We start from the raw sequence: 72,089 nt of genomic DNA, 5'->3' as shown, positions 1-72,089 counted from the left end.
CCATCTCTGGACGCTGGTCAGTCAGTGGCTGGAGCCATCTCTGCATGTTGGTCAGTGGCTGGAGCCATCTCTGGACGCCGGTCAGTCAGTGGCTGGAGCCATCTCTGGACGCTGGTCAGTGGCTGGAGCCATCTCTGCATGTTGGTCAGTGGCTGGAGCCATCTCTGGACGCCGGTCAGTCAGTGGCTGGAGCCATCTCTGGACGCTGGTCAGTCAGTGGCTGGAGCCATCTCTGGACGCTGGTCAGTCAGTGGCTGGAGCCATCTCTGGACGCTGGTCAGTCAGTGGCTGGAGCCATCTCTGGACGCTGGTCAGTGGCTGGAGCCTTCTCTGAATACTGGTCACAGGCTGGAACTCTCTCTGGATGCTGGTCACGGGCTGGAGCCCTCTCTGGACTCTGGTCGTGGGCCGGAGTCTTGGCTTGGCTCTGGACCGGAGAGGTGGTCGCTGGACTCGCTGGTGTGGAGGGTACTGTGGGATTGTGGGGTTCCTCCTCTGCCGTTCCCACTGTAAATGCAGAGCCACTCAGCAGGAGGGCATGATCAATGTATTGGGCTAGGGAAAGGTACATTTTTTCCCCAGGCAGCTGTGAGTTAATAGGCTCATTTAAACCAAAACGAAAAATGTCTTTTAGCGCCACGTCATTAAAATCCACCTCTTGACTTAGTCCAAGAAAGTCCTCAACATACTCCTCAATGGGTCGATGGCCTTGATGCAGACGAAGTAGAGTGACTGCTGGGTTCATATTTGTAGGTCTGGTATTCTGTAAAGGTGATCCACTAGAGGCAAGTTGAAGTGAACCCAAGTGCAGTTTATTTCCAAACTGAACAGATACAGCACAAACGATGACTTGACTAGAACAGACTTAACTTGACTTGAAGCATGAACAGACTGGAATCAGGAACAGACTTGACTTGAACCACCACTCACCAACAGTGGGTTACAACAAATAATAATAAAGGCCTTCTGAAGCGAAGCCATGTTTTTGTGTAAGAAAAATATCCATATTTAAAACTTTAAAAACTAAAATAACTAGCTTCTGGCAGATGGCAGTACACATTGATTTATGGTGAAAGAGTAACCCTTGACCCGACGCATGACGTATTGACGAATGCGGAAAGGCAGAGGATAGAGCAAAACAAAACACCGGTCATGAATTAGAGTCTAAAACAAAAATTCAGTCAGATCCACTTACCGGAAGTGATCGCGCACTGAAAGATGTTGGACATAGTGGTTTATTAGAGGTAAAACATTTTATAAACACTGTTCAATTTCTTAAGACATCAATTTGTCGTCACGAGCTGCAGGGTTTAATTTGAATTTGTCTGTGCATGTTTTTTTAAATGTTTTTTTTTACTCTCATAGGTGCATGTTTACCATTCACATGCATTATACGACTGACAGACTGCAACGGTTGGATTTAAAATTCTTCATTTATGTTGAAGAAACAAAGTCACCTATATCTTGGATGTCCTGGGGGTAAGCAGATAAAAATCAAAATTTCAGTCATAAAGTCATAAACAAAATAGACAAAGAGCCTAAAATAGCCTCAATAGGCATGAGCTACATGAAAAGCCAAGACAGAGAACAGCAGCAGCTTCTGGGGACAACCTCCCATTTTTTTTAACTGGGAGGGCAGCGTAAATCCCCCAACAGACCATACCAGGCAATCCTCCCTGGCTCTTCCTGCTAATTGAAGAGACAGCAGAGGATCAAAAAGAGCATTTCAGGAAGCTAATCTAACTGAATTTAACCGTAAAGAGTTCTTCCAGAATCTTCCAGAATCTGGCAGTACGTTTTGGGAGTTCATTTTTAGTCCATCTCTGCAAAACGGACTTCAGGATGGACTAAAATGAACTCCCAAAACGTACTGCCAGATTCTGGAAGATGAATTCTTCAAACAGTGGTACTAGAGGATGTGGTGCTGCTCCTTCAAGAGTCACTCTCAACCTATCTGTCCATAAAGCCTATACAAAAACCTTCTTCATGTATTTTACAACACTTCAGCTTGTGATTCTTATCTAGTGGGGGTCATTTTTTAGGATTCTTTACCTAACTGAAGTCTCTGAGATCCTGACACCTTGCACTTCTGGAGACTCCAGGTAGGTTGCAGCTCTGGAAAATGGTGGCGCTGGAGACTAAAGGGTTCCTGATGGTTTCACCCTTAATTCTTCACCTTAATTCTTCATTCTTTTGTGGTTAATAGGTGTCTTTTCTCCGCCACATGTTTTTGTCTGACCCTGCTGACCCAACGAGCATTTCACTGTCCAATGGTCACGCCTTAACTGCAATGTCTAGTATTGCATTAGTATTGCATCCTTCTCATGGGCATTTAATACTTTTTGACTTTTCAGTCTGAGTTAAATCTCTTTTTTGGCTCAATTTATCTGTAAAAGAAAACATGCCTAATAATTCTGCACACCTGAATATAAGGTGTTTTTAATTTCCAGCCTTCATGAACAATTATATATCACTTATACATTATTAAATACTAAATCAATAGTAGTTATTAGGATTACTGTGGTTTGGAATTGGTCAAATGTGCCTGGAAAAAAAATATGATCAGAAAATCAACGTGCCTAATAATTCTGCACTCCCTGTATATTAGCACATAGTGATATAGCATAGGAAATCCAATTACATATCCTGATTGCAAAGCAGGCAGACTGAACTGAAGCTATGCTTAAGTAAGGCGCTCTGTTTGAGAGTTGCCAATTGAGTGCATAGGTGTAGCGAATTAGCTCAGAGGGGAAATAGTAATCATTATTCATAACTCATTATGATTATTCATTATGATTAATTATGAATATTTGAATCAGTTAATGAGATTAATTGATGTAGCTACATTAACATTACAAGCAATCAATCAGTTCATCTTGTGAACGCTCAGTATTGATTATTAATTCATTCTAAGAAAAGGATATTTTTCATGGCTACAGAAAAATAATCTTCCTTTGTATTTACTTAAGCGCTTCGAGCGCATAACAAGATCGATCATTTAAGTGACAATTTGTTTGCACGCAGGGGGTCAGAACCAGACATATATTGTGCACAAACTTTATTAACTAAATCACGGACAAGACTAAACTAACATAAAACATTCATACACATCACACATACATGATGAGAGGGAAAGTTAAAGTGGTTGAAAAACCGTGTTAGAACAGATGGATGAAACTGTGGAAACACCTGGGAGAAACCACCATTGACTACAAGCTCCTTTGTCTGAACAAAGGGGTTTACAGTTTTACTAACTACACAGCCATTTGTATATCGTACGTTACTTGCATTTAGCCTGAGATGTAGAAGACCATCCAAGGTGAAATCGCAGGAGAAAGTTTTGATAGTTCGGTCAGATGGCATTGAAGTTGCAATCGATTTCTTCTGCGTTGACTGAAGAAGAAATTATGAACTTGTGTAATGGGGTGACCCTTTAGGTGAGTTTTATGTGTTGTTTATGTGGGGAGTAGAATATGGGAGACAGAAAAAAGGCCAATAAGCGTCTAGGTGGTTAGGGAGGTGCTGGCAGACTGTCAGCCAAAAGAACGTAGAACATGTCTTGCGTTGTTTTAAACACATGACACAAGATCTGCTGGTCTGATGTGTTTCAGGGTTTTATCAACAAGAACTGGAAAAGTCCTGGATAAAACACATCTCTTTGCAGTAGCAGACCTAAACACATTTGAACAGGATAAACTGGAGGCCTAAATGCATTGCCCAACATGTCTGCCTAACCTCACTGATGGGAGCAAATCCCCGCAGCCACGTTTCAACACCGAATGGAGAGCCTTGAAATGAAACATCGGAAAAGCACACATGCTATCTGGGCGTCATTTGAATAAAGTACTGTTTTTAAAACACATAGTATCTATACGTCTAGAAATGCCGCTGTCAGTCTCACACAACCTTAGGAGTTAATTGAGGATCAAGGGGGGAAAAGGAAGGAACAGGAAATAATAAAAGACATGAAACAATGGACATTTTGCAAATTTTGCCTAAGGTCAGTCTGTGTGCAATGTTATATAAACATGGGTATGTGGAAAGTTTCATAGAATGGATTTCAACCCTATTAATGCTCCCAAATAAGGTTACTGATCCAGTTATAAACATGCCATAATTATACTGTTAATATTTTTATCCTCAGCGGATTTACAATGCAGTGATGGATGACACTTATAGTATTGCAGGCCTGAATGATTTTGTTGCTCAATAAGGAATTAACATTTTTCACATTTAGCATTTTAATGGCTATACAGGTTTACCTTTATGGCAGAGTTTGGGCCAAATTTTGGTTATATTCAATTCTGCCTTACTTCTGGGGTCAAGTTTATAACAACATCGTATCAGGTGGCTGACCACACACACACACACACACACACACACACACACACACACACACACACACACACACACACACACACACACACACACACACACACACACACACACACACACACACACACACACACACACACACACACACACACACACACACACACACACACACACACACACACACACACACACACATGTTTGTTTTTGTGAAATGTGAGGACATTCCATAGGCGTAATGGTTTTTATACTGTACAAACCGTATTTTCTATCCCCTTACACTGCCCCTGCCCCTAAACCTAGCCCTCACAGGAGACTGTGCAGTTCACTTTCTGTGAAAAAAAACTTGTTCTGTGTGATTTATAAGCATTTTGAAAAGTGAGGACATGGGGAACGTCCTCATATTTCACCCTCTTTTTGTAATACCTATGTCATACCCATGTCATTATACACATTTGTGTCCTGATATTTCACGAAAACATGCCCACACACACACACACACACACACACAAAATAAAAAAACACTGCTGAACACTGGCATTTAAACAAAGATACAATGGGTTTTGGACAAACCCCAAAGTCTTTTTGGCCATACTGCAAAGTTTTTTGAGTGACAACCACATATCACTTATAACTGATGGAGTGAATCCCCTAATGCTTATGATGACAGATGAAATTACCTGAAATTCCAGATATAGTGCTGATGGCTGATTAGATTGACGATTGACTCTTTAACGACACTTTGACTTCTCATAGCCGTAATATAGAAACATGGATGCAAACCATACCAGTTGTCATAGCTGTGTATGTTCAATGTTTCAGTAGGTTTCAGTATGGCAATTATTAGTAAACTGCAGTTTTGTATTTTATTTATTTGTGCTGCAAAAAAAACCCCTAAATGTTCTTGAATGTGTGAGTATGTGTTTAGTTTCTACTTAACTGAAGTGTTGAAATGTCAATTGTAATTTCATTATAGCTGTCTATTCATTTCCCACAACTTTAATGTACATTTTTCAAAAAATGTTTTAATGATAAATAAAATATATAGCTGCAAGCAGCAATTATTAGAGTTCAAGCAATTTAAGGCCTTTAAGCGCATGTGCATAAAAATATATTACATTTTATTTGACAAACATGTAACCACTTAGATCATAGAAGAAAAAGACCTATTCGATTGATTCGGCCGATTTCTTTCAAAATTCTTACAGACCTCTAGAACCAAGTCTAACATGCTCATCAAGGTTCGTTCCTCCGGTAACCTTGTGCTCATTTTATTTTTGGAGCGCTTTGTTGAACATAAAAGTTGAATGTATATTTAATTATATAAATGAACTATACAACGGTCACATGACTTCAATGTCACCGTCATTAATATTTTGACAACTCTTTCAGTCTTTATTTAAAAACAATTTAACTGAAAGTTTGAATAGTTTGCAAGAGTGCAATTATAAACACAAGGAGGCTGTGAAAGTGGACTAGTCGATCATAAGTTCAGTATGGAGTACCACAAGGCTCAGTACTAGGACCGTTGCTTTTCACCCAGTATATGCTACTCTTGGGAGATGACGTTCATTTTCACGCTGATTATATTTTATGTAGTACAATAAAACGTGAAAATATCTTGAGCTTGTGTTCACCACAGACCTTCTTTTAGGCATTTACTAACAACCCATTGACTTCAGTACGATGAAACCAGAAGTGCTAAAATGAGATGAGATGAGATTTAAGTTTATTGTCATTACACATGTACAAGTACAATGCAACGAAATGAAGTTTGGAGCAAGCCTCCGAGCCGCAGCTATTTAAAGCGCCGCCACGCGCTCTCCGGAAATAAAGAAATGCAGATTGCTAAGCATACATTACATACATAGTACACACAGTACACGTGGTCACGTGATGGGATTTTTTTGTTGGGAATAGTAAGGGAGATAGGAAGGAGGAAAGGGGAGGCAGACGGTTGGATGGGGGCAGGGATGGGGTGAGGTGTGTGTGATGCGAGTAGCAGGACCCAGCTGTCAAGCTGACCTCCCAACCGAGAGATAGGGACAAGCTGGACGTTGGGATGAGGGAAAATATCTTAATCCATTTAGCTGATCTTCGGTAATTTTTCAGACCATAATCCGTTCTGATCCTCAGCGTCAGTGGCGAGCGTCCGGTTCATGAATGGACCTGGAATTTCACGGTCAGACCAGACATACTGCGTAGCAGTTCACTAGCCTGACCCCCGATGGAGCCCACTCTTCCCTGCGTCTCCGCAGTCCGGGCTGAGATGTTACGATACAGCTCCTCAATCAATGTCATTCTTTGATCTAATACCTTCAGTCGGTCACACACATCCACGAAGCACTCTTTAATTTCCACAGACAGCGGCTGGGTGAATTTACTGGCAGTAAATGCAACTTGTTTGCAGGTTTTGACGTACAAAAAAATACATTTATAGAGCTCAGACCTTATGCCGACAGTTAAAGCTCTGGCACGTTGTGACAAACGGTGCCCGAATAAAGGAGGATGCGTGTGTTTCCGTGTCCGTCTCGCTTCATAGAGCTGAGCAGCAGATTGCGTGATCCTGTAACGCTAACCAAAGGATGTGGGGAAAACACATTAGCAAAACTACTTCAGGAATTGAAAAATTAATGGAAGAGGCCTGCAGAGATGCTGAGGCATATGCGTGACGGGCATGGATTCAACATTCACACCATTCTTTCCTCGGATGCATAACTCAGGAAAATATATTGAGTGATGTGGATTAAATTCTCGGTACAGTCATGACAGATCTGAAGACTTTCAATAGCAACCTGTGACCAATCATACATACAGGTTTACTTACTTTACTTTTTTATGATTTGATTTTATAATAATTTAATCATTATTCATATATTACTCATTGATTTTCTATTGTTGTTGTGTGGTTTGAAGGGATGTTTGCTTCACGGTTAGGAGATAAGAGGTTTCAAGGTTTTGATCGTCACAGGATGATGTTGTGAAGCAGTCATTTTCCATTGTTTTTTCCCTTGTTGGAATTGTACTGGCCAGATGAAGTCTGAACATTTAGACATACGCAACTAAGATTATTCAATAAAACGTTGCTATTTTTACCATCATCACTTTATCTCCTGCTTCTGCTCTTATCTGGTTTTCTGAGTCAAACACTCATGCTGATAGAAGAAGACTGTTAATAGAGTCTTGAGGTACCAGACAAGGCTTTCTGTTGACAGGTTCGCTGAGTTGCACAGACCAGACAAACGAATATCTTTTGACAAGATCCAGGGCTGGATTTGATATTTCTGATCATGGATATTCCATCCACAGTCAGAAATGAGAGGCTTAATGGGTAACACTTTACAATAGCAGGACATGTACTAAGATCTGAATTATTACTTCAACATGAACTCATGATTAGTGAAGATATGAACTAATCATGAACCAATGAAGAGCTATCCTTAACTACAACAGGAGTCATATGGATTAATGCATGAATGCAACCTTAACTACATGGTTGATAATTAATGCATTAATTAACATTTAGGGGTAAACTAAATCAATCAGGCTCAGTAAGAAGGAATAAGAAATATTTTGACTTTAGCCCTATTCGGACGGTAATTGTATCTCATGGGGTCTTAAGGTATTTTAATCATTGACGGGCTAGGCCTTGGGAATCCAGAATTTCTGTGTTTTTCTCCCACCCCCCGCATAAAAATCAACAGCCGAATTACCTACCTTTTTTTTTGACAAACACAATGGACATTTGGTAATTGAATTGCCGTCCGAATCCACATCTCTGAGTTTTCAAAAAGAGATCACTTCAAAAATCATTGTTTATATCCTTTTTGACCACTGCGGAGCACCATAAGGTTGCGCTTCGCTGTAATTTGGATGCATTTTAAAGATCTAGCCTACACTTTTATTACCGAAATGCTGGAAAGTATTTACAAGAATAATCTTTTATTACCGCTCAAAAGAGAAAGAGAAGAAAAACACGTAAACATTTCAAATGTTACGTGCCCAAGGTTGCCACCACTCCTTTCAAGGTCCAGGTGGTGAACCTGCAAGCGCTGCCCCCGGAAGAGGCAGACCCAGCCTTGGCATTGCTCTGTCCATTATGCCTCCTTCGCGCTTACGTAGGCAAGATGCGTTTGGAAAGATGTGTTTCAGGACCTCAGACCAACTCTTTGTCTGTTACAGATAGGGATGCTCCGATCAGCATTTTTTGCCTCCAATACCGATTCTGATATCTGGGAATCAGTATATGCCGATACGATCAACGATCCGATACTAAAATAAAACAATAGCTGAATTGCCTAGTAAACAGTATGCCTCACTGTGTGGAAGAGACTGGGATCATTCTTTTGTGAAAGGCATCAGGCAGGCTTGACTGAAACATTACTTTCTTAACTTTTCTAAAATAAAACTACAAACAGACACAAATGTAGTGAATTATTTATTAAATAATTGTGCCCCAGTGCATTAATAGCTTTACTAGTAGACATTCAAAATATCCATTACTCATGATTTTGTCATGTATTCAAGAAAAGCAAGCAAATATAGTTATAGATAAATATATACTATAAAATTAAAATATATATTCTACAGCATTTGATAGAGAGGACAGAACAAGAAAGGCTATTAACAATCTTCCATTGCGCAAAAGTATTATATTATGAAAGGCACCAATACAGAGCAGCACAAAATGCTTATGTGCTTCCCGTGCCCTGGATGATGTTCAGTTTTGAATGTTGGATGGATTTCAGTTACTGTGCGCATGAAGAACTATTATATCGCTCTCTACTCCAGTGTTGTGTGTGATCTAACACCCGGGAGAAAGTAACATGAATTGGCAACAGCAATAAACTTCAGCAAGATAAAGTCCTTCTATGCAAAACCATATACCTTTTATCTACAGATCAAGTATAATAATGGGAACATTGAATCATCTTGGAGAGAGTTTTATCGTGTTGACTGTCGTAACTGAACGCAACACACAGTTTGAATGCTGACTGGAGAATGACTGAATGCCTTAGCTGCAATTTAATGACTTAAATATTCATCTGTACCTCACATTAAACTTGGAATATAGAGCATGAAAATTTCATGGTGCTTTTTAATGTTTTTGTGCCTTTTGTGGGGCTTAACAATAACACAGAATATTATATGCACATTATTGGATTTGGATCAGTCTCCTCTGACTAATACCCGATCCGGCAAAAATGGCAGTATCAGAGCCGATTCCCAGATCTGAGTATCGGATCGGAACATCCCAAGTTACGGAGGGCAGCAGAAAGGGAAGGCTCTCTCCAAGCAGAGGTTGTCCCACTGGATTGTGGACACTATTGTCCTGGTATACCAGGTTCAGGGACTGCCAAGCACCCTAGGGGTAAGGGCACTCTCCACCAGGACAGACATCTGTAGAGCTGCAGGCTGGGCGACACCCAACCCTTTTGCAAGTTTCTATAATCTCTGTGTAGAGCCAGTGTCCTCTCGTGTACTCCAAAGGGCCAGTAATGGACAGGCTCAGGTGTCATCGCTTTGCCATTACACTCCAAGGACTGGATGCATGCGCTTTATTCCTTCAGGTGAGTTTCTCAGTAAGCCCTGAGTTCCTCCAGCACTGTTGATGCCAACACCAGAGTGCATGCCCGGTGTGTCAGCCCTCGTGTTAGGCTAGGTGCCTCCATGTGCATGGTTCCCCCATATGTGTATTTCCACGGTAAGTCTCTTGAACACGTGTCTTCCCTTGGCAAGACACCTTGCCACCCCTGGGGTTGAAACATTCCACTCTGCGGGCTGGATACCTCAGTGTTTTCCATATGCAGCCCATTTTCGGGTCATATGTGTATTCTAAGTCCTCCTGCCACAACCGCTGTACCGTTGGTACGGCCGGGGTGCTCAGCCTCGGCTCCTGAGCAGGTAACATAATGCGAGTTTGCATGCGCAACTCCTTACGTACCCACGAGGTGGGTTGGAGTTGCGCTATGCAAATTCTGCAGACCCATGCCATAGTCTTGCCATTGGCTCGTTTTGTAGAACTCGAAGGCAATTGGCTTCTCTGAGATTTTCTAATATAAATGATTTGCTGCATCTTAAAGTTCCTCAGGTTCGTACAGAGCTAGGAAAAAGAGGCTTTAAATATAATGCTTCTTCTGCTTGTAACAATTTATAAAAGATCTTAAAGTTGACTATGCGTCCACTAAACGAGTTTAAGTTACTTAACAGATCATGTGTTTTCTCCTTTGGTATATTGCTGTTGTGATCCTTGATTGTGTTTTTCTGTCTTGATGTGTATTTGTATGTTTATGTTAACCTGGTTAAATAAAAAATGTAGGAATGAATGAAATACTAGTTGTACTAGTACATGTGTATTTGATAGAAAGGTTATGATAAATCATGAGCTGAATTTGGTAAGTAGTTAACAGTGAATTATGATGTGCCCGCTCAAGTAAAGTCATGCATTAACAAGCCATGAGTTGATGTTAGTGTATGGTTAGTTAATCATGAGTTAAGCATGATGTGCCCCCTCAGGTAAAGTCATGACACGATGATGCTTCAAAACATTAACTAAAATATGAATAAACATATACACTAAGAATCCTTATTCCTTTACACTCCTGGTACAAAAAACAAACAAAACAAAGATACAAATTATTTGTAGTTCTTTTATTTTTATTTATATAATTAAACATACACCAATCAAGCACAACATTATGACAGGTTATGACAGGTGAAGGTGAATTACACAGATTATCTCTTCATCACGGCACCTGTTAGTGGGTGGGATATATTAGGCAGCAAGTGAACATTTTGTCCTCAAAGTTGATGTGTTAGTAGCAGTAAAAATGGACAAGCGCAAGGATTTGAGCGAGTTTGACAAGGTCCAAATTATGATGGTGTAACGGATTTCCACTGAGGCAAGTTGAAGTGAACCCAAGTGCAGTTTATTTATAATGTGAAAAGAGACAACACAAACGATGACTTGAATTTACTTGAAACAGACTAGAACAGACTTGACTTGATCCATGAACAGACTTGACTAAACCATGACAGACACTCACCAACAGCGAGCGACAGGTCAGGCCAAGGGTCATTGATGCACGTGGGGATTTAGGCTGGCCTGTGTGGTCCGATCAAACAGACGGGCTACTGTAGCTCAAATTGCTCAAGAAGTTTATGCTGGTTCTAACAGAAAGCTGTCAGAATACACAGTGTATGGGGCTGCATAGCCGCAAACCAGTCAGGGTGCCCATGCTGACCCCTGTCCACTGCCGAAAGCGCCAACAGTGGCACGTGAGCATCAGAACTGGACCACGGAGCAATGGAAGAAGGTGGCCTGGTCTGATGAATGACGATTTCTTTTACATCCTGTGGATGGCCGGGTGTGTGTGTGTCGCTTACCTAGGGAACATATTGCACCAGGATGCATTATGGGAAGTAGGCAAGCCGGCGGAGGCAGTGTGATGCTTTGGGCAATGTTCTGCTGGGAAACCTTGGGTCCTGCCATCCATGTGGATGTTACTTTGACACGTACTACCTACCTAAGCATCTTTGCAGACCATGTACACCCTTTCATGGAAACGGTATTCCCTGGTAGCTGTGGCTCTTTCAGCAGGATAATGTGCCTGCCACAAAGCAAAAATGGTTCAGGAATGGTTTGAGGAGCCCAACAATGAGTTTAAGGTGTTGACTTGACCTCAGTCTTGACGTGGAGTCCATGTCTCGACGGGTCAGGGGGGTGGTTTGGCAGCAAAAGGGGGACCAACACAGTTTTATAATGTTATGCCTGATTAGTGTAAATACACACACACACACACACACACACAGCAATGCTATCGTCTCCTAAGGATAGTAACGAGTGACATGCTTGGGCTTGTATTTAAGGAAGGACTGTGCACATTCTCATGTTGTGAGCATTGTGAGGACACAATTTTCTTGCGGCTACATAGCAGATCATATGACAACTGGAGCGCTCATGGAGCAAATATGGGAGCACTCAAGGAGCTGTCCTATCCTGCTTCTGAAGGAAGCCAACATCCGGCAGATTTTATCTCTAACCTGCCCTCAAACACCCCTGCCTGGAAGATAATCCTGGAGATCTTTATTAGCTGGTTCAGGTGTGTTTAATCGGAGTTGACGCTAAACTGTACAGGACCGTGACCCTCCAGGAAAAGGACTGGACACTCTTGATTAAACCCTTCTACTGTATTAAATACCTGTATGTAGCTTTCATACTTCCGGGTCAGTTTTGACCCGTGAGCTTATAAAACAGTCATAATTATTTCTAAACAATCCCAATATTGTATTTGTTCACTTTCTCATGTGAATGTGCAAAAATGGCAAAGATTTGAATTTGACCATGTTTTACTATATTATTACTACACTTTTTTTTACACCCTTTTTTATTTATGAAAACATTATCTTTGAAATTACCTAGAACAAAACCACTGTGGTGCAAATTTGTTTTTGTGACATTTTATTTGAATATATCATTATATGAAATTTTTAAGAACATATAAACCAGTCCAAATGTATGAAATTATTATTTCTAACAGAAAAACATAAATATTAATCTGGAATGTTTTGAAACAAATTGTATTCATTTTTCATAAACTTTCACTTTCAGACAAAACCAACAGCCTGAAGACAACATTCAGAAATATTGTTTTTGACCTCCTAGCTTCTGAAATTTTGGAAATGATTAAAATATAAGTCACATAATGGTTCATTTTAATTCGCATTCATGGCCAGATTCCCACTACCGTCTCAGTCCCGACTCCCGAGTTCAACCCACCCCGTTTTGGACACGGCCTCGGCTCAGACTTGACTCAGGCGGTCTCGAACACTAGATGGCAGTATTACAAAGGTTGCATATGATGATTTATAGGCTTCCTAAAACTGGTGACAAAAAAACTTGATGGCATTAATGTATCTTCAGTTATGTACTTTTTATAATTACACATATAATGTCATTCAATGAAATAATGTTTATTGTGTAATTGTCCAATAATCTTTAAAACAGTGGAAAATGCTTTAAAATATGGGCTATAGAAGACGAATCAAAATGTGTTTGGCTGTCATGCATATTGATTAACTGTCAAAGGCTGAGAATAAAATGAGATATGGGATCAATACATTAGATTAAGAACCAATAATAGTGATTGTTAAAAAAGTTTTTTGTAAACAAGTCATTTTTTTATACAGCAATCAAAATAAAACATAAATGGCAAGGAAAAAAACTTTCAAGCTCTTATAAGAGGTCCAGAGGAAAAAGATGTACAGTACCACACACACATACACACGCACACACACGCACACACACACATACTTGGTTATAATAAAGTACTTTTGTACGTTTTTTTGAATCTGTACCATTTATATTTTCAGATTAAATAAAAGTTGGAAGGGATCTATGACATATATTGTCAAACTATTGCCACTTCCTCCTCCTCGTCATCTTCATCTTCATAGTAGCGATTCCTCTTGATCATCTCCTCTACAGTCAGGGACTCCTCCGCCTCCTCGCTGTCCCAGAAGCCCACATCCTGGGCTTTTTCTTCCACAGGCGGAGAGGACTGGAGCTCAGGAGAAGTTTTGGGGTATTTCAGAGGTTTCTCCTGATCTTCCACACAAGCGTTTGAGCCCCTCTGCGGTTGTAGCTCAGGCTCTTTCTTTGTTTGTTTCGGCTGAGACTCCTCATTTGTTTGTTGTAGATCAGCTTCATTTCTTGTTTGTTTTGGCTTAGACTCCTCGTTTGTTTGTTGCGGCCCAGCCTCTTTTGTCGTTTGTTGCGTCAGTTTGAGAATGGAAGGGGGCATCTTTTCCTTGCTCTCAATCTTGGCGGGTCTCTCAACATCCTCTTTGGATTTGCTGTCATTGTCCTTTGTCTTTTTATCTGGGATTTTCGCCTCTTTTTGCACTTCAGTTTTGTCTGTTTTCACCTTTGACAGCGAGCGAAACTCCTCCAGCGAGCTTCGCCTGACCGAGGGAGCCTTGACAGAAGATTGCGCCTCTTGTTGTGAAGGACTGGTTAATGCCAGGCTTGGTGCCAGGGAAAAGGGACGGCTCCGCTCTCTGAGAGACGAGCTACGTCGCAGGCTTTTCAGTTCTGCTCTTTCAGAGCTCTTCTGAGCAGGTGGAGCTTCCTCCTCTGGAGGCCACTTCGCTCGGAAAAGCTTGGATGGACCCTTTCCGATTTCACCGGCTGAACTAGAGACTTTGGAGCTTCCGTCGCTGTCTCCAGGAGGTGGCCACGCGACTCTCAATTTTCTCTTTTCCACAGAGGTGGTTTGTGGTTTTTCCGTACTGGAGCTGGTCATTTGACTCCTGGTCTCCTGAGCTGCAGTCATGTCAGTGAATTTGGCTTGTCGTGACTCCTCCGCTTTGGGCTTCGGTTGTACTGTAGGCTTCACAGAGTCTGCCACGAAGGGCTTTGAGTTTTCACTTTCCTCAGGTTCCTCGTCGTTTGTTCGTGGTGTCCACATTTCCTTATGCGGTCGATGGCCGAAGCCCTCATCGTAGTTGCCCTTAGACTTGAAAAGCTGATTGAAGTGAGGTTTACAGTAGATGCTGCCATGCAGGGAAGCATAAGACACCAAGCTGAAATGAGAAGGACGTATTATTGTTACATGTATGATATCTAAAATCTAACCTCCTCAGGAAGTTGTTATAATTTACTATTGACTAATTATTAACCCGACGCAGTTCTCATTGTCATGTCCAGCTCCACATTGTTTAAATATCAAATGCACTCGCGCATCTGTTCACCCATGGGCGTCTGGTCTGAAAACCAGGTGTGTTCTAGAGCATTGTTGGAGCGTTGCTATTTTGAGGAACTGAAAACAACTGCGCCATTGACTAACACAAACCTGCTCTAAAGTCAATAGCGCAGTATTTTTTGTGTGATTTAAAGGGTGTGTTAGTAATATGAGCCTATAGGCAATGCACAACACGTGTACACTCTGGTTTTTACACACAAAAGGACGCGCAGCAGCACACACACATTCTTAAATATGAAAAATAAAAGGATTCGTGAAACAGTCTTTCCGCTCGCATGTAAATAATGAATCCGCTGAGCACAACTGGCTTTTAAAGGGAATGGGAGATGAGACTCTGATTGGTTTATTGCAATTATTGGGTGTGTTACGCCCAAAACACACCCATGACTCGTTAAGAGACTAGGGACAACTCTTTTGTACCATGCGCCGGGCGCGCACTCCGTTTTTTTCTGTTGTTAAACTAACAAAAGTGTACTCGGACACGCCCTAAGTGCACCTGTGACCATGTGCTCAGATTGGTAAAATAGGGCCCCAAGACTGTCAAAATAAACGTGTTAATGTATGTGATTTTTTATGCCACCATTTATATAGTTTCTGTTTGACTTTGTTCTATTGTTTTATTATTTGACATTAACATTTCATTCTGGTAAAAAAACAAACTTCATAAAACACAAAACATAGTAACAACAAGTAACACGTAACGAAAAGATCAAAAGGATGAACCAGACAATTTTACAGATCGAATATGAAATATTTTGCACTGCATAATTCATTCAAGGTTAATAACTTTACAATAAGGGCTCATTTTTTAACATTAGGTCATGCATTAACTTACGTAAACTAACAAGGAACAATATATTTTTGCAGCATTTTTAACTTTTGTTATTGTTAATGTTCACAAACTCATGTTTGTTCACAGTGCAATAAATAATACTCACAGATACAACTTTTGAGTTTAATAATGTGCTAGTTCATATTGACTAATGTAGTTAAAGGTCCCATGTAATAGAAAAATGCCATGCCATGGGACCTTTAACTAATGTTAAGAAATGTAACCTTATTGTTAAGGATGCACCGATATAAACATTTTGGCCAATACGATAACCGATAATTCTTTATATTTGAAAGCTGATAAGCGATATAAATTTAAACTAGTGCTGGGAATCGATAAAAAAATTAACTAATTATTCAATTAATTATTCAATTTTTTTTCTGTAATTAATCATGATTAATCGCGATTAAAAACATTGGAGTTTTTAATATTTTGATATTGTAATAATTTCAGTTACCCTCCAAATTAATGTAGAAACAATTTAAAGACAGCATATTTTAAATATTTGTTGTAATGGCATCTTTTTATGAATGAAGGCCAGTTTCACTGATACTAAAGTCTCTATGAAACATCAATGACATAACATTACAGTATAACTGAAAGCTCCCAATTTCAACATTTATTAGGCTTTAAAAACAACTTTTAATTTAAGTGAACTTAAAACAATCTTTACATAAACCCATTATAATAAATGCTATATTTACCCATGGCCTTCCCTGTTTATATTTAGTCATAGCCTATAAAGAAATTTAATAGTTATCAAAAACTTTTCTTAACTGCAAAAATATTAAAGTAAATATAGATTAATCCTCATTAAAGCTACAATTTTCTCTGTTCCCTTTGTTCTTTGAAGATCATTAATCATCAGTGCTGCTGTCACTTTAAGATCGGCCGCTGCCGAACACGACGCGGATCTGACGCACTGTCAGAAAATGTAATGCGCGGGCATCTCATTTTCTCAAAAGTTCATTTAAGACATTATTTAACTAATTTAGACTCCTATTATGAGAATACTCGACAAAACTGTAATTTTGGCAAAATTCTCTGTGTTGTTGTTATTGGTTGTTCAAGAGCAAAAGAGAACTCGATTTGTGCACGAGACCGACGCGAGTTTGTGCGTTGAGTGTGTGTGTGTCAGACGCACACACAGGACATTGACATACAGCGTGTTCTCTTTTGTCTTGTCACACAGATGGTTTAAAAGCATTTATATGAATAAGCATGATCATATAATGTAACGCTAGGCAAAAATGGATATAACAACGGACGCTGCGTTAATTGCGTAAAATATTTTCAATGCGTGAAAAAATGAATCGCCAGCGTTAACGCGCTAATTTGCCCAGCACTAATTTAAACCCAAATTTTTATATCATTTTTGAGAGCCTGATTATAAAAACAAAAGTCTCACTATTAAAAGTCAATGCCCAAACACACATTTATGATGTTCTCATTATAATTTTGTATAGCCCATATGACAGATTTGTGCTAAACTGTATTTTCTTTTTTTTTAAAGTGATTCAAATCATATTTCAAGCAATTCATATCCATCATGTTGAACAGTGCACATCTGAAGTGTCTCAGCTGAAGGAAATAATACATTATTTGTCGGTTTTAATAAATTGGAAACACATTAACAAATTAGCGCCCTTGTCAGTGTGCCTTGCATGCCAGTGATCGGGGTTCGAGACGGACTCGGAGCAGGGCGGATAAGATTGGCGGGTAAGCTTTGGAGGCGGAGCAATGAAGAAAGGGGCGTGTTTGTTTGGGTTCAGCAACAACTTGAGAAATATCTCTTACCCCACCTTTAACACAGCCAAGTTAGTGCACACACATTAGGAGTAGTGAGTAGCGAACACACACACACCCGGAGTAGTTGGTGGTTAGGCTGGATCCCAAATGGCACCCTAAACCCTCACGGTCTTCCTCTGAGTCAGCACTTTCGTGACTCTTTAATGCCGCTTTGACTGCCGGGTAAAGTCCTCTGTGTAGCTCGCAAACTTGCGGGCTCAGCTGAAGTGTGCATCAAGGGCACATAACAGCCACAAAGGGAGCACTCACGAGCACCCTTCTGAAACCTAAAATGATGAATGGGACAGTCTACGGTCTTATGGACTTAACAGACATGCGCACGCAGCAGCCATTGTAAGTACACAAGATCGAAAGTGCATAGAAGTGTGCCATTTGGGATCCAGCCTTAGGTGCCTTGCTCAAGGGCTGACTCTGACTCTCTAACCATTAGGCCCCATAAGAAAGCATAAGAGTAATTAAAATAAAGAAGGACAAAAAATACCTGAGTTTGGTATTACAGAAGGAACAGCGGAAGCAAGTCTTGTGGTAAATCTGCTGGTTGGCAATAAGTTTCTCCACCGGGTAAACAGTCTTTTGGCAGGACACACATTTTTCCGGGACGGGCGGAATAAATTTCTGCCCAGGGAAACACAAGAGTTATAAAAATCTCTTCTTCAATGCAAATCTCTGTCATATTCCATACCGGCAGTTAGTAGACTGTCCCAAAATATTTAAAAGAACTACCACAGACAATTATTTTTGCCTTTGCAGTAGCAGTTGTTAGTGGCTAAATATAAAATTGATTTCCCCAGGTAGAATTAAATCTATGAACATAATGTTTAATTGTACTATAAATAGAAATGATGTAGTCCACAGACCCTGACCACTTTAGGAGGGTCCTTGCTCTCTGATGCAGGGTTTGTAGTGCTGGGACTCGCTGTGTGGACATGCTCTCCTAAAGGAAACACAAATACATGACAGATCACTACATAGTGCACACTATATGTACTGATTTTGTTTTTGTGATAATGACTTGTCTAAAACAGGGTAAATCTAACCGGTAATCACAAATTCACAATAAAATAAGCACTTAAATGAAAAGCAGGGGGAACTAATCTTTATTCAAGTAATTTGTTTAAACGTTATATTTTTCCTGGTTTTTCCTAAGTTTAAAATCATGGAGGATGTCCAGTGCAATGAAGGCTCAGACAGGTATGTAGCGGAATATATTAAATTCTCCCGAAGTGAATTAATGCAAAGAGGAAAGTCCATGAAGTGTTTCAGCAGCTGTGGAAATTATTGCAGTGTCATTTTCCCATGCCTTTACTCTGAATTGCATGCAAAAGTATCAAGTGCATCCTCGCTTTTTTAACTCGGTGTCCTGCAGCTGCTTCTGTTTTGATTTTCTAATGCTGTTTTTTCCTCAAGAAATCCTACCAAGTCTGATCCCATAACAAATGTTTAGGCAGCTCTCTAGATAGAGTTTAACCTTTGACTTTGGCTCTGGTGAAGAAATGCCACGTTTGTATTTTTCAGACATGTTTATGTAACGGTTAGAAAAGGATGTTGACATGTCAGCACTGGAGAGAAATATTGTGAGACAATGATTCATTTTATGAGATTTAACCATCACATCCACCAGCTGGAGTGCCTTCGATCTCCACAAGAGGGCACTCCTCCCTAGTCCATTGCTATCTCATCACAAACTGCATTTCCCATAATCCATTGCCTGGTCTAATTGGGCCCTATTTTAACGATCTGAGCACAAGGTCTAAAGTGCATGGCGCAAGTGCACTTAGGGCAGTCCGAATCCAATTTTGCTAGTTTAACGGCGGGGACACATGGTTAGCGCGCCAAGCTCATGGTCCAAAAGGGTTGTCCCTAGTCACTTTATGAGTCATGGATGTGTTTTGGGCGTATAAACCAATCAGAGTCTCATCTCCCGTTCCCTTTAAAAGCCAGTTGTGCTCGTACCATGGTGGATTCAAGACAAGGTTTTTGATGGTCAATGGCGCAGTTGTTTTTAGTTTCTTCAAAATAGCAATGCTCCAAAAATGTTCCTGAACACACCTGGTTTTCAGACCAGACGCCCATGGGCGAACAGATGCGCGAGTGCATTTGCTATTTAAACAACGTGGAGCTGGACGTGAAAATGAGAACTGCGTTGGCTGAGACTAACAAAAAATAACTTTCCTGAAACTGCCGTCGCATTGCGCCAAGTGTATGATAAGGCCCAAAATGTGTCATTACTTTTAGCTGTCTCATTACCTTGTTAAACTTCTTTGCAAAGTCTTGTATGTTGTTACACTATATTTCTGAGCGCTATCCGAGTTTCCTGTCTTGGTTTTATCTGCCTGTTTTACCCAAGCGTGCCTCACATGTCCTGAAAAGTGAAGCCAAAGCATCTCGATTGCCCCCAGGTGGCTGGTCCCAGTATAGTTCATAAACCCCGCCCTCTCTGTGTATTCTAATGGGACGCGAGACAAACTAAATTTACACTTCAAATCATTTAATCAAATTACACTTCAAATCATTTTTTTCCAAAGATGTATTCTGTCATTTTAGGTCGTTTTTATCACACTGATGTAAGTTCAAGTGTTCACGTTTTAAAATAAGTTTGATTTTAGTTATTTATTTGATGCTATACAAATTGGGGTGTGAAGACTGACGGCTTCTCTGAGTGAAGTAGTCACTGAGGCTGACTTTTTTTCTGGATTTTCGGGAGAAGATTGGAGCTTTAGCTTTAATTTCTACATTTCCATAACTGTTATTTCACACCGACATAATGAATTGTTCTGCAGTAAACTGAACAGACACTGCGGAGTGTGGGCAGGGTTTTGATTTCACGACTCCTGCTCTCTACTGCGCAGACTCAGGTCCTGAGGTCACCAAATCAGCACTAGATTTCAGCGCCATATCAATGTTACCAAGCAGTTCGTTACAATCTATGTTTATCTTAGCATGTTGTATTTAAGAACATTGTAAAAGTGGTGTATAACAATTAGTTCCTCAGTTCCCATATTTATTTATTTATGCATTTGGCAGACACTTTTATTCAAAAGCGACTTACAGTGCCCTTATTACAGGGACAATCCCCCTGGAGCAACATGGAGTAAAGTGCCTTTCTCTAGGACACACTGGTGGTGACCACTGTGATCGAACCAGCAACCTTCTGCATATCAGTTCCATGGTTTAACCCACTGGACCACCATCTCACAGGAGAAGATATCCCATGTTAGGAACCGCTGTTGATAACCACCCTCATAAAACTTTTAACTCACTATTTATAAAATCAACTACTGAATTATAATGGTAAAACGATGGACTCACCATTGATCTTTGCACAATTTGACTGAGGGAGTGTTTTCTGTAGAGAGAGAGAGAAGGAACAAACAATGATGAACAGGAGTCTTGTGAAATCTTAAGGTAAACAATTTAATGTTGTGACAAACATATTCATTACCGGTCAAAAGTTTGGAATAATTACGTTTTTTTTTTTTTTTAAGTTTTTGAAAGAAGTCTCTTCTGCTCACCAAGGCTGCATTTATTTGATTAAAAATACAGGGAAAACAATAATTTTGTGAAGTATTATTGCAATTTAAAATAACTATTTTCTATGTGAATATCTTTTAAAATGTAATTTATTCCTGTGATCAAAGCTGAATTTTCAGCATCATTACTCCACTCTTCAGTGTCACATGACCCTTCAGAAATCATTCTAATATGATGATTTGATGCCAAATTATTATTTGGTGTTCAATTTTTAATAATGCTCTTATTATTAGTTTTTGATACAAACGTGATAAAAAAAATCAAGGATTCTTTGATGAGTAGAAAGTTCAATTAATAGCATTTCTTTGAAATAAAAGTATTTTGTAACATTATGGTACCACTTTACTTGAAGGGGTGTGCATAAGACTGACATGACAGCTTCATAATCATGACATATGACACATTAGTTTGTATTCATGTTTATGACAACTCTCATTAAGTGTCATTCGCTCAATTATGTCATTTTTAATGCAAAGATGACATTATTTGAGATTATTATCATTATTTGATTATTTGTCTTAGTTATGACAACTTGACATAAACCAATACATCATAACCTGTCAGTGTCTTTGTCATGACAACTTGACATTACCAAGACAACATAACCTGTCATAAACATGACATAGCAGATTATTTATCAAATTTAAGAAACTACTTAGCTTTATGGGTTAGCATTACATTAAACTGTCATGTGGTTGGTTTTGACGTTGGCTGTCATGAGGCCATTATAATGTCATTAATTTTTTTATGACCACTTTTTTTTTTACAGTGGTACAAATTGAATTTGTCATTAAAATGTCATTAAAGTGTCAATACTCCGTCAAATTATTTTATAACAGTGTCATGAATATTTTTCTTGACCTAAACTACAGTGGAACAAGTTGAATTTGTCATTAAAATGTCATTAAGTGTTAATACTCTGTCAAATAATTTTATAACAGTGTCATAAATATTTTTCTTGATCTAAACTATGGCGTCATAGAGGAAATCGTACGAGTCATTGAAAACTCACCTCAAAATGATAGAGTGGCACCACTGGTTAGTGTAGTGTACGCCATTATGATGGTGTCTTAGCTAGACTTATCCATGATGTAAAAAAGCATTTCAAGAAAACATAAATGTGTGGGATGCTAAATGTGTGGGATGCTGTAATTAACTGTTTGTGCAGGGATATGGACCAAACGCTGCATGGCTTAACCCACCATTGTACTGTTTTCATTTCATTTTGGGTGAATCAGTCTCCAAATGCAATAAAATATAATTTTATCCATTTAAATTATTATTATTATTGGATGATTGATTTTATTTCTTGAACACCTTTTCATATTTTTAAGACATTTGAAATTGTCTATTATCTGACTTTCTGTTGGAGCTTTTTAAAAAAACAAAAACAAAAAAAAAACATTATGAACTAAAAACACTCAATGACATTTTAATGACAAATTCCACTTGTACCACTGAAAAAAATTCATGACATTAGCCTCAGTCAACATCAAAACCAACCACATGACAGTTTAATGCAATGTTAACCCTATAAAGCTAAGTCGTTTCTTAAGTTTGATAATTAATCTGCTATGTCATGTTTATGACAGGTTATGTTGTCTTGGTAATGTCAAGTTGTCATGACAAATACACTGACAGGTTATGATGTATTGGTTTATGTCAAGTTGTCATAAAGACATCTCAAATAATGTCATCTTTGCATTAAAAATTACATAATTGAGTGAATGACACTTAATGACAGTTATCATAAACATGCATACATGTACGTGTCATGTCATGATTATGAAGGTGTCATGTCAGTCGTATGCACACCCCTTCAACTCAAGTAAAGTGTTACCAAATATTCACATACAAAACAGCTGTTTTAAATTGTAATAATATTTTTTAAATAGCAGTAAATTTAGTCTCATGACATCACTAAAAGAAGTTTGTCTTTATTGGTATATTTAAATGAGTTTTAGAAGGAAATGAAAGCATGTATCATACCACCGTCTGTCCATCACCAGCAGATGGCAGAATCTCCTTCTGATCCACGCAGGGAACACTGTCCTCTGTTTCTGACTGCCTTGCCTGAATCAAAGTGACAATCACGCCACATCAGCACAGTTCAAAACAATAATCCAATAATGTATACATGATAAAACATGATAGTCGTGCAGGGCTCCAGAATAACATTTGAGAGCAGTGCCACTACAGATGGAAATGTACTATTGTTTTGCATTGTTTTGTTAATAAGTGCCGTTATTAATAATATTACATGTTTGTTTATATAAAATTATACAGTGAAGCTCTGAGCTTTAATTGATATGCAAATAAAATCAACTTTTATTAACAGCAGTAATGAGCAAAAACCTAGTTTTACAGGGAAAATGTAAATATTCTACACTTATTAAATGTCCCATTGTTCTTCTGTAGTCCCACTAAACTAACGACTTCTTCAGTGATAATAAAAGGAGCTCTTTACTTGTTTTCTGTGTAATTCAGTCACAATTTGAAGAAACGTTTTTGTTTTTCATGTTTTTCAATTTGTGACTTCCTACTTTTTTTACATTTTTGTGGAAATGGCTAATAAGTCAAATAAATGCGCCTCTGCTGCCATCTACTTACACTCTAAAAAAAAAAAGGTTCTATATTGCACCAAAAATGGTTCTTGGCTCGTAATCATAGGGGAACCTTTTTTAGTGCTATATAGCACCAATTTTGGTGCTTCAGTGGTTCTTCAGCGGTTCTTCAGAGGTTCTTCAGCGGTTCTTCAGAGGTTCTTCACCGGTTCTTTGACTAAGGTGCTATATAGCACCTCTGAAGAACCGCTGAAGAACCACTGAAGCACCAAAATTGGTGCTATATAGCACTAAAAAGGTTCCCCTATGATTACGAGCCTTTTTTTTTAGAGTGTATAGTGGTCATTTCATGGCTTTTTAAAATCATCGGTGTATATATATATATATATATATATTAGGGGTGTAACGTTCTCGATAGCGAGAGGGGTGTAATGATAGCGCAGTAGCTGGTGAGACCTGAACAGCACATATTGCTATTTATGTTAAACTAAACTCATTTAAGCCTTGCCAACTTAAACATTCAAGAGCAAAACGAAACATTCAAGAGCGAAAGAGAACTTGCATGAGTTCTCTTGCACTTGAACGGACGAATTCACAAAAAAAAATGTCAACATGCCCGTCTTGGCGAGTATCCTAGCAAACATAGTAGGTTAGGTCTTAAGTAAAACGTAAACAGTGGACAAAGACGTGTGTTCAGGTGTAACAGTATGAACTGAATCTGTGCATTATGTCCTAAAGGGAAAGAAGCCTTTTCATGCTGTCTGTGTTTTTAATGTTAATCAAACAACAAATGACAATCACTCACTGCTCTTGACTGAATAGCTTTTGTAACTTCAGTAATGATTCATCTTTATTTAATTTATACAGTAAATATTATAATATGCATTGTTATTTTACATTTGATTACTTTATTTAATTTCTGTGCCTGAAAAACCTGAAAAGCACTGTTTATTTTATATGCATTTTTGCTCTATTGTATGTATTTGTGCTGTTGCTTGAAGTTTGACTATTTGTTCTTATTTTGTTTATTTTTATTTTTGACAAATATCCTAATTTCCCTGAACATAGCACATACCGATCCGCACAGAGACCGTGACCCTATAACCGTGATAAAACGGTTACATACATACATACAGTATATATATATATATATATATATATAAATTCTAGAGGTTTATCAATTTATTGGTTTCGCCAATTAATCAGCACCGACCAACAATTGGTTTCTCTTCAAAAATCCATACAGATGTTTTTCCGGGTTGCGTCTGTTGCTGGAGCGGCTGAGAAGGGACGCTGTCATTATCCAGCACGAGAGCAGCCTCTAGAGGTCAAATAAAGACTATCACTGATGCCACGTGGAGTTTGTTTTGACACTCCACTGAAAAACTTCAGATGCGGATTTAAAACAGACAATGAAACGGTATTTATGGAGTACAGTACCGTGCATGTTTTCATATCATAATAAAGTGATTTGTTGACCCGGTGCTGCATTAGTGGAGAACAGGGTATGTTTGAAGAGCGCTAACATTAGCAGTACCTCAAGCGGTTAAAACAGTGTGACTAAAACACAAATGCAAGCCCGACCCAAATGTTTAATGTCACGATTGTTATTATCTATTCACATTAGTTTATATCCAGCTGGTCGCTTTTATGCCGTTGTTATGCAGTGAAGTTGTATATATAAAGTTAGAGACGTGAGAAAGCAAACTGTGTCGTCATACAGCCGACAGAAACATATAAACAAATCAGAAATTTAATTTCAGTTCTTCATATCTTGTTATTTGGATTAGATAATCAAGTGTTCTAAAATAGAAGCAAATAAAGTGTGAGAGTATACATACAATATACATATGTGTCTGATTTCAATGCTATGGTCTTTGTGTAGATATTTAAAGATGACCATCTTTAAGCATGACTGTTTGGATTTATGAAATGGTAACACTTTACAATAAGAGTCTGTTTGTAACATAACTAAGGTTCATAAACGTATTGTTCGTTGTTAATTTCAACATTTACTAATACATTTTTACATTTTAAAGTTGTTTTTCTTGACTAACGTGAATAATCTATACATTGATATTTTAATATTTAAAAAGTACAGTACATTTTCATGGTTCAGCACTGTTTTTAAATTTTGTTATAAAGTTCAGCACTATTTTATGTATTATGTTTGTTTTTATTCAGTATTTATTTTAAAAACTATCAGTTGATTAATCCGTTATCGGCCAGCCTGGGCCAACCTAGTTATCGGTAAAAATCCACCATCGATCGACCTCTAATAAATATATAAATACTACAGTAAATACTACTTTTCTTGCACAATGATATTATTCACAATTAAGAGAGCATTAGATTTAATTGTGTACATGTGCACTGGCTTCTACAACTTAAAAAAAGTATGGTCTTAATTTTTCCTTTCTCCAATTGAAATTATATTAACATACTTTATTAAGTCTACGGATGGATATCCATTCGATTCAAGGCTGAATCAAGAACCAAACAACAGACAATGCTTTGATTTTCCACATGCACAAAAATGAAACATGCTATTCATTGATTGCATAAATTAGAGAGATCAGACTGCACTAACTCTTATGTAAACCATATTTCATCTTTACATGTTCCAGCAAACCATCAGCTAAAAGGTTCTTTGTATCAGTACATACAGTAAACATACTCACAGAGCGTGGCACAGTAACAGGCGTCTGTCTGTTGACTGCTAATTGATATTTGGCCAACCTGTCCCTGACAGAGGCGCTGCGCTTCAGACTGGGCGTACCTATGACAGAATATATGTTTTAACTCTTCTAAGTCCCGCTTTGTTTTCAAAACAACTTTTGTGTTTGACTGTGTGTGTGTTTTGTAGCATTTACCTTTGTTGGCCATTTGTGTGTCCATATCCTCTGAGTTGCTGTTTGCTTCTGTTTGCTCCTGAAGAATCAAGTACAAAGTTTGTAAGCCAGTGACAGACTGAAAGCAGGGTTTCTGCAGATTTCATGAAGGTAAATTTCATGATGCAGTAATGCGATATGGCTCTATATAAGCAGGGCTGAAATTACCTGTGGCCTCGTGCCTACGGCTGAATCACAGATTTGCTGATATAGAGCCATATCACACTCCTGGTCGTGTGATTTTGCTCATTTCGGCTATCTTTTGCAATACAGACATTTAAGGAAGCGGCACAAAATATTGAAGTGAACCAATCACAAAGTCTATTAGGCTTGATGCAGATTAAAAATGCTGTGACTGATACACAAACAGTCTAAATAACGTTTAGTTGACTCAGTCTGGAAGTTTAAACAGCTTTCAATCTGTAATTAGATTTTTATATTTAAATTGTATAACAAATTCCCATCAATTTGAATTGGGATGAGAGGTTGGGCTTTGGTTCACTTGCATCACTGTCCCTCAAAATGTCTGTACACAGCCCTATGGAATAGCAATATATTATTTTGTTCAGTCCAATAAATGATGCAACACTTCGGACCCTATTTTAACAATCTGAGCGTATGGTCTGAAGCGCATGGCACAAGTGCACTTAGGGCGTGTCCGAATCCATTTTTGCTCGTTTAAAGGTGCTGTATGTAAGTTTTTCACTTTAGTAAAGCATAAAAATACCATAATATGCTTGCAGATATGTAGGAAACATGCTAAATTCACCTGTTTATCAGAAAAACAATGCTACAGCCAGTGATTCTGCTTTGAAATGTGCGTGTGGGAATGTCTGGTTTTGTTTTGGTCTGCGTGATGAGCACGGCGCCAGTTTACCCAATAGTATTTCGACACCACTGGTTGCCAGTTGTGGGAAAACTCATCGTATTGCAGCAATGGAAGCAAGCGAACAAAATGGGTCAGAGATCGCAGATTCTATCCGACCTTAAAAGCCTTAGCATCCATCTAAAAATCTCTATGAACGAGAGCATCTTAAAACACGGATAAATGAACTCATTAACTAACAGAGTGGCTTTCATTGTCAATCCTACATACCGCACCTTTAACAATGAAAAAAACGGTTGGCGCACCATGCTCATGGTCCAAAAACAGGGCTCGACATTGACGCTTGTCCGCTTGTAAATAAAAAATAATTTTACTTGCCCGACGGACAAGTATCCTGGTAAAACGTCAAAACAAAAACTAACTAGGGAATCACAGACAGTGGATAATACTATAAACTGACGTTGATAAGGTTGTGCTGTTGAGGCTCGCGCCGCCTCTCGAGGAGAAAATCGAGCGCCGCTCATACAAAGAAACTCTTTATAACATATGATACAGTTAAGCAACAAAACACTAACAAGAGTGTGACTGAACATGAGGCTGATTTCATACGACAGCTCCATAAACAATTAATTAACATTAAGTCACATACATTTTAGATGCAATATGGACTGTTTTTGTTCTAGTTCAGCTGCGAAAATAATTCCAAACAAATATCACAACAAAAACGTAACGCATCTCACAGCAACAGCGTGTTACTGAATGATTCAGTGTTTTCAATGAATCGGTTGAATCAAAGATTCAATTCGTAAACGACTGCCTCATTCTTGAATGAATCATCCATTTGAATGAATCGTTTGAATGAATCGACTCAATGACTCACTCATTAAGACGGTCACCTGCTGGTGGTTTAGTTTCATCTTTCCAACATTTCTTATTTGTATATTCAAAAATATTTAAAATAATCTCATAACATTATTTAATGCAGTTGTAATTTTTCAGTGTAAATAATTTAATTTGATTGGTAACAGCCTGTAGTGTCTTATTCTAATTTAATTTATAGATCAAATTTAAGAATATAAAATGAAAGCTGAAGCATAGCCTATATTTAATAAGATTATAGAAAAATGCCCTTTATAAAAAGGTAAAAAGCAAATTTTTTACTCGGATAAGTGAATGACAGATTTACTTGTCCGAAGGACAAGCATGTGAACAGGCTTAATGTCGAGCCCTGAAAAGGGTTGTACCTCGTCTCTGAATGAGTCATGGGTGTGTTTTGGGTGTAACGTGCAATAAACCAATCAGAGTCTCACCTCCCATTCCCTTTAAAAGCCTTTAAAAGTTGTACTCGCACCGGCGAATTAACTATTTACATGGAGGAATTTATGAGCGGAAAGACTGAACGCTTCTCCAGAAAGGAATCCTTTTATTTTCAATCTTTAAACGTGTGTGTGCTGCTGCGTGTCCCTGTGTGTGTAATAAGCAGAGTGTACTTGCGTTGTGCACCGTCTTTAGGCTCATATTACTAACACTGCGCTACTGACTTTAGAGCAGGTTTTTGTTGGTCAATGGTGCAGTCGTTTAGCCTGGATGCCAGCCGAACTTAGCCCCGCCTTATTGTACTTAAGTGTACAATAATTCGTTTTTGAACAACTCATTTATGTTTATATTTGTATTTGAAATGTAAATTATTCATATATTCCACAACACACTCAAAAATTACATATACACAGTTTACCCTTAATGTACTGCACTATTGATAAGTATTTATTTATTTTTGAGAAGTCATACTTCTGTGCTAAAATCCCATTTCTCCTTTAATAAAAGATAACCTAAGTAAAAAGTTTACCCCACTTTTACCATCCCATAAATGCAACAAGATGGTTACGAAAGACCACCTCAAAGGAACAACACTTTTAAAAACACAGACACACACTGCAAATATTAGACTGATTTCATCTCTGAGCTCTGCTAAAGCAAATTCACATTACACCTGAAATGTCGCCATGTAGTTCCTTAGTTTATTCTTCTTCAAAATGAATAATTTTTAAGGGCCTAAACATGCTTGAAAACTCATGAAACTTTGCACACGCGTCAGAAGTGGTGAAAGTTCACCATTTGATATTTCAGAATTAGGTGTAGCAAAATGGCTCAATAGTGCCACCTACAACATTTCAACAAAGTGCCCCTCCCACAACGTTTCACATACGTGTATGAAATTTGGTGTCCCAAAAGCTACAAAAACGTCTCTTGGAGCGAAGCCCTAAACGCAACAGGAAGTCAGTAACAGTTTTAATTGTGATTGAATTTACCTATTTAATCCCTCAGTTTATGAAAAAAGGGATTGGTAACACTTTATTTTACATCCTTGTTACACGTTATGTAGTCACTACGGTAATTACTATAAATTGTGCATAATTACATGCAACTAACCTTAACCACATCCTAATTCTGACCCTATAGTAAGTGCATGTAGTTATTTATTATTACTCAGTACTTAAAGGTATAATTATATTGTAACACGGACACCTTAAATAAAGTGTGACCAAATGATTTTTTGTTAAAGTACTTGTTTTAATTTTGGTAACACTTTATTTTACAGTGTGATTGTTACATATGTTACATGTAGTTATTATAGTAATAACTATACATTATGCATAATTACATGCAACTAACCCTAAACCAAAACCTAACTCTACAGTAAGTACATGTAGTTAGTTAATATTACCTGATTTTTTTATTTGGTTACATTTTATTTGGTAACACTTTATTTTAAAAAAACTTTAGAGTTTTGCTTAGTGTTAGTTGCATATGCATTATTAAATGTTAAGAATATTGTAAATCTGTGTAGCATTAGTAACAATGGCACATTAAAATAAAGTGTTACCTTGTATGTTATTAGTTACTAGATTTGCACAGGTAAGTAAGCATTTTTATTACACTAGTCTCACGTTAACACATATACTTATATTGGCAAAAGTTTTGGGACGCCTGCCTTTACATCCACATGAACTTTAATGACATCCCATTCTTAATCCGTAGGGTTTAATATGGAGTTGGCCCACCCTTTGCAGCTATTACAGCTTCAACTCTTCTGGGAAGGCTTTCCACAAGGTTTAGGAGTGTGTTTATGGGAATTCCCATTCCATGAAGCTCTCTACGCACTGTTCTTGAGCTAATCTGAAAGTCACACAAAGTTTGGAGGTCTGTAGCTATTGACTCTGCAGAAAGATGGCGACTTCTGCGCACTGTGTGCCTCAGCATGCGCTGACCCCGCTCTTTGATTTTACGTGGCCTACCACTTCATAGCTGAGTTGCTGTTGTTCCCAATTGCTTCCACTTTGTTATAATACCACTAACAGTTGAGCATTGAATATTTAGTAGTGAGGAAATTTCACAAATGGACTTATTGCACAGGTGGTAACCTATCACGGTACAACGCTTGAATTCACTGAGCTCCTGAGAGTGACCCATTCTTTCATAAATGTTTGTAGAAGTGTCTGCATGCCTAGTGCTTGATTTTATACACCTGTGGCCAAGGAAGTGATTGGAACACCTGAATTCAATGATTTGGAGGGGTGTCCTAATACTTTTGGCAATATAGTGTAAGTGTTGTGTCTTATACTCTTAGAACAGTGTGTGTTTAAACATTTAATCTGGTGCAATCAGGTTGCCTCAGCTAAGGTAGATTACTTTCCCAAACTAAAAGACGATGTAAAATGATAGTTTGTGCTAATCAACAGCATGTCACAGATTCCATTCTTAGAATGTTAACTTGGATTGAAGAGTCTTTTTAACGTGTGATGGTCAAAGAGGGACTCGTCTAGTGAATTACCAGCATTCTCTTTCCTTTGTCTTTTCAACCAGCATTCTGGGAGGCAGGACGCTCAAACAACCGCCCCACTGTGATGGAACAATAGACATACTTGTCTCTGCATCACACCCCTTTGGATAGGGGAATTTTAAAGAACATGACTCAGAGCCATAGACACAAACTCCACCTAGCTAGCTAAGTAAGATACTTGCTTATAGACCACGTTAAAAACACAATTAAACAGCTAAATATCACTGTGAATCTCACAAAAATAACTTTGAGAAATGCAACATCTTTCTGACAGGAAATTAAGCTTATTTTCCACTGTGACATTTTTTAATTCTGTTCAACTTGCATAATGCTCAAAAAAGTAAAAATATTATTTAAAAAATACTATTATAAATATATATTAAATATATTGTATTTGCTATAGAGTGTATGCAGAATGACGTCAGAACCAGGAAGTCTAATTCAGTGCTAGTTCCTTCAAGATTTTTCTATGGGGTTTTACAATTTTTGTTTTTTAATTTATGTGAAAAATAAAGCCTGTGGTAAACATAACATGGTGCTTTGCTCTACAAACACACCTATAGCGAAAAGGCACATTTTGTAGTTGTTTTATTAATTTTTGAAAACATACGTTTTTTAATAACTGACTAGATAAGACAGTTTGGGGTGTGAGTGTGTGCAGTCAGTGTATGTTGCAGAACAAACCGTCACAGTATCATCAAGTTATGTAAACCACAGGGATTTTTTTTTTACACACAAACCAGGGTTTCTGCAGGTTTTGTGAAGGAAAATTTAAGACCTTTTTAAGACCAATTAAAGAAAATGTAAGGAATAAATTGAAGGGAACATAACACGCCAACATGTTCTCTAAATGTAAATGTCTAAGCACACAATGAGTTATATTAGTAACGCTTCAAAGTTTGAAAATACACTTTCCAACACAAAAGAATAGCTTAAAATTTGAATAGCTCTGTTCCCAAACCCTAGAATATGGAAATAACTTTTAATGTACCTTCTGATCATAGTACAAAAAAGTGATGTTCTTTTTCCAGTGCAAATATCTAAGATTCTTAAATCAAGATTTTCATTTACTTGAAAAATTACATAAGAAATCTTGTGAAACTTATTTTATGCTTAAAACAAGAACAAATATCAGCCAATAGGTTAAGCAAAATCAACTTAATTGAAATTAAGAACTCATTTTAATACCCAATGACAGATATTTGTTCTTGTTTTAAGCATAAACTCACTTCATTTTGTTCAATTTCTCAGAAAACAAGACTTAATTTCTTCATTTTGCATGTCAAGTAAATGGATCTTGATTTAAGGATGTTTAGATATTTGTAAAAATCCTGAAGAAGCTATTCTTTTTATTTAATTTTTTATTTTGGAATTGAATTTAGAGCCCTATGAAATATGTTTTATTCATGCCCCCCCCCCCCCCCCCCCATTTTAATGGTTACATTAAATTGTATTAGTCAAAAAGCATGTCTAATTAATTTAAATCATGAAACATATACAAGTTAACCTACATTTATTTTAGTGCCCTATGAAATACGTTTTATTTTTTCTAATTAAATTACAGAAAAAATAAGTGTAATCCCTTAAAAAACACTGCTGACAATTTAAAGAGAAATAGAATGATAAAAAAGCACACCAAAAGGAAGTAGATTTGATTGAGATTAAATGAGAGAACACTACACTGGAAAAATGATAATCTTTTGTGTACTCAAGGCTAGATACAGATAATGATCCCTCAAACTAAATCCAAATGTATGCTTATTACAGTTTTGCAGCACAAAATTCATCCTTCATTGAGTTTCATTGAGTGCTAACTTGTATTTCATGCTGCGCTTTCATTATCTAAGAACTGCAGATTATAACTTAGACAATGTTAGATTTGTCACCGTGTCAGAGAGCAGATTGCTAACTCAACGTCAACATGAAATGAGACATGCCAAAAGATTCCAAGGAATCAAGTAGGAATGTGAGCACATGCCTGGCCTCTGGTTATGACATTGGGGGATGGGCACAAGTAAAGCCGAGAAACATATACTGGACACATACCCATATCATGTAAAGGTTAGTTGATGAAATTATCCTTAAAGGAACACTCCACTTTTTTTGAAAATAGGCTCATTTTCCAACTCCTGTAGAGTTAAACAGTTGAGTTTTACCATTTTCGAATCCATTCAGCTGATCTCCGGGTCTGACGGTAGCACTTTTAGCATAGCTTAGCATAGATCATTGAATCTGATTAGACCGTTAGCATCTCGACAAGCATGTTGTCAGGTGGGTTATGTTGACGGAAGTTAGCCTATTTTCAGGCGCTGCGTAATATCCTTGCGCCTGCCGCGCCCATGTTACGGCAGCAAAGTTCCTTGATCATTACGCAGGAATGAGAGTATAGTTCCTAGCCATTTCGGCCTATAAAATCACAACTTTTCATTTACACAATGTAACTACAGAAGAGTCAAGTTTTAAATAGGAAAAATATTGAAACTCTTTAGTCATTTTTTGGTTGTCTCGGTCTGCCAATGTTCAGATGGCAGCGTTCACATTTAATCAATTGCAAATTACATCAAGTTAATTTTAAATGAACCAAACGTGCCAAGTGTGAACACACCCTTATTTACCATTCACAACAGAAATAAAAAGCTGCTTAGATGCCTATTTAAATCAGCGAGCCAGTTTGACATGTTTGCCAAAGCACGAACAGGAGCTTCAACAATATCATCAAAGATCTATCTCATTTAGAAAGAAGTTATACCAACCTGCGTTTGTTCTACATTAAGCAATGCAGCACTGTTCAAATAGATTTAAATTGGATTTTGAGTAATTATTCCTCTGTTAATGACATTTTCTGTAGATACTTAATATGAGGTTCGCCAAAAGACTTTAAAATCCTGATATTTTTGGAGACATATTTTCAACATTACTGTGTACAGTACCTTCAAAATTCAATACATTAAGTTGTCAGAGATTTAGGGCCCTATCATACACCCGACGCCATGTGACGCCAGGCGCGACCAAGTGTTTTTTTGCTAGTTTCAGCCCGACGCAGTTCTCATTTTCATGTCCAGTGCCATGTTGTTTAAATAGCAAATGCAAACTCGTTCCCATCTGTTCACCAATGGGCATGCTGGTCTGAAAACCAGGTCTGTTTAGAAGCATTGTTGGAGCGTTGCTATTTTGAGGCAACTGACAATGCCCCATTGACCAACAAAAACCTGCTCTAAAGTCAAAGGCGCAGTATTTTTTGTGTTATTTAAAGGGTGTGTTAGTAATATGAGCCTATAGGCGGTAAACACGCACGTACACTCTGATTATTACAGAGTTATTATTATTATTAAAAATAAAAGGATTCCTCTCTGGAGAAGCATTCAGTCTTTCCGCTCGCATGTAAATAGCGAATCCACCATTATGTGAGCGCAACTGGCTTTTAAAGGGAATGGGAGATGAGACTCTGATTGGTTTATTGCACGTTACAGCCAAAACACAACCATTACTCGTTAAGAGACTAGGGACAACCCTTTTGGACCATGCACCTGGCACACCGACCTTTTTTTCCGTCATTAAACTAGCAAAAGTGGATTCGGACACGCCCTAAGTGCACCTGCGCCATGTGCTTTTTAAATTGAATTGCCCTAAAACAGGCTTCATTTTGGATTTTCTTTGGATTTGTTTCTTTGTAAGATTTGGCATGTAAGTGAGAATATGTTCAACTGATGTAAGTTATAATACTAGATTATGGATCATTGTTGGGTTGTTTCACAACATACCAGGAAATATAGAAAATACAGAGACAAGTACAATAATGTAATACATCTGTGACGTTCTCACCTTGCTTTTGCCCTTTTCAAACCTCATTTTGAGGTTATTGAGGGGCAAGGCTGGTTTCTCCACAGGGGAAGATGGAGGGAATGGATCGGATGTAGTTTCGCTGTCTTCCTTCTCTTCTGCCCACTTCTTTTGTTTAGTCTCCATTTCTGCCTTTGTTTTCGCAGGTCTCTCATGGGACGTGGGCTCCTGGGTCAGGCTGGCCTGTCGCACGGGTTTGCTGGAGGAAGCAGGTGGTTCTGGGGGACTGCTGGGTTTGCTGGAGGAAGCAGGTGGTTCTGGAGGACTGCTTGGTTTGTGGGAGGAAGCAGGTGGTTCTGGAGGACTGCTGGGTTTGCTGGAGGAAGCAGGTGGTTCTGGGGGACTGCTTGGTTTGTGGGAGGAAGCAGGTGGTTCTGGAGGACTGCTGGGTTTGCTGGAGGAAGCAGGTGGTTCTGGGGGACTGCTTGGTTTGTGGGAGGAAGCAGGTGGTTCTGGAGGACTGCTGGGTTTGCTGGAGGAAGCAGGTGGTTCTGGGGGACTGCTTGGTTTGTGGGAGGAAGCAGGTGGTTCTGGAGGACTGCTGGGTTTGCTGGAGGAAGCAGGTGGTTCTGGGGGACTGCTTGGTTTGTGGGAGGAAGCAGGTGGTTCTGGAGGACTGCTGGGTTTGCTGGAGGAAGCAGGTGGTTCTGGGGGACTACTGGGTTTGCTGGAGGAAGCAGGTGGTTCTGGGGGACTGCTTGGTTTGTGGGAGGAAGCAGGTGGTTCTGGAGGACTGCTGGGTTTGCTGGAGGAAGCAGGTGGTTCTGGAGGACTGCTGGGTTTGTGGGAGGAAGCTGGTGGTTTTGGGGGACTGCTGGGTTTGCGGGAGGCACGGCGCGCTTCAGGTGCCACGCTCAGCTGAGGAACAGATTTCTCCTGAGGCGGCCGTTCCCAGCGTTTCTTCAGCACACTCAGGTTTCCCGATCTCATGGACAAACTGTCAATAGACTGAGAAAGAGTGAGAGAGGTTAATTCATGTAAACATTCATTTCAGACAACTATGTGGTATTGCATCTACCTTTTTTTTTACTAACTACAACTTACAAGGCAAAAAAGCTTAAGGCTGTATATATGCCTCGGGTCCCTCCTTTAATTTATATCTATGAGATTTGTTGAGAAACTAAGGAGTGAAAACTAAGGGCCCAATCATTCACCCGATGCAATGTGACGCCAGGCGCGATACAAGTGTTTTTTGCGAGTTTCAGCCCGACGCAGTTCTCATTGTCATGTCCAGCTCCACGTTGTTTAAATATCAAATGCACTCACGCATCTGTTCGCCCATGGGCGTCTGCTCTGAAAAACGGGTGTGTTCAGGCACATTGTTGGAGCGTTGCTATTTTGAGGAACTGAAAACGACTGTGCCATTGACCAACACAAACCTGGACTAAAGTCAATAGCGCAGTATTTTTTGTGTTATTTAAAGGGTGTGTTAGTAATATGCGCCTATAGGTGGTGCACAACGCAAGTACACTCTGATTATTACACGCACAGGGAAGCGCAGCAGCACACATACGTTTTTAAATATGAAAAATAAAAGGATTCCTCTCAGGAGAAGCATTCAGTCTTTCCGCTCACAAATTCCTCCATGTAAATAGAGAATCCGCCATGGTGGGAGCAAAACTTTTACATTTTAAAGGGATGGGAGATGAGACTCTGATTGGTTTATTGCACGTTACGCCCAAAACACACCCCCATTACTCATTCAGAGACAAGGGACGACCCTTTTGGACCATGCGCCTGGCAAAAGTGGATTCAGACACGCCCTAAGTGTACCTGCGTCATGCGCTCAGATCGTTAAAATCAGATCGCTTAAAAAAAAAAGTAATAGTACACCTCTCCTTAACAAGCTGCATTACGTATATCATTCATGTAAATTGCTAAATCAATGTATGCTTCATAGTAACCATCCTACACCTAGATTACAGTTCTGCATAACCTTTCAAAAGTCCAGATTATCCAGTCCAAATCATCCATTCTATAATGTAAATGCATGCTTTGTAAGGTCATTCATATAATATAAAACTCATTTTTAAATTTTTATAATTTAAAACTCATCGAAAACAATTAACTGAAATATATAATTTAAAATATGAATATCAGAATAAAAACTAAATGAAAATTGTTATGTTAAATTTAAATCTTACATTGACAACTAACTAAAATAAGTTCAAGTTAAATCACTAAAATGACTGAATGAAAATAAAAATAAACCTGAATAGTAGTAGAAAAAGACAACAACAAAAAAAGTTAATAGCAATACTAATAGTATTTAAAAGTATGTAAAATAACACTGAACCCTTTAGATCAAAAAGTTGTCAGTTCCAAAGCATTTCCAAACATTTGATGCTTAGTGTACATTATAGACAAAATAGTTGTTACCACTAAATTAACAAAACATTTGAAAGTTTATTTTAGGATATTTTGTCTGGAATAGAAGTGCCAGACATGACGAGACATGAGAGAATATCTCCACATGAGGATAATGCGATAATCTAGGAAACAGCTGTTCGAAACATCTCCACTTAAACAGAGTCAGCATTTAATCACTGCTCGAACACTCACCAAATAACAGCCATTGATGACACACTTCCCCTAAAACACTATCATTTCATCAAGCCTCCAAACATTGCTCTTATGTCACCGGTTTAGTGCAAGATCCTGAGCAGAATACTAACACAAACTCTTCTCATGAGAGTGAAAACAGTCCAATAGACAATTCAAACAAAGAATGGCTGTTTTCTGTCTCTACCCCAAATCTCAGCTCAGTAGATAGCGTTCATGCAACAGTCTTTGAGAAAGCATGCTGAAACGAGACACCAGAAAGAGAAGTTGTAGGAGATGAGAGGAAAGACCTGGATGGACAAGGCGCTCTTTACGTCTTTTCTCTGCTCTGCTTTCCTCGAGCTCCTTGGGCGCTGGACATCAGTGATAAAGCTCTACCAGATGTGCGGCAGGCAGGAAACTTGTAAGAACTAGTCCAGCCCCACTGAACAGCCCCCATGAAGGAAGGAAAGAAAGACAGAAGTGAAAGGAAAAGGGGGAAGAGGGAATGAATGTGTGTGAGATGGAGATGATTAAAAGCCCCCTGCAGGGAAACCGGCATACAGGAAATGATGCATGTGATGAGATTTAACTCTTTCTCATCTGTTTTCATCGTTCCTCATGCATGAGATTGCAAAAAAAAAAAAAATTTTTTTTTTATATATATATATATATATATATACAGTATCGGTCAAAAGTTTGGAAACATTCGTAGTATCTATCTCACCAAGGCTGCATTTATATGATCAAAAATACAGTAAAACAGTAATATTATTACACTTTAAATGAACTGGTTTCTGTTGTAATATCTTTTAAAATGTATTGTATTCCTGTGATCAAAGCTGAATTTTCAGTGTCACATGATCCTTCAGAAATCATTCTAATATGATGATTTGATGAGCAAGAAACATTTATGATTATGTTAAAACACAGTTGTGCTGCTTTATATTTTGCGGAAACCATTTTTTTCACGATTCTTTGACGAATAGAAAGCATTTATTTTAAATAGAACCTTTTTTTCTAATATTTATTAATTTCATAAATTTATTTATTATTAATTATTTATTAATGTGTCTTTGCTAAATAAAAGTACTAATTTATACTTTAATGTAATATTTTATTTTTTTTATTTTACGTACCCAAAACTTTTGAATGACTGTGCATCATGATTTTAAATAATAATAATAATAATAAAAAAATTATAAAAAAGCAGCTAAACAAGTTTTCATCATTGATAATAATAAGAAATGATCTTATAATGTTTTCTGCAAGATCATGTGACAGCTGCTGAAAATGTTGCTTTGATCACAGGAATACATAATATATATATATATATATATATATATATATATATATATATATATATATATATATATATATATATATATATATATACACACGTATATATGACAAAAGAAACCAGTTAATTTAAATTGTAATAATATTACTGTTTTATTGTAAATCAAATAAATGCAGATGCACACTGTAAAAAATTATTGTGATTTTAACGGTATTTTACTGTAAAAATGCTACGGTGAAAAACAGTTAATTGGTTAACAGAAAGTTTCCGTACTATATACGGTGAATAACTGTAATAGATCTTACCTTACATTTAATTTCATTTTACAGTAAAATACCGTTAAATGTACAGTTTTTGGAAGTGAAAAAGAAGAAGTCATTGTGTAATTTACAGTGAAAACCCGTAAATTGACATTCCCAGAATTCCCAGCGTGACACTTCGCATTTGATGTATTTTCATTGCAATAACTATGTTTCTTCTTTGTTTTTCCTAATCAGTTATGTAGGGTATTAGGGTTTTATGTTACATCTGATGTTGTTAAATTAATGTTTACTGCATTTTTTAAATGTCGTGTTTTACCATGATGGTGTTTAGTGTTTGAGTGAATGACACTGAGCACCTTCTATATATTAGTATTGTCCTCTGCTTGTGATGAGCTTTGATTCATCACGTGCTTCTCATCACCACTGTGATTGGTGGTTGTCCGTATATATCAAAGGTACATAACAGATATTAGTATTTCAATAGGTTGGCAATTTAACATTATTTCAATACAATACATTATAAACCTTTAAATTATATTGTTTTGAACTGTAAAATAAAACATTTTTTAACCGCAATTATTACATTATAAACCTTTAAATTATATGGTGCTGTCCCTAAAAACCTAAAACATTACTGCCGTATTTTTTACGGTAAAGTTCTGGCAACCACAGCTGCCGGTTTTTTACCGTAAAATTTACGGGGATTTTTCTTACAGTGCAGCCATGGTGAGATTAAGAGACTACTTTCAAAAAGCTTAACGTTTCTAAACTTTTGACCAGTAGTGTATATCTTTAGGTCAGGATGTAAAGACCCAGCAAACAAGGAACATTCTCAGAACGTTTGCTAATGTTCTGGCGAGGTTCTTTCAAAGTTATGAACAAGCGGAAGTAACATTATTAGAACATTCGTTCAAAGTTTTCTGGTGTTAGCCCAAAACAGAACATTTGGAACGTTTCTTTCTAAAACGTTTTAGTTGGATGGTAATCTAATATTTAAAAAAAATATGTTGCTACTCGTTTAGAGAACAATGAAAGTAACGTTCCCATAATGTTTGCAAAATGATCAAAATGATTCCCTAAAAGTTTGTATAACCAAGATTTTTTTTTTTTTTTAATTTTAAACATTCCGAAATTTCTCATTTTCGTAACTTAGGAACGTTAGCAAAACATTCTTAGAATATATTTTTGTTAGCTGAGTAACTGAGAGTTAACAGTAAACCACTTTCCACTGCAGTGTCTAATATGTAGCCTTTCAGTTCCCTTTCGTTCAGTCACTACGACGTACGTTAGTGACTAACGAATGGGGGTTTCGCTTAGAAGCCAATCATCTTCATCGTATTCAACAGCGCCCAATGGCAGTGCCAATGCCATGGGCATGCGGAATTTGCATGCGTAACTCCGCCCCACCTCGTGGGTATATAAGGAAGTACGCTGCGAACATCGCATTATGTTTCTGCTTTGGAGCCAAGAGGATCTCTTCACTCCTACAAGCCTGATCTGAGTCATCGACAGCTTTCGAGACGAGCAGCTTTCCAGAGGCGTTGGTGTTACGGCGCGTTCCAGTGATCATCATACTGCCTGCCTGCTGATCTGCGCAGTGGTCCGCTAGACAGCTGGTGTGTGGTCCCTGGGCGCTTCGGCGTTCTCTGCGAAGCTTCCTCTCATAAAAGAGCTTACACGTGACGCGTCCTTTTCAGGATGTCTCGTCCGTGTACTTCTGGGTGTGGTCGGTTGCTTTCCTCTTCTGATGGGCACGAACACTGTCTGATATGTTTGGGCTTTCAGCATGCTCAGACAGCGTTCGCGGATGAGTCATGTTCTCACTGCGGGAACATGACCATCGCAATGTTGCGGTCAAGACTCCATGACCTTCGTACTGAAGTGAGAGTCCCCTCTACCACACCCCGATCTACTGAGTCCCAGAGGCCCAGTACTTCGGCTGGTGGTCAGGGTGACTTGACGGTTACGGTGTGGAACAAAGCCCCGACGCTCATGCCTCGGGCCACACCCCCGTCTTGCACATTGCAACCCGCGAGTGTCCAGATGCAGGTCGCGGGGCCGGCTCCGGCCCCCCCGCGCATCTCATTTGGCGCTCCAGAGGAGGATGCGATGTCGATCACCGCATCACAAGGTGGGCTCGAGTCCTCTGGAGATGACGACTCGGCTGTGCTGCCGCCCTCGGGCGTGCCAGCATTGCCCGAGTCAGATCCAGAGCTGACAGCCATGTTGTCTCGGGCAGCCGCGAGTTTAGGGATCGAGTGGAACCCTCCACCCTGTCCCGAACGCTCAAGGCTCGACGATTGGTTTTTGGGGGCTCGCGCTGACACCCGTCAGTCCTTGCCCTCAATACCTTTCTTTCCCGAGCTGCATGAGGAACTCACGCGGTCCTGGAAGTCCCCGTTGTCTTCCCGTGACCGTTCGGTGACTTCCTCCGCCTTCTCCGTCCTCGATGGGGCGGCAGCTAAAGGGTACACTGGGGTCCCTCCAGTTGAACGTTCTGTTGCGATGCAACTGTGTCCTCAGAGCGCTTCAACCTGGCGTGGTGATCCTAAGCACCCCTCCAAAGCCTGTCGATTCACATCAACCTTGGTGTCGAAATCGCACAGAGCCGCGGGGCAGGCTGCCGCTTCGCTGCATGCCATGGCGATCCTTCAGGTCTACCAGGCCAGGATCCTCAAGGACATGCACGAGGGTGGAGTTGATCCGGGGCTCTTAAATGAGCTGCGTGCCGCCACCGACCTCGCTCTCCGGGCGACGAAGGTGACCGCACGCTCCCTGGGTCAAGTGATGTCCACAAATGTGGTCCAGGAGCGTCACCTGTGGCTGAACCTGGCCGATATGCGGGACACCGAGCGAACCCGGTTCCTCGATGCCCCCATATCCCAGGCCGGCCTCTTCGGCGGGGCGGTTGAGGACTTCGCCCAACAGTTCTCAATCGCCCAGAAGCAGACTGAGGCTATTAAAAAAAAAACGTACTGCCCCGGCGGCCAGCTGCTGCCTCCACCCCGCCGCCGGCGCAGTCAACTCAGTCTGCTCCACGCCGAGGACGCCCTCCTAAGGCTCCCGCCCCTCCCACCCGGTCCAAGCAGCAGCCTTCACCCGGGCCGGGTCGCGGAGGAAGCCGTAGGAAGGCGTCCAAGTCCCCTCAGGCCGCCCTGCGCCCCGCTAAACGCCAGGCCAAGCGGCGCTCCTGAGACGGACGGCTCAGGGATGGGAAATTCTTTCGAGGAGATGGTAGCAGGACCACTCCTTCCCCCGGTGGAGGGCCGGGGGAGAATCCTTTGTTCAGCTGCTGGCCCCCGGGTCAGCAGCACCCTATGTTGGTCAAAGAAAGAATTAACACTCCCATCCCTGAGCCCACAGAGTCCGGTGATGACGGTGCGCGCCACCCACGGGTCCCGCCACTCGCATCCCACTCTGTCGCCAGCCTCCTGGCAGAGCAGACCCCAGTGGAACGCTGGTCCTTCCCTGGTCTCCTCTGTCAGGACGCAGCTGTCAACCGTGCCCCCGCACCGGGACGCCCCACAGCCTCCCATGTCCGGGCCGGTGACGCTGCATCGCTGCAAGCCCACACTGGGTACGTCTGTACACCGTATGACCCCGCTGGTGCAGTTTCTGGATGTCTGGCTTCAGCTTCCAGGGCTGTCCCGCTGGGTCGAGCGGACCGTCAGGCGCGGCTATGCGATTCAGTTCGCACGGGTTCCTCCCTGCTTCCAGGGAGTCCGTTCCACCATGATCGGGGCCAACGCCCCCGTCATGCGAGCGGAGATTGCCACCCTACTGGCGAAGGGTGCGATCGAACCTGTCCCTCCAGCCGAGATGAATTGCGGGTTTTACAGCCCGTACTTCATTGTACCCAAAAAGACCGGTGGGCTACGGCCAATCCTGGACCTGCGCATCCTGAACCGTTACCTTCACCGGTTTCCGTTCAAGATGTTGACAGCGAAACGCCTTTTCGAATGCGTTCGTCCACACGATTGGTTTGCAGCGATCGACCTGAAGGACGCCTACTTCCATGTCTCCATTTTGCCTCGACACAGACCGTTCCTACGGTTTGCTTTCGAGGGGCGGGCATATCAGTACGCAGTTCTACCATTCGGGCTATCTCTGTCCCCTCGCGTCTTTACGAAGATTGCCGAGGCAGCCCTTGCGCCCCTTCGGCAGCACGGGGTCCGCATCCTGAACTACCTCGACGACTGGCTCATACTGGGTCCCTCTCGAGAGCAGGTTTGCGGACACAGAGATCTGGTGCTCCATCACCTAGCCCGTCTGGGCCTTCGGGTCAACTGGGAGAAGAGCAAACTTTGCCCCGCGCAGAGGATCTCTTTTCTCGGTATGGATATCGACTCGGTCGCCATGTGCGCGCAGCTTTCGAGCGAGCGCGCGCAGTCTCTGCTGACTGCCCTTCGACAAGTCGAGGGCCAGAGTGCGGTTCCACTGAAACATTTTCAGAGGCTCCTGGGGCATATGGCATCTGCAGCCGCGGTAACGCCGCTCGGATTGCTTCATATGAGACCGCTTCAGCACTGGCTACGCGATCGAGTCCCGAGATGGGCATGGCGGTCTGGCACGCTCCGGGTCCCAGTGACTCGGGCCTGCTTACAGACACTCACCCTGTGGTCGAACCTCAAGTTTCTACGGACCGGAGTGTCCTTAGAACGAGCTTCCAGGCATGTTGTTGTGACAACAGATGCATCATCCACGGGCTGGGGTGCCATGTGCAATGGACAAGCAGCCGCGGGCTCCTGGACAGGACCCCAGCGCCTTCTGCATGTCAATTGCCTCGAGTTACTGGCTGTACGGTTCGCCCTGCACCGCTTCCGAGCGTTGCTGAAGGGTCAACATGTGCTAGTCAGGACAGACAACACGGCCGTAGTAGCGTACATCAACCACCAGGGCGGTCTACGCTCCCACCGTATGTCTCAACTCGCCCGCCATCTCGTTTTGTGGAGTCAGAAGCGCCTGAGGTCCCTTCGTGCTGTCCACATCCCTGGAGACCTGAACTGTGCAGCCGACGAGCTGTCACGGTTTCAGCCTCTCCCCGGAGAGTGGAGACTCCACCCCCAGACGATCCAGCTGATATGGGAACGGTTCGGCGACGCACAGGTAGATCTGTTTGCCTCCCAGGACTCTTCCCATTGCTCCCTGTATTATTCCCTGACCGAGGGCACCCTCGGCACGGATGCACTGGCGCACAGCTGGCCGTCCGGGCTACGCAAGTATGCGTTTCCCCCAGTGAGCCTTCTTGCACGGGTACTGTGCAAGATCAGGGAGGACAAGGAGCAGGTCGTCTTGGTCGCCCCGCTTTGGCACGGCCAGACCTGGTTCCCAGAACTCTTACTCCTTGCGACAGCCCCTCCCTGGCCTATCCCTCTGAGACCAGACCTTCTGACTCAGAGACGGGGCACCTTTTGGCACCCGCGTCCAGCGTTCTGGAAGCTCCACGTGTGGCTTCTGGACGGGACACGGCAGGTTTGAGTAGCCTTCCACCTGCGGTGGTCGCTACCATCACTTCCGCTAGAGCTGAGTCTACACGACGTCTCTACGCGTTGAAGTGGAACCTCTTCGTCACATGGTGCTCTTCCCGCCAAGAAGACCCCTGGAAATGCCCGATCGGGTCCGTGCTATCGTTTCTCCAGGAGGGGGTGGAGCGAAGGCTGTCTCCCTCCACCCTGAAAGTGTACGTGGCCGCAATATCTGCCTACCACGATCTCCTGGGAGACAAAAAGGTAAGTCAGCACGACCTGGTCATCAGGTTCCTGAGGGGAGCGAGGAGACTGAATCCTCCTCGCTCTCCTCTCGTTCCCTCTTGGGACCTCTCAGTAGTCTTAAGTGCTCTGCAGAGGCCTCCCTTTGAGCCTTTGCGGTCGGCCGAGATTAAGTTCTTGTCTATGAAGACGGCTCTGCTGACCGCATTGGCCTCGCTTAAGAGGGTCGGGGACCTGCAAGCATTTTCGGTTGACGAAGCGTGCCTTGAGTTCGGGCCGGCTAACTCTCACGTGATCCTGAGACCCCGGCCCGGATATGTGCCCAAGGTTCCTACCACTCCGTTCCGAGATCAGGTGGTGAACCTGCAAGCGCTGCCTTTGGAGGAGGCAGACCCAGCCTTGGCATTGCTCTGTCCAGTACGCGCTCTCCGCGCCTACGTAGACATGACGCAGTGTTTCAGGACCTCAGACCAGCTCTTTGTCTGTTATGGTGGAGAGCGGAAGGGAAGTGCTCTCTCAAAGCAGAGGTTGTCTCACTGGGTGGTGGACACCATTGTTTTGGCTTACCAGCAGCAAGGTCGACCATGTCCCCTTGGTGTGAGGGCACACTCCACCCGGAGTGTGGCCTCCTCTTGGGCTCTAGCGCATGGCGCCTCGCTAACAGACATCTGCAGAGCTGCAGGCTGGGCGACACCCAACACATTCGCCAGATTCTACAATCTCCGAGTGGAGCCAGTGTCCGACTTTGTACTCGCCCCCCCGAGGGGCCGGTAATGGACCACGCTCAGGTGTCTTCGCTTGCTCGCCATTCCACTCCCATGACTGGATACGTGCGATATTTTCCTCAGGTGAGCTCCCCGAGAGCCCTGAGCTCCTCCAGCACTGTCGACGCCGACATCAGTTCAGTCTGCCCTTTCGAGCCCAGACCCTCATGTCCGGCCAGGTGCTCCGTGTGCATGGTTCCCCTCTGGCGACCCCCACACGAGTATTCCCACCGTAAGCCTCCTCAGTGAGCAGGTGTCTTTCCCTTGGCAAGTCCCTGCCACCCCTAGGGTTAAAAATCCACCTTCGGCTGGTACCCTAGAGATCTTCCATATGCAACCCTCAGCGGGTCATATGTGTATTCTCTAAGTCCTCCCTACGGTAGGCATCTTGGCATTCCCTCACTGGGATATGCTTCCCAGTGTACCTTGGTAATCCTGTGATAAGTGGGAGTCCTAGGGCCTTAAGTGGCGGGATCTCACACTTACGCAGGGCACTGGATGACAGCTGAGTGGCGCTGTTTTACAGGTTCCCCCATTCGTTAGTCACTAACGTACGTCGTAGTGACTGAACGAAAGGGAACGTCCGGTTACGTATGTAACCCTCGTTCCCTGAGGAGGGAACGGAGACGTACGTTTCCTTAGCCACGTCAGCTGTGCTGCCTGGAACGCGAGGAGTTCAGTCTTGGCTCCTGCAGCAGTAACATAATGCGATGTTCGCAGCGTACTTCCTTATATACCCACGAGGTGGGGCGGAGTTACGCATGCAAATTCCGCATGCCCATGGCATTGGCACTGCCATTGGGCGCTGTTGAATACGATGAAGATGATTGGCTTCTAAGCGAAACCCCCATTCGTTAGTCACTAACGTACGTCTCCGTTCCCTCCTCAGGGAACGAGGGTTACATACGTAACCGGACGTTTTCAACAGTTTAGAAAATGAAACAGACAAGGTATTTCTTGCATTGATTCTGAAGTTTAAAGAAATACTTAAACCAAAAATGAAAATTCTGTTATAATTTACACTATCCTCATGTTAGAGCTGCACGATTCTGGATAAATTGAGATTCCCGATATTTTGGTTTAAAAGGGAGATCAAGATTCTTCTATAATTCTGAAAAGACAGCTAAACAAAATTACATGTAATTTACTAAAGATTCTGTTTTTTTAAATAGAATTGAGTGAATGATTCAATGACTCCCTCATAAAAACTTCACTTGTTTCATTACTGGATGTATCAACGTTTTTGAATGGATCTCTTGAATCATTGATTCAATGACTCATTCATAAATACTTTACTTGTTTCATTACTGGATGAATAAGCATTTTTGAATGAATCTTATTAATGAATGATTCAATTATTCGCTTGTTTCATTACTGGATGAATCAACATTTTTGAATGAATCTCATGAATGAATGATTCAATGACTCACTTGTTTAATTACTGAATGAATCAACATTTTTGAACAAATCTCTTGAATGAATGATTCAATGACAAACACATTTTTAACAGTCACTTGTCGCCACCTACTGGTGTAATGATGTAATTGATACAATCTTTATTTGAAGTGTCAAGTTACTTTCAAAAGGTGATTTACTTTTTGATGGCTACCATAGACATCAGTGTTTATATCCGAACTATAAACTTCAGCGATATTTTGAATTATTGTAACACAGAAATAATGATATTGTGTGGTTGTAAAGCGGTTTCGTACCTAAACATGACAACTGCCTTTCTGACACAGATCTGGATGTTTGCTGTGATTGTACTTGTCAAACGTTTAATAGACAGGCGAACCGTTGTCATTTATGAGATTGCGTGGGTGATTGAATCAATATCTTTTAACGATTAATCGTGCAGCTCTATCTCATGTCATTCCAAAATTGACTACTTACTTTCCTGGGTGAAACACTAAAGTAGAAATGTCAACAAAAAAAAAACATTTCTCATTCAGTGTTCCAAACCAGTTAGGAATGAGGTTCTATTTACAGTGAATTATAACTTCCATACGGTGCACCAGTAACACTTACCGGTTTTTTCTTGTCTGCGCTCGCCTCCTCAGCGGCTTTCTGATATCTGAAAAGAGAAAGGAAGGAAAGAGAAGGAAAAGAAAAGTATGAGTAAATGTTAAAAATGGTCTCATTATCATATAATAATCTAAAAATGTTTTCTATGTTGGAATTTCCGAGCAGAGACAACATGCATGTTTGATTTCTCTGAAAAGTATAAACACTGTGGATCATTCAAAACTTCATCTCAACCCATCCAACGCAACATGAGTATGGTTTGGGACTATATTTGTCTGATCAATAGCAGATTGTGTTCAGGAAACCTGCTTGAAAAAACATTATTTTGACGATTCTGTTTGGTTAAAGTAGCGAGGCATAACAAATCGGCCACTATATCGGTATCTGCCGATATATGTTCATTTTTAATGTTATCACTATCGGCCCAATAAGAAAATTTGTCCGATATGTTAAAGCCGATAAATTATGTATTATTTCCTTCAGCTGAGACACTTCCGATGTGCAGTTCACCATGATGGTTATAAATTGCTTGAAATATGATTGGAATCACGTCAAAAAGGAAAATACAGTTAAAGGTGGGGTAAGTGCTTTCTGGTAACCGATGTTGACTTCAAATCACCAAAACAAACACGCCTCTATTTTGATAGCTCCGCCCCACTCATACGTAACCCAGGCAACGACTATGGCGGATTATGCTGTGCCAGCCGGCCGAGGGTGTGATGTCATCAATAAGTGAAAGCAAACATATATTTAGGAGTTTATTATCTTACTTTTCGGACATGCTTTGGGAGCTGATGCTTGAAACAGACAGTGAGGAGGTTTAGACACTCCAGGCTTATATGGTGTGGAAATGAATATCAAGAAGAAATAAAGCAACCTCAGACTTCGCATCTTGAGTTCTCTCCAGTGCTGGAAAGCTGATACTTCTTGCCTGATCGTAAGCCTTCTTTTGTTCCACAGACATCTTCCACATTAGTTGTTTTATCTGCCATCTCTCTCTTTCTGTCATCGCTCAGCTAATGTCTGTCCTGTGTCGTGTCTTTTGAATAATGACATGCACAGAGCGCTCTCTTCTCCCCGTCATTAGTAGACACGCCCCTTAACGCCCCTATAAGTTTGTTTTGGTACTTGGTCCAAGACACTTTTCTAAAGCATTTTTTAAATACCACTTACCCCACCTTTAAGCGCAACAAGGGCCCTATCACACACCGAAGCAATGTGACGCCAGGCGCGACGCAAGTGAATTTTGCTAGTCTAAGCCCGACGCAGTCCTCATTTTCACGTCCAGCTCCACGTTGTTTAAATATCAAATGCACTCGCGCGTCTGTTTACCCATGGGCGTCTGGTCTGAAAACCAGGTGTGTTCAGGAGCATTGTTGGAGCGTTGCTATTTTTGAGGGACTGAAAACGTCTGCGCCATTGACCAACACACACCTGCTCAAAAGTCAATAGCGCAGTAATTTTTGTGTTATTCAAAGGGCGTGTTAGTAATATGAGCCTATAGGCGGTGCACAACACGCGTACACTCTGATTATTACACACACAGGGACGCACAGCAGCACACACACGTTTAAATATGAAAATTAAAAGGATTCCTTTCTGGAGAAGCGTTCGGTCTTTCCGCTTGCAAATTCCGCCATGTAAATAGTGAATCCGGCATGGTGCGAGCAAAACTGTTTTTTAAAGGGAATGGGAGATGAGACTCTGATTAGTTTATTGCATGTTCCGCCCAAAACACACCCATGACTCAGGAGACTAGGGACAAACCTTTGGACCATGCGCCTGGCGCGCAGACCATTTATCCCGTCGTTAAACTAGCAATAGTGGATTCGGACATGCCCTAAGTGCACCTGCGCCATACGCTTCAGACCATGCTCCAAGTCTGTCATATAGGCTACATAAATCTATAATGAGAACATCATAACTGTGTGTTTGGGACATGGCTTTTAATTATGAGACTTTTGTTTTTGTAATCAGGCTCTAAAAAATTTATATTCATCGGCCAATATATCGGTTATCAGCTTTCAAATATAAAGAATTATCGGTTATCGGATTTGGACAAAATGCTCATATCAGTGCATCTCTATGTTAAGGAAATACATACTTTAGAGAAAGACGAGGAACTGCCTAGTTGGTGGAAGGTCAGTAGAGCATTCACAGGGCATCAGTTTGTTACAACTCACAAAATATTTAGTGATATCGATATCACAAACTTAGTGCGAATCAAAACATAAATAAAAAACAATATGGTTAATTGCTGGGAAAGCAGTTAATCAACAACACTGCTTAGTTGACAATTGTGCCCAAAGCTTATGGCTCTCAGGTGACCGCAAGGATGGAAAGATTATAAATATTGGTCCAAATGGAGTTGGCCAATTGTTGCCCCCTACTGGCAGTCACTAGCAGCAAACATTTGTCACCTTTCCTGTTCTTGCTTTCACCTGAGAGCCATAAGCTGAGCCATAACAGAGCTAATATCTGTGTCTGTAGCAATCTTTAAATTATCTCAAATTACATGAGCTGTACTGTGTCTCCATAAAGATGCTATTTTTACATCTGGTTCTGAAACTGACGCTCAATTAATGTTTTATTCTCTTTTAAAGAAATAATAATCATTGTTGAAGTGATTACATTGTTGAGTTGGTCAGGGGCATTATTAAAATAATTAAAACAAAATAAATCATAAATTCATCAATAAATAATGCAGTCTGTCCCAGTGTCCCTAGCCCCTTATGAATATTGCTTATTTTGTATAAGCAATATTCATAAGGGCTTCATAATGTACTAGTAAACCCATGCTTGGTCAAATTAATCCGAACCAGTTTTGGCAAAAGTAATAGATTTAAATGCATTTTAACAAAATGTTGGAAAAAGAACACATGGAATTTTGAATTTCTCTCTTGACATGGTTGCAGTGGTTCTATGGACATTTTAATGTTATAGTATGACAATTTTTAAACTGAGTGTCTATTTGCACTAGCTCCGCCCAACAATGCCTGGTTGGGCCACCCAACATTAAAAAACACGCATGGTGTACTGTCTTTAGTGGTGTGGTCAGTAGAGCGTATGGTTCATGAAACTATGTTTTGATGCGATTGACCCGGGTTCGAATCCGCCTTTTGCCGAGCTCGCTCTTCTCCCTTTTCCCATCACATATCACATCGGAAAGGCGTTTACTTTCAATAAAAATGAAAAGTGGAAGTAAAGTGCCTAACGAAATGTTTAATAATAATAATAAAAGTGTTTATTGGGGCGGGTTAGGGGAGGGCTTTTATTGTCCCATTAAATATGTATCTGCCAAAATAAATAAATAAATAAATAATAAATTATAAATGGCATCTAACTACTATTTACACATATTGCAAATGACTGCTACTTTTACATGTTGTAAAAAGCATCTATCACTAAGAATATATGCTATTTTCACTTTCTTAAACCATTTCAAATGCCATTCTTAAACAGGTGGAAACATTTTCATGATCTTGATCCTACCTTATTTTACAATTCTACTATCAATCCAGATTATCTTCCTTATTTTAAGTCCTCTCTGGACCAGCTATTGTGACTCTTATTGGTTAATTGTTTGTTTTGAGTGATGGTTTTGCATTTTTGCTTTAATTAAAGAGTTTCTAGCCATCTATTAAAACTTTAATGCTCCATTCAAAGCTGTGAATTTAATGAAAGAAGCAGTGTTTCCATCCCATGTGTACAAGAGAACAAAATCATCATTTCCTGGGAAATTGGAAGATGGAAGTTGCTGTCGGGGAATAAACTGTGGCTCTTTTTTCCTCCATCTTAAACCCTTTTAGACCAAACGCAATAAACGCTGTCATGTTCTCTTGCATTCGGATGCTGGTGTTTGGGAACACATTCGTGTGAGACGCTTCTGAGAGAGAATTATACCAAATCATTCTGATGATGATGACAGACTTGACTCAGGCAATTCAGAACGATCAAACCAACATTTAAAATGCTGTGATGCGATTGGTCTGCTGGTTAGTCCAGCTATCCAATCACAGGCAAAGTCATGTGAGTTTTTAGTTGAGGGATTTATTCTGAAAAATGGGTTTCCATCATAGTTTATGCACATGTCTTCTTATCGGATAAAAAATGTGTAAACCTCAACTGAGTGCATTTTTGTTTTTGGGCATCTTTAAAATGTAAGCACATCTAGCATTTTTTATGCTCTATCCCCAAATGTGCATAAAAATAGGTGGATGGAAACCAATTTGTATGAAACTGGAGAAATTGGTCGCTTGAATTACATATTTCTGTAGGCCGTCCTGTAAGTTTGCTCTCCCTGACAAAAAGTCAATAGGATTTTTCTTTGGCTTTTTGATTATTGTTGAAAATAAACACGGTGACCAACAACAGTTTATGATGCTTACACGTTTTGTTAATCAAGATACTGTTTTCTTTAAGCATTTCCCAGAGCCATGTGATAAGCAGTGTTAAGAAATAAAGGGAATATCACTCACTTGGAGAAGCGCTCAGTGATGGCATTGCTCTTGCCACGACCCCCAACCAATGAGAGCTCTTTGGCTGTGATTCGTAAGGACTGTGTCGCCCACTGTTTCCTGCTAAATGGCCCCGCATCCATCTCTGGAAAACAGTAAAGCAGACATGAAACTCAAAACCAATTTATGGAACTGTAAACATGCAAAGGGTAACATTCAGAAATGTCAAACTATTGTAAAAAATGGTCGAATTAAAGGGATAGTTCACCCAAAAATGAAAATTCTGTCATTAATTACTTACCCTAATGTCGTTCCAAACCTGTAAGACTTTCGTTCATCTTCGGAACACAAATTAAGATATTTTTTATGAAATCTGAGAGCTTTCTGTCCCCTCCATAGACAGCAACGCAACTACCACTTTGACGCTTCAAAAAGTTCATAAAGAGATCGTGAAACTAACACATATGAATTGAGCAGTTTAGTCCAAATTTTGTGAAGAGACTCGATCACTTTATATGATGAACAGATTGAATTTAGGCTTTTATTCACATTTAAACTTTCATCAACTCACACATCAGTTGTGGTAAACAGAAGCTCAAGCATGTATGCTTGACGTGTGACAACCAATGAGGTCCATTCTCGTGTTACGCAGCAGGTTTGAGCTTCAGCAGAACCAATGAGGTTCATTCTCGTGTTACGCAGCAGGTTTGAGCTTCAGCAGAACCAATGAGGTTCATTCTCGTGTTACGCAGCACGTTTGAGCTTCAGCGAGAACCAATGAGGTTCATTCCCATGTTACGCAGCACGTTTGAGCTTCAGCAAGAGGTTTGTTCTCACACGTCAAGCAGGTTTTGTTGAGATTCTGTTTATGTTGGCTCATCAATGTTTTTATCGCATCATATAAAGCGATCAAGTCTCTTCAGAAAATGTGGGGCCAGATTTACTAACAGCTTGCGCCAGCGCAAACCCTCTTTTGGCATTAAAAACTACTGTCAGAATTTACTAAAGACATGCAGTGAAAAATTAGCGCTGAAAAAGCATGGGCAGGGTTATTTTTGCGGCTGATCTTATTGCATATGCATTTGAAGGAGTTTCCCTTTCAAGCGCTAATTTTAAGGGAGGAGAGTATTTAAATTAATCATTCAAGGTTATTTACTAAGCTTTGCGCTTGTCAATTTATTTACCGTTATTTACCGACCAAAAAAACACGCCATAAACCAACTAACTGGTAGATTGTGTTGGTCATTATGGAAATTATATGTGTTCATTAATTTGCATGTCGTCAATAGATCACACTCCAACTCCCATCTGCACTTTCCTCTCCCATCGGCGCTTTTTTGGAATTGCCCTCTCACACTAATTTGCCCTGTTTAGTAAACAGGGTCCCTAGACTGAGCCGTCAATTCATATGGATTAGTCACAATCTCTTTATGATTTTTTTCAAAGTAGTATTTGTGTTGCTGTCAATGCTCAGATTTCTGTCCCATGATCAAATGATAAAAAAAATAATAATTTGTGTCCCGAAGATGAACAAAAGTCTTATTTGTTTGGAACGACATGAGGGTGAGTAATTAATGGCAGAACTTTCATTTTTGGGTGAACTATCCCTTTAATAAACAGTGTTTAACATTTAAAACGTGTGTGACAACTTGCCCCATTAGAACACTGCTGCATGTTTCCATTAAAATCCAACTTGAATTTATGTATGAGTGTAGTTTTCCTGTAGCTATTTTTACTGTTCACTTGGTTAAAAAACATCGGCACTATCGGATAAAAAATGTGTAAACCTCAACTGAGTGCATTTTTGTTTTTGGGCATCTTTAAAATGTAAGCACATCTAGCATTTTTTATGCTCTATCCCCAAATGTGCATAAAAATAGGTGGATGGAAACCAATTTGTATGAAACTGGAGAAATTGGTCACTTGAATTACATATTTCTGTAGGCCGTCCTGTAAGTTTGCTCTCCCTGACAAAAAGTCAATAGGATTTTTCTTTGGCTTTTTGATTATTGTTGAAAATAAACACGGTGACCAACAAAAGTTTATGATGCCTACACGTTTTGTTAATCAAGATACTGTTTTCTTTAACCATTTCCCAGAGCCATGTGATAAGCAGTGTTAAGAAATAAAGTCTTATTTGTTTGGAACGACATGAGGGTGAGTAATTAATGGCAGAACTTTCATTTTTGGGTGAACTATCCCTTTAATAAACAGTGTTTAACATTTAAAATTATCATGATTTTATAAAATTATCCATTAGAACACTGCTGCATGTTTCCATTAAAATCCAACTTGAATTTATGTATGAGTGTGGTTTTACTGTAGCTATTTTTACTGTTCACTTGGTTAAAAAACACATATAAAATATGATGATATTGGAAGTGTAGTCTGGAGGACAGAATTATTCAGAAATGTACATATTGTACAAAACCAATGCCAAACCAATGCACCAAAATACATTAACTGGACCCCAGAGGAGGTTGTTTTGCAATTACAACCGGTAATTGATTAATTATAAAAAATGTTATACGGCTACTTCTCACATAAATTAATAATTGGACACACAATATAGTTTTTGTTGAAACATTTATTTTTTAGCTCACTGAACGCAACGCTTCCGCGAAGAAAACAGTTAACTTAGTTAACTGAATAAGTTACGTTCATTTAGAGTATATACGAACATTTAAAGGATAAAGTACAGTCATACCACTTTTTATAACTTACCACATAAATAATTATGGGGATAAGAGATATTGATATTGTTTTAAGATTAAACTGCTTTGAAATCTTACCTGTTTATTACTGTCGTATAATCAATTACAGTGAACAAAACTATCGTCTTAACAAAAAGATGAACACAGCAACAATATTACAGTACTACTATTAATAATCAAGTCGTCCGAATTAATTTTCAGTGCAAATATAAAGACGTAAAATCAAATGGCAGCAGTTGCGTTTGAATGAAACGAGCGCGAGTCCGTATAATACAAGAGACATGAAAGTTTCCGGATTGGCGGTATGTTATTCAAGGTTGCTATTGACGACGGTTCTTATTGGGCAAATAATACGCCTGAATGTAGCGACTGACCAATCAAAATCAAGGATTCCAGAGAGTATTACTGAACCATTAATTATCAGTGAAAGCAACACAGGGCTTATATCAACCCATATCCAAGTGGGTTTGAGGACCTTCCACTCAAAATTACTGAAAGAAATCATGAGGTTGTGCTTCAAATAATCCTGTTAGTTTGATTACTGAATGAGCTGTACATGCTCTATTTTTATCTGTCAGGGAACAAAATGCAATGCTTGATATTTCAATGTCAATCGGTGAATGCTTGATATTTTAATGTCAATCTGTGAATCTGTGAAGCTCTTCATCCTCTGTATCATTATGAAAAAGACAACAGACATTGTGCAGTTGTGGTCGGTTCTCCCATATTCTCCCCAAATCCTCATTCACAGCTCTTTCCTGTTTTTGTCAAATGACTTCAGGCTTTGGGTAGTCTAACCAGAATGAGGTGGTCAAGCTGGTTTTTCCAGGAAGCACAGGCTATATCTATATTCAAGCAACAAAGTACATTTTACTTATACAAATGTTATGCATGTTATGCATATAGTTCAGTACAAGGAAGGAAAAAGTTTATCACTAGATTTTCACGGTTTATCATAACATTTTTACCTTATCCAATCCAACATTTGCATTATGCATCAGATGGTGGCTCTGTCCAAAATAGTCCCCCACGCCCTTATATTGTGCACTACGGTGTCCAAAACCATAGTGGACATTTCAGGTAAACTGAGGGTGCTTTCACATTTGCTTCAACTGCTTGATCCGAACCAGAATTCGATTTCTCCCCCTCCCCCACTGTTCTCTGTTCACATTGTTTTAAAGAGGGTTTGCACATGACGTCACAGTCGGCTGGAGTGACTGCGGTTACCACCACTGAGTCGCAAAAAGACTGAGAGGCAGCGTTGGTTTACAGCATGAATGCCGCGAAAAACGCATAAAACCAGGCCCGGTGCCAGAGGGAGGGTCGGGGAGTCTTTGCCCCCCCATGGTAATCCCTGTGCCCCCTCCGGAGTCCAGTCCGAGGGAGACATACTTGATAATAGCGTGTGATTTTCTCACTCAAACCCCTGCCGCTGCTGCTTCTGCTACTGATTGCTTTTAGAGGGAAAAGCTGCCCAACACTGCTGGTCTAGGATTTGTTTCTTCCTAATAATAGCATATTATTAGCGAAAAAGAGTTGGCAAAATATCCAGTGCGTATCTGTATTTGCCCTTGTAAAATTATTCAATTTCCAACTTGTTTTCGCTTCGGTGAGTAATGTAGCCAATCACAGACATGTTTGTTGATTTCTTGAACGCAATGGCCAATCACAGGTGTTGAAGTTAGAATCCACTCACCACTGGAGTGTTTGTCCAGTGCTGAGTAATCCTCGCTAAGTGTAGACATTATGTAAATAAGAGATTCATTGTGTAGTCGCTTCACTGATTAAGATAATAAACCTGTGTGAGATCGTTCATTGAATGAGTGACAGCTTTTAGTGATTATAAAGGGAGCGCTCTATTTATGAGAGTATGTGTCTCGGCGATATATAAAAAAAATCAATAGGCCTATAATATATTCAGAATTTGAATAAAATGTTTGTTTTCCATTCTTGACATTCCTGGCTGCATTTCAATATCCATGGATCACTGGATCTTTGGTAAGTTCTAAGGAATACTATAATCGAGTCTAACCTTTAGTTTAAACTGATAATCGTTTGTTTTACTGGCATTTTACCCTATTAACTCCAGTCACCAGCAGCTCTTCTGCCACTCAGTCCGGCTGAGGGGGCGTGTTCTGGCGGGAAAGTGACGTCAATGCATACCCTCTATTTGAGGTCGAACCGCGGAATCCTTGTGTCATCAAACTGAAGCTGCCGACCCATTTTGCTAACGGCTATGAAAGAGAAGGTGCCAAAATGGATAGAGTTGCTCACATCACTTTTGTTGTTGTTCTTTTTTAAACCTTTGGTTTTGTTTCCAAAGCACCAACACTTAACGGCACTTAATTGTGTCTACTGCAGTTGACTTTCGCGATTGTGTTCATATCAGCAGTGAACCGAACCGGAGTTCACATGAACCTTACCCCACACCACATTCTTTTATGCATACTTTTGGTATGGTTCAAGGTTTTTGAAAAACAGCGTTTACATCATCAATAGAACCCGTGATGCCCAACAAAAACCACCCTCATCTCAAAATGTACTGTAATAACAAGTGTACAAACACTGCATGCTCGATGACTAAAATACCCATAATGCTTTGAAAGGATCTTGCTGAATGGATTTCCGCAAAGCCATCTGTGTGCACAAGGTGTTTTATTTACTCATGATGTTTATTGTGTGAGTCTTTTGGACATTACTAAACCCACTGGCAAGTAGCAACATGCCAAAACCTGTGTTCACGGGTGTTCAAGCTGTTGTTCTGGGAGATAACAAGTGCAGTACTCTACTATATCAAGGGTGACTGGGATGCAGTTGATGGGGCATTCTAGATGATTGTTACATAGCTTACTAGACAGACAAACAACACCTTTAGACTGAAAACTTAAGGAGTTGAAATCATATGGTCATATATCAGCTGTTATAATTTTTAAAGTGTCTTTTATAACTTTTAGCCCTCTAGAAGTTACTTTCAGAGGAACATTACAAGTTACTTTCAGAGGAACATTATTTTGGTCATTTTGTGGGTTAAGATTCGCTATTCAACTCCGCTGTTCTTGAGGCAAACCATTGTGCCCATGGTTATAAGTGATTGCCTTATCAGTGCAAAGGGGTGTAATGGTTCTCTGTAAAAAATCGAAGCATACCGTTCTCCGCCCACGGTTCGGCACGCACTTACAGCGTGGTTCATCCATTAACTGTATATGGATGTAGTGTCCGTGATGTCACCCGTAGGTTTCTGAAGAGCATTTTTTAAGTCCAAAGTGGGCGGAGCCGGCCTTTGCCATCTTGGCAGCGTGTCATCACTCCCAGAAAACCGAAAATGGGCAAAGAGGCGGGACATGGGCGGAGCTGAGGTGAAGTGATGGCTAACAGACAGCAGACAAACGGCAATCCACCTGTCACTCAAAGTGGCCACGCCCTTAATCATGCAGAATTTAGGCTTAATATCATTTAAACGGATGAGTTATAAAAAAATGCACAAAATTCCCCCACAGTTGTCATGAAGGGCAAAATTAATTATATAGACCAAAACCACTTTTTGTACCAGGCTGTAAACATATATTTTTTCTGCTTGTAAAGTTGGTCATTTTAACATGGGAGAGGTACAGATTTGACTCCCTTTTGGAGCCTGTCTCTAGTGGCCAGTCAATGAACTGCAGTTGAACTCACTTCTGTGTTGGATTCAAGAGAGACCGCAGGAGGTTGCCGCTTGGGTTCTTGAAAAGTTACAATCTTGAAAAGTTACCATCTCGGCCGCTGGCCACATCTCCGCCCACTTTAGGCTTCAAAACTGCTCTTCAGAAATCTACGGGTGATGTCACGGACACTAAGTCCATATTTGTTTACAGTCTATGGTTGTAATTTATGGTGAAAGTTAGCTCAAAACTGTGCATGCGTCGAACGCCTGTGTACGCATACGAATCAAAAGAAGTATGCAAGGTTGTGTGTTCGACTGTGCACATATTGATTCTCATTTGCTACATAAATCTACAACATTATAAAAAAAATTCCTTCTCCGGGAGCGCAGGTGAGACCTGAACAGCACACGTTGCTATCTGTGTTTAAACTAAACTCATTTAAAGGGTTAGTTCACACAGAAATGAAAATTAGCCCATGATTTACTCACCCTCAAGTCATCCTAGGTGTATGTGACATTCTTCTTTCAGGCGAATATAATCCGAGTTATATTAAAAATGTCCTGGCTCTTCCAAGCTTTATAATGGCAGTGACTTGATGGGTCATTTTCGAAGTCCATAAAAGTGCATCCATCCATCATATAACTGCTCCACACGGCTCCAAGGCCTTCTGAAGCGAAGTGGTGCGTTTGTGTAAGAAAAATATTCATATTTAAAACTTTATAGACTAAAATAACTAACTTCTGGCGGTCAGCGGTACGCAAGTCAATTTACGGCGAAAGAGTAACCCCTTGACCCTTGAACCCTTGATGCATGCGTATTGACCAAGCGGCAACCTCCCGCAGTTTCTCTTGAAGCCAATACGGAAGTGACTTAAACTGCAATCCATCGACTGGCCGCTAGGGACAGGCTCCAGAAGGGAGCAGAATCTCATTGAGCCCCATGTTAAAATGCCTAACTTTACAACAGAAAAAAACATGCTTACAGCCTGGTACAAATTGTGGTTTTGGTCTATACGGCTAATTTTGCCCTTCATGACAACTGTGAGGGGGGTGATTTTATTTTTATAAATTATTCGTTTACGTTATATAAAGCCTGATGCTGCGTTCACACCAAACGCGAATAGAGCGTCAAAACCGTGTCTACTGTGTAGTTTGACGCGTGAACATTTTGAATCCATTCACGCATCCGCGGCGAATTGGACGCGCGTAGAAATCGAGCATTGGAAGCGAAATAGACGCGCGTTCAAGGCGCTCCAGGAAAAATATGTCATAAAACACCACTCTGCCTCTTTTCATTTTCATAAAAAATATATTAATAACCACACAAATGTGGTCCAGGCAACTCCTACATTATCTATCTATCTATATATGTATATTTAAATATCCTTAAAAAATAAAGTTATGAAACTTCTCTTTGCCCTCAGTCAAAACGATTTGGCAGACAACAAATTATAGATTCATGACACCAAAGATTGCCCGTTAGATCCACACAAGACGAACCACTACAGGACATCAGAGCCAGCGGCAAACGTCAGAAGGACTGGCCAAGGAAAGGCTGCTCTCGCCGGGTTAATGAGCGCCGCTGATTGCCTGGATCTCTCAACTCCAAAAACGCAAGACTATTTTTTTAAAAATAGGCACTCTCTTTATAAATAAACCACAGATTTGAGTTTTAAAGCTACACTGCGTAACTTTTTTTGTTTATTCTTAGCGAAAAACACTTAGTTCTTTCAAAAATATATGTGCTCATTAATGTATATTTACTTCTTTCAAGTTATAAAGTATTCTCGTAAGTTTATAATATGCCATTGAAAATACATACGGGTAAGAGGTTCGAATGCGGGTCGCCATGTTGCCCCTCCATCTTGAAAGTACATTAGCCAAAGAGGGACATGCCCGTAAATTCAAGCTTCGCCTTTCGCGTTTTAACACTCGATGGCACCGTGTTGAAGGTGGACGAGGTCGAACTGGAAGCCATATTAATCTTGGACTAAATCGGCCACCGTAGGAGTTAAAACGAAATCGGAATTGAGAGGAAGAGAAACTAATATTCACTGGATGGTCATATACCTTTTAACCGCTAGATGGGGGAAAATATCACACAGTGTAGCTTTAAACAACTACATTCTCACCTGAAAAAGTCTTAAAACTACATTTTGTGACACAATAGTAGTATTTTAAAATTATGCAGGGTTTCTCATCACGTCACTTTACCACGTGACCGCAGCGAGCAGGCTCCTGATTGGTTAACACGGCGCGAATTGACGCCAAAGTTAAAAATTTTCAACTCGGGCGTCAGACGCGAATTCGCTTCAAACGTGTGAATGCACAAAAGCAACACTCGCGTGTAACACACGTATTGCGCAAGACACTTAATTCGCGTCCAATTTGCGTCATTCGTGTGAACTGGACGCGCGAATGAGGCGTATTCGCGTACTTCGCGCCGCGCGAAACGCGCCTTCTGCAACGCACGTCAACGCGCCTTTCCATTGACTTAACATTGAAATCACTCGCGCCAGACGCTCTATTCGCGTTTGGTGTGAACGCAGCATTAAAGTTCTGCATAATTAAGGGCGTGGCCACTTTGAGTGACAGGTGGATAGCCATTTATCTGCTGTCTGTTAGTCATTGCGTCACCTCAGCTCCACCCACGTCCCGCCTCTTTGCCCATTTTCTATTATCCGGGAGTGACGCGCGATGACGCGCTGACAGGATGGCAACGGCCAGCTCGTCCCTACTTTACGCTTCAAAACTGGTCTTCAGAATCCTATGGGTGACTTCACGGACACTACACCCATATTTTTTCACAGTCTATGGTATTGACGAATGCAGAAGCGCAGAGGATAGAGCAATACAAAACACCAGTCATGAATTAGAGTCTGAAACGAGAATTTTTTAAGAGAAATGGCGGAGGATCTTGATATAAGAGAAGAGGGGCTTAAGTTTGTTGCTCAGCCCTATCCGCGAGAGGCGTCAAAGCTTGCGATGCTCCTGTACATCGCGTCAGGGGTTACTCTTTTAGCGCAAGTCGACATGCCTACCGCTTTTTAATGGCCTATATAATATAATATAATGCCTACCAAATCTGTGACTCTAAAATCGTGATAAAAACGAAACCGTGAGAAATCTGAACCGTTAACTTACACCCCTATAGTGCGAATGTCACTTATGACATCAAAACTTTCCAATTTTCTTTTGAGCCACAGCTGTGCGGGCAAGTGCTCCGACATGTGGTGCGGTTGCACTTTGGGTGACCTGATTTTAAGTCCCGGCTCAAGGTCCTCTCCTGATCTGATTTCTCTTTCTCTTCTCCCATGATTTCCTGTCTGTCCTCCTACTGTCCTCTCTAAATAAAATATACCCAAAAATCTCCCTCACGCCAAAAAAATAAGCAAGCCAATAAATAATGGGAGAAGACGGATATCTGAAAAGATGCCTGTAGCTTATTTAGTTGACTCATTGAAAGCAGTTGTTGAGGTGCAATCATTGCATATCAGAAAGTTTAAAAAGGTGGAAACTAAACTATTATAACTTGGCTTGCATTATATTTTGTATACTGACATTGTTACCTAGAGAAACATTGCTTTTGCTTCAAGCTACTACGATAAATTCTATATTTAGCCTGCAGGATGCAATAACACACAGACAAATTCATTGAGTGAACGGTAATGGTTACATAATCACAGCGGATATTAACAGAGACTTTGACCTGAGAGGTGCAACTGACTAACCCTAACCTCAGATATCAACGCATTTGATAATAAATATGAATAGTTTTCAGAACAATAAATATTAGAAAACAGGATTAATGCATAGAAAACTATGTATATGTGACATGCAATTACTAAAAAAATATGTGCATGCAATTTTCTTTCTCTAACATGAAAGTGATTCATCTAAATGTACCTTGTAGTGTTTTGTCCTGCTGTTAATATCTGCAAGTGTCCTGATATTCTGTAGTCTGAACGTTTTCTTTGTGATTTTTTTTCTTTGTGATTCTATGTCTGACTTTCCTGGCTTCTCGGCAGTGAAAATACTTTCCAGTCTCACTCACTTGCTCAGTCTGAAAACAATGGCCAAGAAAAGCATCAAATAAAAGTCCAGCAAAAAAAGAAGAAGAAAAAAGTCATTTTTATCATCACAAAACATACCAGAGAAAAAGACAGAAAGAGGATTGTTTATTGAGTTACTAAACAGACTCAATGATTATAAAAAATAATCATCACTTATGTCCATACACAACTTTTTAAAAAGGTTATTTTTAGTCTCAAACATACTGCATATCAGATGGTCAGGTTTCCTGCAAACGTTGACCTTTGATCGTTCACTTTGACAAACACCCTCAGTAATGATTGACATAACCAAAGCAAAGACCTAAACATTGAATCACCAAAAACACAACAAGTATGATGGTAATATGATGCCATGTGCATCGAATGGTAACCAGGATGGAACAAACAAAATATCCTACAAATTCACTTCGTCGAACACGCCATAAACAATTAATTGTGTAACTCTAAAGGGGTAGTTCACCCAAAGTATGAATCGGATTCTGTCAATCTGTCGTATATGCAGGTGTCCGTGTTACAGTGTGATCATGCATTTAGGTACTTTGTAATAATAATTAACTATACATGTACTTACTATATGGTTAGGATTGGGGTTTGGTTTAGAGTTAGTTGCATGTAATTATGCATAATTCATAGTTATACTACTTGTAAAAATGTGTAACAATGACATAAAGTGTTACAGTTCCAAACCCATAAGACTCCTTAACATCTTTGAAACACAAATGAAGAAAATTTGAATGACTCTTAAGAGATTTCTGTCCCTCCACACAACTAAAATGAAGAGACACCATTTCGGTTGAGCTTCTGTGTTGACCATATTTGATGTGCTCTGCTGATCAATGGTCACGTGAATTAAAGCCTATTTTAAATCTGCTCATCTATTAAAGTGGTCGCGTCTCTTCAGAACACTTGGATTAAATCAAGTCTTGTTTATATTTATGATGTCTTTATGTACTTTGTGCTTGCATGGACTTTCAATGGATGAACAAAAATGATGAAAAAAGCTTTTTTAAAGATTTTAAAAAAGCTGTAAATTTACAGTGTCGCTTTTACACGTTACAAGTTGTTACTGTAGTAATAAATTATGCATAATTACATGCAGCTAATCCTAAACCAAAGCCCTATAGTAAATACATGTAGTTACTTAATAGTACTCATTACTTAAATGTATAACTACACTGTGATACGGACACTTTAAAATAAAGTGTAACCAAAATATCTTCATTTGTGTTTCGAAGGTGCACAGAAATCTTCTGTTTCCAACGACATGAACTATCCCTTAAATCTACCCTTAAACCTATCCCTACCTTTAAACTTACTTCTAACCTGTTTCCCAAAGTTAATAACAGCAAATGTACACAATAAGTAGCCTACATTTTATAACATGTTTAATCATCAAAAGTAAGTAAGTAGTAGTTAAAGACACTGTAAACCCGAATAAGTTGGCAAAACTCAAAAAACTGAGTTGCCTCAATTTTTGATGTTAATATCTTTTTATGTTTAAGTAAGCAGAACTTGCAGATTTTTATTTTGTAATCATACATTTTAATTGCTCTGAATATTTGAGTAAGCTAATTCATATAATTAACTTAAAATTATCATGTAAAGTCATATTTTTTGTAGTGGAAACTTGACTAGCTTTAACTAGCTAATTCAATAAATGCTACCTTGCTAATTGGTTACACATTGGTAGCATTAGCATAGCATTTGCTGAATAAGGACAGCAATATAATAGATTTAACATAAATCTGTTCTCAAACTAAGCTCATGCTCCACTCGTCACATGATGGAAACCCTTCAAATAAACCCATCATAACAGAAACTCTTCTAAACTAGCATAACAAAACATTAAACACTACTAAATCTCACACTTAACATTAATCTTGCACAAAAAAAACCCCCACAATATAACACTTAATCTTGGCATTTACTGTCCCTTTTGGGTGTCCTGGCAAAGCATGCTGGGAGATAGAAATCCCAGCCCAGTTTCGTTTAAATTTAAGTTACAAGTTCATAGAACTCAAAACAATGAAACTATTCAAATTTAATTAAAATTAGTCAGTTATGAGAACTCAAAAGAAAAAGAAAGTTCTAAATACTCATGAAAGTTAATTAATTTAAGTTGGCTCTACTCAAACCAATTCATTATTTTACAGTGTAATACAGGATCTAATTAACTGACTGTTTTTAATATAGTAAAGCTGATAAAGTAGACGGACATGCAACAACTGTCAGATTACTTTTACGTTTTGAATATTCTACACACACAAACATTCAATGATTTCAAACACAAATATCAAGGACTTTTGATTTACAAACCAATCATTTGTTAGACCATTCGATGGAGATAAAAAATAAATAAATTACAAAAAACTTTTCATGGCAAATTTGACGTGAATGTGAAAGTGAAATAACCTTGGTAAATCAATCATTGATATGATCTTATGATGTGCAGTCATATATGCAGTCTTATATGTTGTTCAAATGTTCATAAAAAATAGTCATATCTAGACAATATTTTGAAAACAATAGCCTTTTTGTCTTGTCAAAACATGTGCAGGATTGTCTGTTCAGTTTTATGACACCATAGGACATGTCATTCTGATCTGAACACAAAGACTTCCTTCTTCCTAAGAAGGTCTGGTGGTCAAACTGGATCTTCACCTGAGTAGGTGAGCGCCGGCTAACAAAAACAGCTTCTAAACTCCCTTTTTAACCACTTCATCTGCTTGTTAAATGCTAAATTATGTGCTTGAACCAAAAGTATAATGACAAATGTTTAAATATACTGCCTCTTTCGTCCTTGAAATACTAAATTTGAGAAGCTCACCCACATTCATCACAGGTCAACGAGGAAAGACTCACCTCTATAATTCAAAATCAGATCCTCCTATCTTCAAAGGTTTCGGACTTCAATGTCTTTTCTTAATCCAGCCAGCAAATTTCGATTATGAACAATCCCTACAGAATTTCAATGTGTCACCTGATTCTGGAGAAAACTCTGTGATATGTGACACTCCTTGTGCTTGTGTAGGAGTTTGTCCCATGTGACTTTACAAAGGGCGGAGTTTGGAGGAACGTCCACCAGGACTGGTGGAACTGTCATCATGTGACAATACGCACCAGTGAACCCAGGCATTGTATGTCACCTGGCAGGTGTGTTTTGAATGTGTGTGCGTGTGCGCGCACTTCTGCTATTCTTGAGTATCTACTTTCCTGTTGTTCTTGGCAAATGAGTTAACTGAACAAGTCAGGTCAAACAGTAGCTTCAGAGATGACTGACTCTTTCTGTGTGTGAAGTGTACACACTTATACATTGCGAGTAAAGGGCGGAAATGCACTGGTCTTTTGTTGCTTTCAAATCAATGTATTAAGACTACTACAAAAACTAAAAGCAATTTACCAATCCATATTTTAAAACCATCCACTGCTCAGAAACCTTTACTTAGATTATGTCAGAATACACCTCCTCATTTAAGTGATGTTTGATTAGGCATCACTATTAACATTGCTTCTATAGTGTGGGTTTTGCTCAAATCCATAATTCAAAGATTTTTAACTATAGCGCACAACTTATACCATTTGTGTTACTGTTTTTTTTGTGTGTTTTTTTTTTTGGCAGACAAGACTTAAATTGAAGAAGGGACTCCTCTTCTGTCTAATAAACATCAGGTTGCAAAAAAGCATAATGCCTGCTAACGCTGCGGTACACATGGAAAGAGACAAGAGGCCATTTTTTTGGATGTCAATGGAGGAGAGGCTTCACTTCACTGAATAAACCGCTTTTGTGAGGAAATAGCTTATCATTTATAGGGCTCCTTTAATGCTCTTTTCACAAGATGTAATATAATATCCCCAGAATGTATCTGTGAAGTTTCAGCTCAAAATACCCCACAGATAATTTATTATAGGATGTTTTGAAAGCCCATATTTGGGTGGCAGAAAAAGGTTTTCCTGTGTGCCTCTTTAAATGCAAAAATCAGCTGCTGCTCCCCGCCCCCTTTACAGCTTGCGCTAGTTTGGATAAACAACAGCTGGAGTGTGGAGAACCTCACACAGCGAGAGGAATTTGCAAAGATGGATCAAAATACGAACTGTTTAACCAACCTTATATTCAGAACATGCAAGTACCACACGTTATATTTTGTGAATGTGCTTGTTAGGACCATTGTCTCTGTATTCACAGAGATCAGAGCTATGTCATTCGTTTTATTTTTTAGACGTAATACAAGTGCGCTTCTGAATTGTACAGGTGGTGAACATTTTCAGGTTAAAAATAACAAGCTCTGGTCTCTGTGAATACAGTAAGAGATAATGGTAGCTTTAGCCACATTAGCACAGGCCATTTGCAAACACTCATTATAAAGTGCGGTACTTGCGTGTTCTGGATATGAAGTTGGATCACGAAGAGTTGTTATTGATCCATCTTTGAGAAGCAACTTTTGTGCAAATCCTGCGTTTACTGACCCTCGTTTGCAAAGTAGTGCAGTGTACAATGATTTACACAAACATATGAATTTAGCTCATTCCCTTCACAAATTAAATTAATCCACTGCATCCTCAGTGGCTCAGATGCCGGGAGTTTATTATTACAGCCAAAAACAGAACAGTTATAATGTTAGATGAGACATGTTATGACTAGCTGCTCTACCGAGGGTATCAACATGGTGGACTGTGTAACAGAAATAACATGAGCAATTTCTGTAAAATAAAATATCTCCCTTTGCTTTGAACTTTGAGTGTCGTAACTTTGCAGATGTTGTTTATGCTCAAACAGCAACATTACACACAAAATAAAGTTAAAAAAGGCAAACCATAATCAAGGACCCCTTTAATGAATCGACACCGCATTGGCTGATCTTCAACATGTTTGCGCTTAAACATTCGTTTTGGATTGAGTTTACACCAAAACAAAAAACTGGTTTATAAGAGAAGTGATTCAGTTTACAACACTCATTCATTTCTATATGGTATCCGCAAACTGTGACTGACTGTCGCACAACTGAACGAAATTCAATGGCGTCAAGGCTGTAATTTGATTGGTTACCAAGGCACACATGATCCAAGTAAGCCATTACTCTTTCTCCATTGGTAGAGCTATGGATTATCTCCCAATAATAAGACCATGACTGTTTCTCAATATGTGTTTTAAGTAGGGATGCACCAAAATGAAAATTCTTGGCCGAAACCGAAAACCGAAAAAGAGGAAACCAAGGCCGAAAACCGAAACACCGAAAGAAATTATGCCAATTATTAGTACCATTGCATTTATGGCTATGACTGTGTACTAACTTTACTAAAATCAAGGCATTGCAATTGCATACATTAATATTAAAGTTTCAAAGAATAAATCAATTACAAGTTATGCCAATATTTATTTAGCACATTGCAACAATGCACAGTATAAAATAAAATTCAAACTAAAATGTTTAACTTGACCCCACTCATTTGTACATTAAATAATAATGTACAGGCCTACAGAAAGGTTTTTAAATTAAATGTTCTCTCATAAAAACAAAGAGCATTTAGGTCTAGTGCATTTAAAAATGTTCTCTGTAGGACTACAAGAAAGTGCATTCAGAACAAGTGCAACTGCTTAAGGATACAACTATTTTCTCTGTAGGCCTTCAACATAATAGTGTATCAAAGCAAAGCCATAGCCCATATGTTAACTGTAGAATAGGGAAAGCGGTACACAAAACTGACGGCTCGGTACAGCAGTTTTACAAAATGGCTTTTAATTTATTTTTATTGGTTTACTGAAAAAAAAAAAGTATCTGTCCTTAAATTAATTAAATTATAACTACAATTTTATTGAAGATATTTCTGTAAACTATATAGGGAGCCCTTACTTGCACATTAATATTAAAGGTTAACAACAGAGCCCAAACTATTAGCCTAAATTCATTTGCTATGTATTTTTAGGTCTAATAATCAACACTCAAATAACATAGTACACAAACATGTAAACTTCACATAAGGCAGTTTTTGCAATAACTTCTAAATCTAATTATAAAATAGTTTTTTTATCCAATTCGTTGTTGAAATATAATTTATACAGAGTGTCTGTCATTTTATTTAAACATAAATGAAATAATCAAGATATCATTAACAGGTTAAGTAGAATATAATGAATATAACGGCTAATATAGGTCATATATTTAGTGAAAGAGTTGATCTCTCTAGTGAACTAACAGATGTGGACACTGAATGACTGCCTGAGGTAAATGTGATGCTCATGTTTAGTTTACAGCAGTTATATAGAGGTCTTTCTGCCGTTGAAACACTGACTGAGCGATTACACCACATATGATACGTGACGGTAAGTTGTAATGTATCCTCAACACACCTTAGATGTTCATTCATGTTTATTCTTAAGGAAGAGATGATCGATCACTCCAACATAGTGAAGCTGCAGACTCGGAGCCTGCTGCATCTACAGTCCCGCACCCAGAGTCCCGCATTCTCAGGCCCCTCGTTTTTCGAGACAGCGCCTCCTGCTGTTCGGAAGATCGTATAACACCTGCATACAGAGTCCCGCATTCTCAGACTCCGGATGCAATATAACCAGACACGTGCAGAGGGGGGGGCTTTGGGTGCTCGAGCCCCTGCCCTTTTTCAAAATGAATCAAAAGTGCCCCTCTCAGACAAATATCAATGATAATATCGTGGTCAATAAAACTAAATAAATGTGATTATTATAACATGACATTGATTACAATGTATACAATAGTAACGAACGGCTCAAAAGTCGGACAATTTCTGTTGAGGCGTTGCCGTAACGCGTTGCTATGGGTCGCGTGCGTTTTGATTGACAGCTGATTTTCCTCTGTTCGGAAGCGACTCTCGAGCCAAATATGGTCCTTTCAGAGAGTGTGTGGCCTTACGGGAAAAAAGTAAACCAATATTTTTTTTTCATCCATAATCAAAGCTAATGTGTTGATTTAATTACAAATCTATTTATTATATATTTTAAAGTATTACACAATTCACCAATGCCCGTTTGTCATGTATATACCAAACAATCGTGATCTGGCAAAGCAAGTTCAAATTCCATTGGGCGATGTGAAGGTCATTTTCGGTTCTTATTCAGAAATCGGTTGAAAATGACATGGACAGACGAACTAACGTTTGTGGAACGATTTCCTGCGGTTTGTCTCATTTTATAAATTGCATCACTGACAAAATGGATTTTAACAAACAAATCCCTGCACAAAACCATGCAGCAGCAGCAAAAGTCGCATTAATGGTAAGTGTTAAATTCACTTGTATTTATGTAAATTGATACACCGTTTACTATTTCATGAAACTATCAACGTTAACAAACCCCACGTGCCACCGGCACCTATACAGGCCTATTATGTGAAGTGTAGGCCGGCGAAATGGTTACGTGAAAGGACTTTATTATATTACCATTTTTGAATATTATGCAGCATTATGAAAGTCTCTTATGTTCATCAAGCCTGCATTTATTTGATAAAAAACAGCAATATTGTGAAATATTATTAAAATAATGGTTTTCTATTTTAAAATAATTTAAAATATAATTTATTCCTGTGATCACAGCTGTATTTTCAGCATCATTACTCCACTCTTCAGTGTCACATGATCATTCAGAAATCATTCTAATATGAGGATTTAATGTCAATGATGGAAACTGTGATACTGTTTTCAAGATTCTTTTATTAATAAAAAGTTAAAAAGAACATAATGTAAAATTTCACAATATTAGGCTACTGTTTTTTTCTGTATTTTTGATTAAATAAATGCAGGCTTGATGAGCATAAGGATAGATATATATATATATATATATATATATATATATATATATATATATATATATATATATATATATATATATATATATATTTACATGTTGCCCCTTTTTTACATTTGAGCCCCTGCCCCTGAAGAACTCTCTGCACGGCCCTGAATATAACGGTCTCGCTTCTTTTAAAGTTTTTCACATAAATTAACACAAAATAATTACAAAATAACATATTTGCGTTCCCTGCTCAGTGCATGTTCCAAAAAACACACTGTGTTCTCTGACTAACAAATTACCCAGTAGTTATTTTTTGTGTGTGGGTGGTAGGCTAGCCTAATCGAAAGAAAATTACTGATGGAAGAGATACAATTACAGATTGAACTATCTTATTATCAATATTAATATTGTGTGATTTATTATATTGCCTCAATGTTTTTCAAATTCCAATGTTTCTTTCAGTTCAACCTAATGGTCTAATTAACATATACCATGCCAAAAACGTTTTTTTTATATATTTTGAATGCAATGCAAAGCTCAAAACTCAAATAAGAATAGACAAAACACCAATAATAAACAATTCTGTACTTTATTTAACGATCACCTAAACATCATGTTGCTGTAAAAAGGACAAAGAAAAGAAAAAAGTAAGAAAGAATTTTGTTAGTGACTTTACTTTACATCTTCAATTTCATAAGGTAAAATAATAACTTTACTTTCTGCTAGGTGACTGTTTTTTCATTCGTTTGGCAATCGCTCTGTCAAATTCCTCGACTTCACTAAAATGATTGCCATTGTCAAAAATATTGTGTAATAATAAATTATATATTTTTTGCAAATGCAAATTACAAGCATACCTAGGGTTATAAGTAAGGCCACTGAGGAACACCTCCTCAGCTCCTGCCAGGAAAATGCCTGCATCTCACATAGGCCATGAATGATGGCCTGTCCATATAAATTAATTAATTAATTAACATATAAAACATTGCATATATGGCAATAATAGAAACAATCCAATTGACAAACATGTTTGGGCCCACCTCAGGAAAAGAAAACTACAAATTAACTCCACTTCATCTGTGAAGTTCAGTTGAGTTTTAGACTTATCCAGCAGAGCTTTGAGGAGTTCAGAAAGAATGTCTGCTGTTGCTTATTGTCCTTGTAGACTGGCACACGTGGCTTTGGGGGAAACCACTTTGGTTTCCCATTGAGAACATCCTGTGGGGCAAACAAAAAGTGTTATTTTATATACATTATTTCATATTCATATTATATACATTTATATTTATATTCATTATATATATATATATATATATATATATATATATATATATATATATATATATATATATATATACATATTCACATATGTATATATTCAGATACAGTTATTTCACCATTTGCAGGATCCTTCATATCAACAACTTCATATCACAGTTTAATTAACATGGATTAATTTTAATATGCAAGTTTTATAAGTATAGGCTACTCATTTAAGTAGGCTACATAAATTATATAAAGTAAAAAATTACTCCATTTGACATTAATTAATTCAATTTATAGTTTTAAGATAAAAGGTAATAAAAAAAGGTCAAACTGTAAATCTGATTAAA

At 39.4% G+C, this 72,089-nt stretch overlaps 1 protein-coding gene across 3 annotated transcripts; it reads right to left on the bottom strand.

Annotated features, from left to right (window-relative positions):
* Positions 1 to 12,727: 12,727 nt before the first annotated feature.
* On the bottom strand, positions 12,728 to 65,760 carry lima1b (LIM domain and actin binding 1b). Of its 3 annotated transcripts, none has more exons than XM_079844463.1 (11): positions 65,577 to 65,760; positions 52,309 to 52,432; positions 47,834 to 47,879; positions 35,212 to 36,177; positions 26,705 to 26,762; positions 26,513 to 26,610; positions 23,257 to 23,340; positions 21,046 to 21,082; positions 18,594 to 18,670; positions 18,218 to 18,351; positions 12,728 to 14,916 (listed from the first exon to the last, which is right to left on the bottom strand). In XM_079844463.1, the coding sequence occupies exons 2-11, from the start codon at positions 52,428 to 52,430 to the stop codon at positions 13,743 to 13,745; spliced, it is 2,796 nt and encodes a 931-aa protein (XP_079700589.1). In that variant the 5' UTR covers positions 52,431 to 52,432; positions 65,577 to 65,760; the 3' UTR covers positions 12,728 to 13,742. The 3 variants fall into 3 exon arrangements, with proteins under 3 accessions (XP_079700589.1, XP_079700591.1, XP_079700590.1); XM_079844464.1 differs by having other exon boundaries at positions 12,791 to 14,916; positions 18,600 to 18,670; XM_079844465.1 differs by lacking the exons at positions 47,834 to 47,879; positions 52,309 to 52,432; positions 65,577 to 65,760 and adding an exon at positions 38,082 to 38,255.
* Between the last annotated feature and the right edge of the window lie 6,329 nt (positions 65,761 to 72,089).

Source organism: Gobio gobio, assembly GCF_949357685.1.
Source record: "Gobio gobio genome assembly, chromosome: 19".
Classification (NCBI taxonomy): domain Eukaryota; kingdom Metazoa; phylum Chordata; class Actinopteri; order Cypriniformes; family Gobionidae; genus Gobio; species Gobio gobio.
This window is presented reverse-complemented; position numbering and strand designations above follow the sequence as displayed.

What these genes read in the sequence shown, in the direction of transcription:
- lima1b (XM_079844463.1), bottom strand. Translation starts at nt 52,430, where the DNA reads ATGGATGCGGGGCCATTTAGCAGGAAACAGTGGGCGACACAGTCCTTA. An exon ending in CTGTTACTGTGCCACGCTCT is followed by an intron (nt 23,341 to 26,512) that starts GTGAGTATGTTT and finishes ACTTTGATTCAG; the next exon opens with GCAAGGCAGTCAGAAACAGA. An exon ending in TTCTGTAATACCAAACTCAG is followed by an intron (nt 14,917 to 18,217) that starts GTATTTTTTGTC and finishes TTCTCATTTCAG; the next exon opens with CTTGGTGTCTTATGCTTCCC.